We start from the raw sequence: 71266 nt of genomic DNA, 5'->3' as shown, positions 1-71266 counted from the left end.
TTGGTGGTGATGGTCGCCATTAAAGACATAAACATGAAGAAGATGGTAGTCGTCGTTAGGGAAATTGAACACAAAAAAAAGAAGAAAGAGAAAATTAAAAAAGAGAAAGAAGGAGAACTATGTAATTTCAAGATACATAGTCGACATACACACATGAATCATAGTTAATTTATCTATTTTTTTTAACTTGATGGTTATCTAGTATATATACTCTATATTTAATGTCTCCTATAGAGTACTCACCTACGGAAGACCATCGACATAATTACATCACCCCCTCCTGACACCGTACCATTTGTGGTATTTCTTTAATTAACTCTGTTAATGTGCTATTCAGTGCATATTCCCTTTTTTTATGGTAAAAAGACTTGACTTGTTTATATGTATGATTTGACCATATCTTTTTTTATTGGGAAAGTTCAAATTTGTATCCTTTTTAATTGTACCGAATATATTAGAATCTTGACTTCTTTTTTCTGTGGTATAAAGACTTGACTTATTTATATAGACATCCTTTTCTCATGATATTTTCACCCCCAACAAACTAAAAACATATTTTGATTATTAAAGAAAAGAAATCAAACTAGATGGCTTTGTCGAAGTTTCAACTTGCAACTTTTCTCATCATATATTGTCTGCTAACTACTTCCCAATCAAAGAGTAAATATCTTTTCTCCTCTTGGTTTGCTTTTTGGCTGTGTTGTAAAATTCTTTTCTCAGTTTTAGTTATTTATAATATTTTTTTTTACTTTAATCTTTCTCTATACCCATTTCCAATAAATATGCATTATAACACCCATATAGTGATAGACAATGTTTTCTAAAATAGTACATAATATCTCGCAGAAAATATAGTAAATGGTCATTACTGATTTGTTTTTGGCAATTAACAGTATTGAATACAAAACAAATCGGAGTTGATGACTGTGTTTATAGAGGTCGATGCCAGTTCAGCAAAGAATGTAAGAGTCGATGTGGACCGCCTGAGTTCTCAGATGAAACTACTGGTTTATGCATGCTCGATTATGATGACAACGAATATCGTTGTTGTTGTACTTCAAATAACTAAAAAGTGTTACCGTTACGTTAAATATTGAAACAATCCGATCCGTTTTTTTTATAATAATAATAATCTAATTAAATACTCTATTATATTTAACTACAATCCAAACAATAAACCAACAACAATTCATAATTTATAGCGGAAGACAAACCAAACCAAATCCAATTTAATATAAATACCGTATCAATTATAACCAAATAAAACCATCAACCTATCATGCCTCTACACAAGTTCCAACATAACTAACATAACCAAAGAACACACAATCAAGACCCTAGATCATCCTCCTCCTCATCGCCATGATTCCACGCTATACATTAACTACACCACAAACACAATGAGATGTGTGAGTATTATAAGAAATAACCAGTGAGACGATCCTCCCATCTACGAGCTATACACACAAACAAATTAAGAGTACAACCACAAATAAAACATAAAAAACCAGCCATTAAACTAAACACCCAATAACACATTCACCACACCTACACATCATCACACAAAACAAGTTATACAACCTGATCGCTTAGATAAGCTCATGGTCATGTACTCACCTAACAAACTGATTCTAACAACAAATATAACCATGAGAGACTCTCCTCGCATCTGAAACAGTCCAGAAACGTCATACAAGAAGTAACACAACCAAAAACAACCTTGAAGCAAACTAGACAGAAACATCATAAAAGAACAGTCTCCAAGACGAAACCCGAAAATAAAACCCAACTGTTAACTATCAACTCCCTCCGCTAAAAATCTAGCCCTAGACGTCCCAAATCTTCTCACAAAATTTCAGCACAAGCAGATCTCAGGTGAAACCGCAATCGATCCCGAAACACCCGCTGGTCTCCATCCGCGGCTGAGAAGAAACGCCCACGAAACTGCCGATAACTCATAGAATATTAACTCAAATTCACTTCTGTAAAAAGCAGAATGACGATGAAAGAATGGGGAATAACTCTAGAAAATTTCGTTACCTTTAACAACAATTTGATAAATCGAAACCGTTTACTCCCAAACTCTAACGATTCTGCTCATTCTCCGTCTCTCTAAGATAAACCTTTGTTGATCTCTTTCTCCTTCCCCTTCACACCAAATTGACCAAGGCTCACTCTCACTTTCTCTAAGACTCCCAATGTCGACACTCCATCAAAACAAAGGAGGCGACACTTTTAAAAAAATTCTAGGGCTTTTGAATCTAATTAAACCAATAATTAAACCGAAATTAATTAAAATCCACTCCTTTGATTTGTTCAATACAACCCAAAATATAATCTCGGAACACGGATGTTACAAATATACATATTATCTACATTTAAAATAATATAGTCACGGAAATATCAAATATCTAGTAGCATGAAATTGATGTAGACGACCAATGTCAAAATATAATTTTATTAAATTGTATCACTAAAAAGTACACAAGAATTTTGATGGCCACTTAAAGCGGGTGAAGAAGCCCTTGATTTAGACGCCTTTCGATATGAAGTTGTAGTATAGTGGTTAAATTGTGTGTAACTATTCGAACCTCGGATAAAAGTGAGTTTGTACTTTCAAAAATTTTTCTTCCAATGATATTACTTTTTAGCGTGTTCAAAATTGTTAAAGAAACAAATTCTAAGGAGAAAATGAGAAAATTTATTTACAATATATATATATATATGTATATGTATCGATCATAGAGAACTAATGGGAATTAGAAACAGGAGGGTCAAATATCTGAATTTGGTCCTAAGTTTTAAATTTTCCACTATTATTTCCAACCAACAAAGAAAGAAAAGAGACAACTTATAAATAATTAATACAATAAAACTACAATCTTTTTCACCATAGCATGACATCTCAGCTTTTGTATTCAAGCATAGACAACCATAGACTGAAAAATCAGTTAAAATGAATACTCAATCAAATTATAACAATTAATACAGATCATCTCTAATTTGCTTACATGTCATCATTCTATCTTATCTTCCCATTTTTCTTCTTGCTTCACAATATTTCGAGACTCAGCCATCACTCTGAAAATACCGAGACAGAGAAGATATTGGATTAGGGTAATCTGTTGGATTTCAATCTATAATCAGCTCTAATCCGTTGGGTATTAATTTTAGGGATAAACAATCTCAGACTTTGTATCAAAATAAATAATAATAATAATATAATATAATAAATACTCTACAACTAGTGATCTCATACTCACTAGTCTCCTAACCACAATTAAACCAAACAGCAGAAATAATACCAATACTAATAACCAATAAGTTATCCAATAATTAATAACCAATAATTAAAACATAACAATTCCAATATCAAACATCAGAAAACATAGAACTAACAACCTAACAATGTTCTAGTGACCCAACTTTACCAACCTAACAATGCCAGACATCAACCAATCGGGTCTCTAGAACATCTTCCTCTTCATTGCCTTGATTCCACTATCACACTTTGCCTTTACCTGCACCACAAACCAAATTGCAATGCATGAGTATTTAATAAACACTTAGTAAGACAATCCTCCCATCTATTGGGCTATACACACAAGCAATAGAGACATCTCTAACCATCAACCAACAATCAGTGACCAAACAATAACAAACCAGGACTCTGCATTGATCGGCACCAACCATGCATCGACCGACACCAATTGGGGTTGCATCGACCGACACAAGCTTGCATTGACCGACAAAAGGTTCACTTTCATCGACCGACACTCACACTGCATCGACCAACGCATGCTCGACATTACGTGGAAATCCTAATTGCATCGACCTACGCCTTCACATGGCATCGACCGATTCTCCTAGGTCAATCTGCGCCATCCTCGCACTGCATCGACAGACGCACAAAATGCATCGACCGACGCACATGATGAGCATCGTTTTCCCCAAAGCTTCTCGCCGGATCTTCGTTCCTACAAGCAACAAATTCGATCCCAAGCCACAAGAAAGCCTCACACAAACCTAGATAACGTTCTAACCAGCTACACAACACACAAACACACAGATCAGAGAATCTCTAGTTTAGATAAGCCATGGTCATGCACTTACCTTTGCCACAGAAGAAATATGACCCTAACACAGGAAGAACACGCTCCTACAACGATCCCAACTACAGATCTTTATAGAAACAGCTTCTAACTCCAAGAACTTCTCAAGAACAGTCACAAACACAATCTCTCTTTCTTTCTCTGCCAAAACGGCCAAACCACTGCCACAACACGACAAAACCCTTATATACTCGCAGCAAGGGTTTCCTTTCCCCAAAACGCAACTTTTAACTTAAACTCATCCGCACAGAACCGACCTTGCATCGACCGATGCATCCCCTAAATCGGGATTTCGGTTTGCGGATGTTACACTTCTCAAAAATGGAACTTGATATAAACTGGTCGAAAATAAAGTTTTGATTTTTCAATGAAATGGTGCAGAAGTGTGACCTTATCATCTTTTAGAATTTTGAAACCAAGCTTGTAAACTCTGCTCTAACATCCTCGTTGCGAATTTGCTGTTGCCTCTGATTTTATCTTGATTGTAGACTAACTCTGTTTTGTCCAATGCATATTTATCATTGTTTTATTGTATTGATTATTTTTCTTTCTGTCAGGTGTCCACAACTCATATCTTTATCATTAAAAAGAATTAATATGTCACATGCGATGATTAACTGTCCACTCCTCCATCTTCTTGATATAGCCTCATGCCATAAGCTTTTGGATGCTACTATTCGGTTAGCGGTCATTTCATGTCCTTAGTTAGAGTCACTAGACGTTTCTAACTGTTCCTGTTTCAGTGATGAAAATTTGCGCCATATAGCCCAGGCTTGTGCTAATCTGCATATTTTGAATGCTTCATACTGCCCAATATATCTCTTTAGGTTGGTCCTATTAGATATTTTCTTTGCTCCCTCCATTTCTGTTGTCTCATTCTCTTTTTTTCCTAACTTGATTTCCCTTTTGTTATTTGAACTCAGCAAATCTTCCATTGCTGATTTTTCATAGCTGTGAGGTTATGACATCCGCTTCTATGACTTGGATTGCTACAACCTTTAACTATTTTCTTTGTTTTCCACACGGTGTGGATCGGACCACACCCAAAAGCATATTGTTCTACAATCTTTAAACGAAGACCGCAAATTCAGTTGGGTTGACCACATCCACATATAATCTATTGCAGGTTTTGGAGCTTGAAAATTGTATTATGTTGACATCTGTATCTTTGCATCTCTCCTACTTTTTAATATTGATTTCTCATTTTTTTCTAGCTTTTATCTCTGTCTTTTACTTTATAACAGTGATTTGTGCATAGGTTGTATGAGGTGCGATGATAAAGCTAAGTCGAATGTAGGTGTACTCATTTATGTGCTTTTGAAAATTTATATTCGAAGGTAAATTCAATAAAACCAATACAATTTTTTTTTGAAGATAAAATTAATTTAGAATAAAATAAAAGAACTTGTAGCTACATAATTGTTGTCTTAGAATTTAAAATTCCTAATAAGAAAAATAAAACACAAAACAACTATGCTTACTTTCTAATAGTAATTTGTGCTCCTTAGCTTTATGAGTAGGGGCTGATTAAATTTCTTAAAACAACTATTTTCATTTTTAAATCACATTTCATAATCAACAGTGAAAGTATGTAAGAAAAAAAAGAAAATAGTCTTTCCAAATCCAAGTACCTATTTTATGTTACATAGACAATCCAATTAAGCAATTCTACCAATAATAATAAGAAAAAAAAACAAAATCAATAAAAACACACACGGTATATATCATTAAATAAAAAAATCAACAGCCAAAATTAAGTAAAAATAATAACGAAACAACAAAACTAATAAAATGGACCTCTAATACATCCTAAAACAAGAAAAAGAAAACATTATACTCTACAATTCCATTACAAAAAAACTAAAATAAAAATAAATAACTACACTTAAGAAAAAGAAAAACAAATAAACATCCTTAATAAAAAGTGATTTTACATTACAAACAACATACAAAACTAAACACTACAATAGTTAATTATCTACAACTTAAATATTACTTTGACAATTAACTTAATCCATATGCTATTCAACATAAGTATAATAGTATTAAAATAACATACAGAACCAGATTAAAGTAAAAATATGTCTATGTAGTTTGACAAATAATAACTTTTCTAACAAGACAAAAAAACACTATATAACAATTATGTGATTAAATTTGTAAAAACTACAAAAAAAAACACCACAAATTCAAACTATACTAATATATCTACCACAAAAGGTAAAGAAAATAAATAGAACATAGATTAGGATTAGTTAGACTATTTATATAATTAATTTTACCCGATTTAAATGTAAACATTTATAAGCCATCCTATGCTTGACTTTGAGATTACTCTATTTTTATTTATTAGTGCATTTTTCTATCTTAACATTATATAATATTAACAATCTCAATAAATATTATAAACAGTTGCGATTTTTTTGTCGTACTTTCTCTTGAAATAAATTTTTAATATTTATTTTGAAAAAATCATATGGTTGTATCTGTTCATTGTAAAATTGTGTCTTCACCATAAAAACACCATACATATGTGCCTGTTCATTTTAGAGTTGTATTTTTCATCATATATTATTAACAACTTTTCATTCCAATGGTTAAGTTTATCTAAATTTTTATGTCTTTTGAACTCTATATATATATTTGTCTCTTTTTAGATAACTAACAATTAAATAATTGTTCGATGACACAAAGTTTATGTTTAATGCTAAATCAAAATAATATGAACTTTAATATCCAATATCTAACATTATTCTATAATCTAACGAAATTTTTTTGAAATGATTATAGTAATATAGAAATTTAATCAACTTTCACTATGTAACTTACAGTTGCGTTTATTTATCATAACTCTTCATTAAATATATGTTTTAAAGATTTAACTATTTCATATTTTATTTTTACAAATTCTGTATTTTTTTTATAATTATTGGTTTATAAATTTCACTCAAGATGAAAATTATTTTATCAAAAAGTTGCATGTACTTATTATGATCTTTTGTTTGATATTTTCATTTAGGATCACTTTGTTATAATATTTGTCTGTCAGTAATATAAATATCAATAAATATTATGATGCTTGCTACTCTTTACTATAATTTTTCATAAATATCTTATACTTATAAACATACAAAAAACTTTACAAGGTTGTCCCTATTTCTTATGCCTTTCCATTTAATATATTTTTTTTTTATTTTAGAGTTGAATCTTTTTGCCATAATATTTTTTAATCTAAGTTTTTATTTTGATGGTTGTGTTTTTAAACTCGCAGTTATATATGTTTAATATTTATGTAGTTTTAGCCTTATTTATTATTTTTCTTCTTTTACGATAATTTATTTATTTTATTAAAACATAGAATTAAAAATCTTAAAACATAAACGAGAACATTCTATAAGCTTTTTCAAGTAATTGATCGTACATTCCTGGATCTTCTTCAAGCCCTTGATTTTCAAAGAAAGAGTGACAGTGTGACATAATCAGAGAATCACACAAGTCAGATCAACGAACAAAGCATTGAAAATTTAAAGAGAAGAGTTAAGAAGATTACATTTGTTTGTAGGTTGTACTGATGGTTGATCCTTTAATTTGTGATAAGCCAAACTCAATGATTGATAATTTGATATAGAATTTGTAGAAGACATTATTTAATTCAATGTCTTAATGTAATTAGCAGAAAACCTAAAATGTAACTTTCGAAAAATTATCTTGTAATTCAATGTCTGCTAGTAAATTACAACTAGTGATCATTCACCTCTCATTCAAATGAATCACTTAAACCATTGTTCAATTCATAACAGACTTTTAAAGCATGAGGAGTATCGGGCCATGATCGAAGCTACTGAGCTCCAAAAGCTGAACTACAAGCGCAGTATGCGGCACTTGGAATTTCCTCTTCAGAATTAGGAGAGGTTTGAGCTTGAGAATGTGTCAGATATTGTGTACATAACAAAGATATATTCCGTACTTTATTTCACAAGATTGTCCTTTTTGTGATATAGAGTTAAAAAAAATTTAAAGTGATTTGGAAACTATATATTTTTTTTTAAAAAACACCTTGAAAATTTATAAAAATGTTGTTATCTTGTTTTGTTTAGAGAAAAATTATAAAAATATTTAATACTTAAAGACTAGTAGTTACTTAAATGAGTATGGAAATGAGATAAAAAATTTGGACTGATACAAATCAAAATGGATTTCCCTTCCCAAATACACAAACATAATATGAACACAAAACATTTTTGCCATAATTATCTATGTATCAAGCTTTCTCCAAAATGATCTTTTTTTTAAGAGGATATTCAATTCATAAAATATATGTCTAAAATGCTATTTTCAGAATAGGTCCATACAAATTTCTAAGGTCCAACTCATATACATTAAACCGAACTAAACCGTCGGAAAACAAAACCGACCGAATTCACAAATCAAATTAAACCGGTCGTGAGACCTTAATCTACAAATGTAGAACATGTTGCTGCAACCGTCCAACATACATGCTCAACGGAACAGGAACTTTGTGAGCCTGAATGACGCTAGGCGAACAGAGATGATGATCAAAGATTTGTTGTCATCCTGCCACCGTATATCCATTTTTGCTATAATCATATATTCATATGTGAATAATAATTTTCTTTACAAAGTCAAAAAAAATTGGATAGAAATCCTCTTTAACCAAACTTTTAACTAATTTGTGGGTAAACGTAAGTTTAATAACTATAGAAATTTTGATAATCTTTAGGGAAAATTGTAATAATTTTAGGATTTTAAATATCGAAACAAGTAATTGCTGGTTTCTTATCTAAAATGGATAAGCCTAGTCAAACACAAAAGACTCTTTTGTCATAATGAATCGAGTTTCCTACAAAGTCTTCTTCTTGGTTAATAAGACAATTAGATGTGTAATAAATTTTGTAAATAAAGTAAAGACTAAAGAGAGAGTGACATGAGAAAGCCAAAGACAAAAAGTATATAACAAGTCAAAATATATATTTTTTTAAGTCTTTTAAGAAACAACAACAAAGTCATGTGCCAAAGAAGCTTCTGTGTTGTGATCCCACTCATTACCAATTCGTACAGCGCACGACCTCTTCTCCTCCTCCTCCGTTTAATCCGGGGGCCATGACTATTCACGCGCCGCCGTCTTCACAATGTTGACCGACGTCTTTTGGCTTCGTACACGACGGAACCGGTTCGTTTTCTTCCTCCTCTGTTCTCCTTTACTAATCCCAATCCTTTGCGCCTCGATCCCTATACTCTGCGCCGTCGAGATCTTCAGTCGTCTCCGTAGTCGTCACCCTTGGTTTGCTAAATCCGCCGCCGATGAAGATGATTTGAGGCTCCGGAGATGTGAGGAAGGTTGCGGTTGCGGCGGCGGAATTGAAACTGAAGAAGCTGGGTTGCTTCAGAGATACTTGGAAGATCAGTTGATTCTTGTTAGATCTGTTTACGACTGTGGCGAAGAAGATCAAGATCAAGATCAAGATCAAGATCGTGATCTTGATTCCGATCAGATTATTAGGGTTCCTCTTCTTTCGTAATTTTTCAATTTCTTTAGATTCGTAGTTTTTTTTGTAATTTTTGGTTTATCACAAAAAAAAAAACAAAAATGCAGATAAACAAAATACCGTATTATTTATTATTATATACGTTCAATTTTATAATTTTCATTGCTCTTTGATTCAAAAGATTCTCTGAAATTTTCAATTTTCATTATCATCATTTCGTCGTTAAAAAATCTATCAAATAAATCATAAAGAAATAAGAAACTGAAAATTACGAAACATAATCCTAGCTATTAATTAAGGAACAGTTTATTTACTTTCCATTATTGTCAAAAGTAAATTTTCCACTAATGTTATTTTTATTATTTTTCAACAAAGTTATTATTTTTCTGGAATAAAATTCAAAGAGAGAAGAGGATGATAATAGTTAGCCTATGTTGGCCTGGGTCAGATCAAGGCCCACTTTTTTTTTTGGGTGTGTTCCCACAGGCACAAAACGACGAACCAAACTCGACCAAATGGTGCAAGAGGGAATACAAGAATGGGAAGTGGTCCAGACTTTATTTCCTCACTTTCTTTTGACTGACTAGAGAAAATTACTTGTTTTGAACTTTGCTCATATCCAAAGGTTTGATCTATTTTTAGAAGGATTGGAAAAAAAAGAGAGAGTAGATTCTCACATTGTTTTGATGTGAATATCACTTTACATTTTTCAAATCATTACGTTTTATGAAGGCCGACAAGTTTTATCACCACCAAGCTTGGACCATACTTGGAAGAGCCCAAGAACCTCATGTTGAAGTCATAAATACCCAAAACCTACTCAAAACTGCCTCTGAATTGTGAAGACTAAAACAATGCAATATCAATAATCTTGACTAAGTCCGAATTTCAGAATGTACACTTTATAGTTTTTTTAAATATTCATTATAGTCATTTTTGGCAATGAATTGATGAAAAAATGTTGCGTGAACTCCATTGAATTTGAAGAATGGTTTCACACTCCTTGTCATCCCAATGATTTACTCAGTGTACCACTGCAATCTCCGGCCAGACATGATGAGGACTTCAAATCTCAACAAGTATGTTAACTACAAGGTTGTCCAAACACGACATCAAAGCATGAGTAAAGACGAGGATAAACCTTAGCGTCGTACCATCTCAAATTATCCCCTTCATGTCGAAGAACCCAACCAATCTCACATTGATCAGAACCATGTAATATTAGCATAGCATTTTAGTTTACATGAATGAATTCACGATTTTCTATGGTTTTCTAGAAAATCTCTTCATTAGTTATCTTATTAATTAACCTTTTTATATACTAGAATCCGAGTTTAATTGTAACTTGGATGTACAAAAGAGCAGAGAAAATCATGTTATTTAAATCAAATGATGATGTAACCAATTCCTCATGAGGGCAAACGCTTCCTCCGCGTCTCGATCATCTTCCGCCGTCTCGGGCCGGTGGACAAAGCCGTGACCTCTTCCTTCATACACAACAACCTTTGACCTTTCACCAATCTTCTCCTTAATTTCGTACAAACCCTTCACTTCACAAAGCGGGTCTCTGTCACCGGAAACAAACAAGACTGGCACTTTCACATCTCCGGCCACCGCGGAGTCTATTCTCGTACCGTAGAACGAGACACCGGTGCTGAAGTAATCGTTCTCATCCGTGGCTAATACGTCAACTACACGCCCACCTCCGAAACAGAAACCCATCACTCCTAGCTTCTTGGAGATGCCAGCCGCTGCGAATTCATCAACCATCCATTTCGTGAAGCTAGTTGTGTCTTGTCTGATACGGTCCGGGTCTTGTTTTCTTCTCCATTCCTCGTATTCAGACTTTGGTCGGTTTTTCGACCATGGATCTCCACGGAACAAGTCCGGGACAAGAACACTATCTCAACCAAAAAAGAACAAAAAAAACACAAAATTGCAATTTAAATAATGAATTTTGGAATTTAAGAGAGGTAAGTAAATGGAGAAGATGTTATATACTTGTAGCCATTGCAAGCAACACGGTAAGCGAAGTCGCGTGTGGCTGAATCTTGAAAGCCAAAGACATCAGAGAGTAGAAGCAATCCAGTTCCGTTATTGTTCTTTACTGCCGTTAAAAGATAACCTTCAACGCCGTCGACTGACACTTCTGTTCCGTTAACTAGCTCACACGCTTCTTCTACGTCATCGTCATCCTCGTCGACCTCCACATTAAGGGCAGAAATGTTCTTGAGACACCTTCGTCTCCGCAAGAAGCTCCTCATGATATATTTTTCCATCTGAGAAGACAAGATCTTATAAAATCTAAAGCTCTTTTAATGATTTAGCTTAAAGAATCAATGCTTAGGGAATTTGAAGCGTACAGAGGACGCGAGAGGTACGAGTTGCGGAGGAGGAAGGTTGTGGCTCCTATGGCGGTTGAACGGTGACCATGGTGCTCCGAATTTGGCAGAGGAGGAAAGAGAGGCCAAGGACGCAGCCATTGTATGTATCTTTCTAGAATCAATATGGTCCAGAAGTTTTTCTTTATATTGGTTTTGGATATTTGTTAATAAAAATGGGATTAAAAAAATTAAAATGGTTCCTAAATTGTAATATAGAATAATGAATGTCAGTGGTATGAGAAATGAGATGCAGCTATAAAACAGTATAAAAATATATTTTACGAGGATTTATTAATAGTTTGGCACTAATATAGAACTTTATTATTACAAATCGCATGTTTATGTGACAAAACAGTAATTTAAGATAAATTATATATATATATATATATCTTATATAATATGACAAGGATTTTTTTTATTTTGTCTATTGATGCGACATTTGACGTTTTATTTTTGCTAAATGTGTACTTTACATTAATTTCAAGTTTGATCTCTTAAATTTATTTATTTGGAATAGTATTTATCTATATATACATTTTTGGAGACATTTATGAAATAAATCCTGAAGTTCATACCAATTTACAAGGAATGTCATTGACATTAAATTTTATAATTAGTTTTTACTTTAAATAATATCAAATTCAGAATCTAATTGAAGAAGATTTTCTCCTTTAATTATTTTTTACTTTAAATATGTAGATTGTCATTTTTCCTTTTTTACCACCAATTTGGTTTTCCATTATAATCTTCATTTGGTAATATATAATTTGGAAATTTATAATAAATTGTATGATAACAATGAAACGGATGAATGTTTTATACTTTATCTAAGAATTTACTCTATATTTTAAACTATGTCTATAAATTAAAGTTAAAATTAGTGATAAATTAATAAAAATTAAATCTTGATAAATCAATATATTTTCTTGGTTCTGCTTAAGAGTTTTCTTTATGGTTCTGCTTAAGAATCAGTAAATTAATAATTCTATAAATGAATTTTATACATTATACACTTTTAAAAAAATTGATGAATATGTTTTATACTTACCAAAAGTGAGAGATGCTCTAGATAACATATTTTTGATACACATATTTTTAATCAGTTAATTAAAGTTTATAAAAGTAAACAATTAGTATAATTCATATAAAAAACTAACTTACTTTTATTTTCATTGCACACATAATATACTAAAGTGTTAGATTATTTATATATGAAACTAACAAAAATAGAAAGCCATTTATATTGTATTGATATTATTGAAAAACTACAATATAATTAAATAAAATACTACTATCTCTACAGTGAAAACTAAAAAGACACTTCTCGACGATTTAAATATTTAAGAAACTTTATGATATCTTTTTCCTATATTATAAAAAATACATGGTATACACCTAAAACATAGAAATTGGACACTACATAGATGCAAAATACTGTACAATTAAGAAATACAAAAATTAGTTACATAGATATAGTTAATCTACCAAACAAAATACATTTTGCATTTTTTAAAACAAATTTAGCCTCGCGGTATACTGCGGGTGAATATCTTGTTTCTCTTATCTTACTCTACAAAATCTTAAATTATCTTTTATCTTTTATATATAATATGACAAAGTTTCTTTTAACTTTGCATATCGATGCGACATTTGGTGTTCTAATTTTGCGACACGTGTACTTTACATTAATTTCAAGTTTGATCTCTTAAATTTATTTACTTAGAATAGTATTCATTTGTTTTATCTTCCTATACCAAATTTTTAATTATTTTTTGTTTGTATTATTTAGTATTATTTAATAGCAATAATCTATATAGTTTACTTTGGTAAAAAGAAAAGGTAATCCATTTTACAAAAACATATTTCGTGTATTTTTATTTATAAGATTTTTAAATTCCTCACTAATTTTCCTTTAAATTTCTTTACTCTTCGTCTACCAAATATTTAATTATATTTAATTTTTTATTTAATATTATTTCATAGCAAAATCTCTATAGTTTATTTTTGTTAAAGAAAAATTAATCTATTTTAAAAGCATATATTTATTTTGTTTTGTTTTTATGATTCATAAATTCTTCACTGATTATTTTAGTACAACCGTAACTTACTAAACTATTTTTATCGGTTTCACATGTCAATATTTACTATAAATTAAACTATAATAAAGTAGAGTTATGAGAAATTGTCATTTGGCACCACTCTATTTTTTTAACATGTGTTATTTTTTCCAATTTTAATGAAATAAAAAGACACATTATTGCTAATCTAAAACTAAATTGTCTACATACCTTTTTTTAATTTAGGACATTTTATTTGTTTAGTTTCTTTAGGTTACTTTTACTTCGCTCAATCAATTACCTTTAAGACATTATGGGTGGACGTTTTCTTTTTCTCAAACCGTTCATGTTGCAATAATGCATATGACAGAATTAGTTACAATTAATATGCTTTATAACTGTATTTCTTGCCATGAATGTGTTTAGTCAGAATAATGTGTCAATGTAATTCCTTATGTTACAAACTTCATAAAAAACATGATGTCTTGCAGTATGATGATGTATGTTACAAACTTCATAAAAAAAACATGATGTCTTGCAATATGATGATTAAAAGATTAATTTCTCTATAACTATTTGAAGAAATGTTTAAAAAGCCATGTCAATTTTTTTTTTTTGATATCAGTGTCTTGTAATATTTATTAGCCTCTTTCAAAAGATTAGGTTTAATGATAGTCATGATCTAAAGTTTTTGCATTGTTTTGTAAAGTGATTTTTTAACTTTCAAACTATAGTTGAAAGTTTTTAGCGATGAAGATAACCCTAGCTCGACTCCTAAAGCACAATCTCTTTTGCTTTAAACATTCACTCATTATATTATAGCTGTAAGTCCCTTAGTTTTCTCCTTTTAAGTCCTCTGATCTTCAACTACAATATATTTCTAAGTTTATGTTTCATAAATTTTCTTTGTTTTTCGTTTTTAAAAGTTCTTTATTCCCATTACAAAAAATATTTTACTTTGCATATTGATAAAAAAAATCGAGCCTAATTTTACCGTGTAATGCATATATACATGGTCAAAAGATCACATAATTCTTTATTCCTCTTTGGAATCACTTCCCAAACTTTACAACATCCTATTGTAAAATATTATATATATATACATATTGTAACTTCAATACTTTCATCAAAGATATATGTCAATCGTTAAAATTTGTATAAATTAACAAGTAGATTAACCTGTACAAAAGAAAGAATACTTTTATATCGCATTGGTATTGTTTGAGTTACCAATCATACCTCATGTCTATTTTCCTGTAACCCTTACTCCATCTGTCATTATGCCAAAAACAACTTACACCATTTCCAATAGTTATCTATATTTTTTTGGTTTGAATTTTATATTTTACATATAGGGTGTAATTTTGAAGATATATGGTTTAGTATTTAGAGTATGAGAATAAAAGTATGATACTATGTAGTATTTTTAGAATTTTAGAAATGATGTGCTAAATTTAACACCAAAACTTATTTTAACCAATTTGCAAAAATTGTCCTTCTTTTAACACACTTCATAATTATAAACTTATAAATGCATATATTTAAATTCCTTTAAGGCATATATAAATAATATCATGTACATTTCATATATAACTTAATGAAAATTTTATTTTACATACAAAACTTTGATTTTATAACCATTTTCTAGTATATATATATATATATATATATATATATATAATTATGTATAAATGAAGGGATTCCTTTAAGGATGATAACCTTGTGGGTGATGAGTTCCTAATCATGTACGGACGGGACAGAGAAGGTCATCATTTGTGCTACAATAAGGTCTATGGTGAATTGAATAACAAAATTCTCTCTGATGAAAAAGAGATGAAGCAGTTTCTGAAGAAGATTGTGTTCTTCAAGAAGAGCAAAACAATCTCAATATCAGTGGAATTTCTACATTTCTGCAAGTTTTTGACTTGACGAATCATCAAGGACTGGAAAGAAAGTGTTACGATCAGTGGCCTGTGGCCAACCAAGCTGCAAAAGCTGTAAGTTTATTACATGAGGAAAATCCTGATTTTGTCTTCAGAGTGGTACATATTTTTAGAAGATGTTTGTTTGATTGAATTTGATGATTTTTTTTTATGTGTAGATTCATAAGATAGAAGATTGGATGTTCTGTTCCAGGTTTTGATTAATGCTCCCAGGAGAGATCGTGTGATGAGTCTGAAGAAACAGAATGTCTATAAGACTTACAAGCCATGTCTGAAGGTCTTTAGACGAAACGGGAAGAGTTCAAGTGTCAACTGCCAGGGTGGTATATTGGAGACAGTGCGACACATCGAGTATGGTGATGGAGAGCAGATTCGGCTGTAGCAAGAGCATGGACGAAAAAGGTGTCAGCCTAACTAGTGTTTGTTGGAGGCTACAAGTTGGTTGTTAAAATCAACATGATGATGGAAAACTTCTCATGACCTATAAGGTAAAGAGAGGTGCTGTGAAGAACATGAAACACTGTAGTATTTACTGGACAAAAAAGAGTGTTGTGAAGATTGTTGAAGCCTATATAAGGGAAGGAAGTTCATCTTATTAGGGTTAGTACTTTTGTAGAGAGAAAAGTGTGAGTTAGAATCAAGCAAAAGAAAAGAGTTGTTTGGGTCTGCTTGTGAGTGAATATACGAATGTGCATAGTTGTTGTTGTACTGGTAAGATTGGGTAGATTAGGATTGATTCAATGGCAAATCACTTGTGGTGATATTGCATGAAGCTGATCAAACAAGCTTGTAAGATAGCTGTTTGAGGAATCTCTAATATAACTTAGTTTACTTATATCTTTTGTGTTCTTACATTAGACCATCTTTACTCCAGAACGTGTAAATGTTGCTCAGAAAACAAAACAAAAAACATTTATTACACATTTTTATTTTTTATTTATTTTTAAAAATATGTGCCAATAAATGAACGCCACGTGTCGAGGAACATTTCTCACAACGTTCTCAAAATACTCCAGCAAAAAGCGTTACTCTTCTTTTTACTTTTATCTCTCATCTTTTTCTTATTTTTTTAATAAAAGTAACTACATGAGTAACACCAGTAATCATGTTCTTAGTATTCAGGGTTCTAGTTATTCCATAGCCACATATATCACACATATATCGCATAGTTATTCCATAGCCACATATATCACACATATATCGCAGGTTCAAAGTACCTCAAAATAACTACGAGGTACAGGCTGCTATTCATCGAGATCACTTTGAGCTCTCATCAAGTGTGGATTGTGTTTTGTGATTTCGATTTTTCCAGTCTGATCTCTTAATGATTTTTCTGACACTGTTTGAAATATTGTGGACTTAGGTACATCTCACCCAACCAAGTTCCAATAGCATACAAAGAACTAGGTATATCTTCTCCTTGAATGTCAAAGTTTATTGCGCTGTGATGACTCTTAAACCCATGAAAGAGCAAGCTATCAACATTGATTGCGATGGGGTTAGTGCATTTACACATTTCTCTAGAAAAAAGAACCATTAAAACTGAATGTTTTTTTTTTTTTCGGTGGTACCAATAAATCAATAAGGTTGTTCTTTTTCCCTTGAAGACTATTGGACAAGAGGTTTCAATTAGCAGTGGAGAGAGCGATGCTAATTCTGATTACGAGGACGACTAGTCATGGCAATATAACTATACTTATTCCAGTGTTTGCATTCTTTTAGTGTGTTGCTATGTTTTTGATTATTAAGTAAAACTGTAAAAATTGGAAATTTGTACTCCAGTTTTCACAATCAGTTCATAATTGAAACTTCAATCTAAACATTCGTGCACCATATCCATACCTCTACTGATTGTCTTGTACAATGTCTCCATAGACGAGATCTTACGTTTTGTTGAGTATTTAACAACATAATTAGATGTAAAGATCTACAAATTGAAAGCAATGTAACTATTTAGATATACAGTACTTCACCGTACTAAATGATGCTTCTTCTACTCATGATTTTTTTTTTGTTTTAAAAGAAAAACATAAGTTTGGATAAAACCTGAAAATAGCTGTCATCGCTACGTAGATATAAAAATCATCGAATCTAAGAAACTCTGATTCATATGTGTAAAGAAGCAATAAGACTAGAGCAATCATCCTCCCTTGGTTGGTTAAAGAGAGGCCTAAACATCTCAAGAATTCTAGTCCTAGGGTTTATCACCTTGGGCTGTGATGTTTCAAATAGAGACTTCCACAAATAAAGAATGTTAGACTTTATGGCTTCTCTCGCAAACCCATTCGCCTCTGCTGAAACATCTTTGGAAGACCTCAACGTCTCCTCTAGCTTCTTTAGCTCTTGGTTGTAATGTTCAAAATCAGATGGTTTCACTACTCCACCAAGAGAGCTTTCTCTGTTTCTGAGAATCAAAACAAACCGATCCAATTCTCTGATTCCAAACGTAAAATTCTGGCCAGTCTTTACGACCAGTCCCCATTGGTTTGATTTGCCACCATCCTCCTGATAGACTCCATTCTTAGGTTTGATTATTTGATATATGTTTCAAACACATATAGGATAACACAAAACAACCTTCCTACCACAGGAGCGTTAATGTCCTTGTTCCCTGCATACTTCAATAGCCAAAGACAAAACAGTAACATAGAACGCATGTTATCAGATAACAAGAACATTGCTTCAGCCACAGAGAGCGAGAGGTCAACTCCGAGTCGCACAGCCTCCTTTTTCTGCTTTTCATAATTGTTAAGGTTGGTCTCTTTAGTGTAAGGAGAATACCTAGATTGTGCTAATCTCTTGTTGTTACGGACAACGCAGTGAGTCATTGATAATGATTCCATCTGTTTCGAGAGGATCGATATGTCTCAAGAATTCATCGTGGAGGGCTTTAGGATGCAGTGACAGACGAACCTCAAAACAAAAACAGAAAAATTGAGAGAATTGAAGAACCCTAGATCGTAACTTTAACCTTCAGTGTGAAACCTTTTCAAATATATCAAATCTAAATTCGTAGAAAGAAACGAAACTAGTGACTCTCCTCGCTGATTGTATGTAGTGTTCTCTGGAAAACTCCTTTGACAAGTAATAATAAGAAAGAGTTATGGATTCTTTTTCTTTAGACAGTTAAAAAGTAGTATATTTTATAGGAAAGGAAAAGAAAAAGGATATATATATAAGGAAAAGGAAATAATGTATTAGGAAAAGGAAATATTTATAAAGAAATTTGGTGGAATGTAGTTTTAAATTAGAGAGAATATTGGTTTTTTTCTTTTTCAACCAAAAACACTATTTAGAAAAAAAATAACTCCACGATTAGTTGCCCAAACCGATGGGTAAATGTTTACAAATAAAATTGCAGAAATTAAAGATCTAGACGATCGTGCAAGGCAATCCGCCCTTAGATTGGAGGAACGAGGAATCTTCATCAAGGAGAAAAGTGGAAAGATTGCCCTCAACATGTGCAAGTCGTCTAACAAATTTGAGAAAGCGGCCAATCTTCAGGAGCTTGAATCATCGCTACCAATTCTGCACAGTCCAATGCGAAGCACTACTCCATTGCCTAAATCAGGGCCTCTAACTCCGCATGAAGCGGGGAAGAACTTCGCCGAAGACATCGAGCACCTAACAAAAGGGTCTTATCATTTCCATTATCACACACCACCCCAAACCTGAATTGGGGTCGGATTCTTTCCAGGAACCATCAGTCTGACAGCAAATATCCTGAATCGAAGGAACATAAGGGACCCGAGATTCTGGCAGATTTGCATTACCAGGCAACTCCACTACCTGAGCCTGAGCATCTTCCCAAAAATCCTGATCACTTACCGCCTGATTGATGACCTCGTCAGGCGTAAGCTGCGTGTCTTGATTTTTTTTTTATTTCTATCCTTCCAAATCGACCATAAAATCCAAGGTAACCTATGAAGAGGATCTTGAGTATCCAAATGCGAAGAAACCTGCCTATAAATAATGGAAAACACCGAATCATGAGGAAAACTCCCTGGAAAAATCCAAATCGGAGATGCCTCCCAAATTTTACGCGATCGAGGACACTCAAAAAGAGCATAGTTGATTATCTCACAGTCTAAATCACACCTTTTACACTTACTATCACACTGAACCCCTCGATGAGCCAATTGATCCGTTACTAGAAAAGAACCAGAGGCAATTTGCCAAAAAAGTGTTTAATTTTAGGTGGAGCGTGGAGTTTCCATGTTTGGGCTCTTAAAACCGTACAAGTTGGGCCAATTTCTACCTCCGCCACCATCTCCCTAGCCAATTCATAACCCCAACGCACGAAATATTTCTCCAATTTTGAAAAATGTCAAGCAAACCTATCTGGCTTCAAAAACTTGCTTAGAATCATACTTCGAATAATATGAATATCTTCTGGGTCCATAAACTCGTGAAGAATTGGTAGATGCCATTTACTGGCGACCGGATTAATTAAATGCATAACCATTAAATTCGGATGCAATAATCTACCTCCTCCATTAGCCGGACGAGGGTGTTGGTCAGGGATCCAAACATCCCGCCAGACATAAATATTAGTACCGTCACCTACCATCCACCTAGCTCCGCACGACACCATATTAGTTTCTTGTGTGTGTTTTTAACCCATTGGTATTTGGAGTGCTTTATGCCGTTACGAAAAGCATGCAGATCAATAAATGCTTTTTTGTTTTTATTATTACAAAAAAATGGTTATTACTTTTTATTCTCAACAACAAAAAGTTAAAACAAGAAGGCTTGGGGGAGGTAATTAATTCCTCTGTAATTAACATATTTCCTCAACTATATTATCGTGTGCGCGAATTATTTTTTTCAACTTTACAATGACTAAGCAAATTAATTGCCCCCTTTAAACCAAATATCATTGGACTATATATGTCATTTTATATTCACAGACCTTCGTGATTCTCAGGTTAGGCCTGCATGAAAATCACTACAAGAAAACTAACTAATGATTCCAAGACGTGTTTGTTCCTCTATTTGTGCTGTAGTCGTTTATTCATCGTAAAATAATTATTTTTTTCGTCGCTTTTTTGTTTGCGACAAAAAAATGGTCACAAATTAGAGTCCTACAGTGCAAGTTTTCTTGTAGTAAAAAGGTAACTTTGTGATTAGCAATTTCTAATTTTTTATGGGAGGAAGAAACGTGTTGGAATGCTATTCATCTTAAAATAATCACTTATTATTCAAAACGCTATTGGAAGGTAAATATGAAATATGCATGGTTGTTTAGCTTCTAGCAGCAAGCCACCAATCATGCTTGTATTACCTAGATCTTAACCTTAAGCCTTCAAATTGAAACCCCTTTCCTCTTTCTGCTCTAATCCGGATGACAAATAATACAAGACAAAGGCTTATGTATTGTGTAGCAGAGATTGTTTGTGATACTAAAGCAGTGGGTACTAGCCCAATGATATGTCACATTAGTAGATGCAAACGATACAAGGATTGTGTGGAAAAGAAAAACCAGAAGGTTATAACTGGTGATAACAATGGGAATTTGAAGGTGATCAAGTATGATCTGATGCTGTTTAGAAGGTCAGTTAATGAGATGGTAGTCGTCAATGAGTTGCCACTCTCATTTGTAGAATCAGAAGGATGGAAGCGGTTCTGTTTCAATATTTTGCCGATGTACAAGACATTCTCCAGAAGAACTTGTAGTAAAGACATTGTAGCGATGTATCTACAAGAGAAGACAACTTTGAAGAATTTGTTCAGTGTAGAGAAACAAAGGGTTTCTCTAGTTACGGATATATAGACGTGTCCTACAACTTCTTACAACTACATGGTGATCACGAGTCACTGGATTAATACTGAGTGGGAATTGCATAAGAGGATTCTGAGCTTCAAGGTCATCGCTGATCATAAAGGAGACACCATTGCAGGCTAGTTGATGGATTGCTTAGACGATTGGGGGATTGAGAAAGTCTTCACAGTTACAGTTGACAATGCAAAGAAAATTGACAAGGCTTTGGATGCTTTTAAAGATCAGTTAAGGCTGAGAGGAGGAGAAGCATTAGTTAAAGATGGTGACTATCTACATATGCGTTGTTGTGCACATATCCTCAATCTGATTGTTGGAGATGGTTTGAAGAAGGCAAATCATCATATTGTTGCGGTTAGAAATGCAGTGAAATATGTTTGGTCATCGTTCAGTAGGCTTAAGTCTTTCGCATTGAGGTGTGACACTGGTAAGATGTGTAGAGGGAGTTTGCCATTCGATGTTTGCACACGCTGGAACTCAACATATCTGATGTTGAGTTCTGCTTTGAATCTAAGGAAGGCTTTTGAAAAGATGGAAGCTGAGGACAAGTTGTACTGTGATTATTTTGAGGAAGAGGATGAGAAAACAAAGGCTAAAAGAGTTGGACCGCCAACTCATTCGACTTGGGAGGAAATTGCAAGGTTGGTAAAGTTTCTCAAAATCTTCTATAAGTGCACTTTGATATTCTCTGCTTCCAATTCGGTTAGTTTCACATTGTGCTACAATGAGATTGTGGACACTGAGAGGAATTTGATGAGTAAGTGTACCAGTTTTGATGCGGAGATCAGAAAGCAGGCTTATGTAATGAGGGATAAATTCGATAAGTATTGGGATGGGTTGAATAACATGAATCCTCTGGTTATTGTGGCTAGTGTCTTTTATCCTCGAAACAAGATGAAGTTTGCTTCTTTCTGCTTCGACCAGTTGTATGGTAAGGACACAATTGAGACTCGGCACCTCAATGCAAAAGTTTCTGATGTAATGAAGAACATGTATGATCATTACAGCTGCAAGCTCAGCACACCAGAGTCTATAGAAGACACCATTGCTTCTCAGCCATAGTCTTACGTTTTTGAGTTATCAGATGATGAAGATGGTTGTGAGGGGATACTTGCAATTTTCGGCAAGGTGGTTGGGTTAAAGCTTAATGCAGATAGCTGCAATGAGTTACAACAATATCTAGCAGAAAAACCTGAGCCCAGAGTAGAGAATAAGTTGGGGATGGCTTATGATGTTCTCAGTTGGTGGAGACGTAGTAGCTCAAAGTATTCAGTCTTTTCAGAAATGGTTAGAGATGTTCTAGGCATTCAAGCCTCATCAGTTGCTTCAGAATCGGCTTTTAGTACAAGTGGGAGGGTCTTGGATCCTTACAAAAGTTCTCTCACCCCTTACATGGTTGAGGTTTTGTTGTGCACCCAACAATGGTTAAAGTATTCTTATAAAGGAGAAGCAGTCGTAGCAAACTTGGCCCAGATGTTGGAAGAAGTTGAATTCTTTGAGTCTCTCGGTAAGTTTAAATTCTCTAGGTTTAGTAATCCTTTCAAATCTTTTTATATCTGTAAGTTTACTAATATCTTGTCTCTGTTTTCTTCTGTAGATTCTCATAATCCAGAGGAAGCTATTCCATGATTCTTCATAGTATGACAGGTATGATTGTGGTTCTAAGTGTTCATATGCCTTTTCTTTTTGTGTTTGATTAACATTGTTTTTGTTATGATTTTTACAGGTAGGAAGCTGCGTATTTTGTCCTTTTTGATGCGGAACGCAGCCTTAACAATGGATGGTGTAGTACTGACTTTGAAGCTGCTCTTTTGACTACTTTTTGATGTGAAGTAGCATGCTTTCGTTGATGGAATGATTTTTTGATGTAATGCAAGCTTAAACTAGATAAAATGCTAGTTTAGCAGCTTCTCTAATGGTCTGTAATGGTATGTAGTATGTACTAGTAGATTAAAGCTTTTAAACTCTTTAACACAGCTTTTAAGCGTACATGAATTTAGCAGGTTCTATTTGGTGTTGATTTCAGAAAATCTCTAATTCGGGTTAAATAATCCGAATTTGAGATTAGTTTCGGATGAAAAATTAAATCAGGTAACCGACCCGATTAATCTGAGTTCTGTCCGAACCGAACCGTATTTCAATTTAAGTTAATTCAGTGAAATTTTAAAAAGCCCGAATTCAGAAAAAACCGAATAACCCGATCCAAACAACCTGTTTCAGCCGAACTCCCAAGGCGACTCAATTGCATTCATAAAGGCGTTTTTATTTTTTACTTTTTTGGGGCAATAACAAACGTTAACTAAATCATTCACCAATGAAAACAATATACGGGTTATTCAATTTTGTGTAGTAATTAGCGTAGACGACTTTGACAAAAAGAAATTAGCAAAGACGATAGTGCTAAGAAGCTTCGATTTAACAAGATATAACGAAAAAATATTTGACGCGTACGTAGTCAGCCATGTACGATGTCGTACAAAGCCACCAAAAGGGAATTAAAAAATCAATATATATTGTAGTCATCACCGGTTCTGTTCTCTAGCTGTAACTAAGATATATACATTTTTGTATTATTCAATTCTATATCTATTTTCCCTTCTAAAATAAGTATATCTTTTGAAGACCATTTAGATTGCGCTTAATTAACAAGATGAATTAAACTATTGAATCTATATTTCCAGGTTTTCTGTACGCTAATTAAATAACTGTGGACCTGTGGTTAATGTCCCGTGGCAGAGTAGTGAGTACATAGAGAAGTTTGGTTCAAATTTTCGGGTTGATGTATCCAGACCAGAAAAGTAGGACAAATTTTTGTATTCTATTAAAATAGTACTAAGACTCATACCCCTCGCGATATTGCGGGGGAAATATTTTAGAAAAAATAAATAATTTAAAATTTAAAACTATACATTATGAAATCATTTGAATGTAATAGAATAGTTTGAATACATAAACATTAAACATAAACTGTTACAAAAAAACCCAACCATCAAAATGTAAACTTATAAACAAAAAATGTTATGTAGAATAGACGTAACTTTGCAAAAAATATTGTTTAAAATATTATAAATATATATAATATATTTTATGAAGAATTATGGTAAAGAGCTACAATTAAAAAAATCATAATGACAAAGTGATTTTAACTGAGAATATTGAATTAATGATTGTAATGAGTAAATGTAATTTTTATTAAATAATTATAATTAAAAATGTATTTAATAATGAGTGAAACTATATCAAAGAAAAATTGAAATTAAAATACACAACTTTCAAAACGTAATAAAATAAATTTTAAATATGAAAATAGTTTTAACGAAAAGTTACGATAAATAGACGCAACTGTAAATTCTATATTAAGTCATATTAAATTTCTCTATTGCTATAATCATTTCTAAAATTTTAGTTAGATTGTGAATATTAGATATTAATATTCAATTATTTAGATTCAACATAAAATGAAAATTTTGTTTCAACGAACTTGTTGGTTACTGATGAAGAGACAAATATAAAGAGAGTTCAGAAGACATGACTATTTAAATAGATACACGTCAATGACGTCATACACTAATTAGAACGAAAGTTGTGATGAAAAAATATAAATAAAATATAATGAAAAGACACAACTCTACAATGAACACATACAACCGTTTGAATTTTTTTTTTAAAAAAAAACAAATAAAAACAAAAATTTTACGAAAAACTATTACGAAAAATTGCAACTGTCTGCATTTGATTATACCTAATAATCCATATAAACTGATTTTAAATAGAAGACATCTTTATTACCATATTGAAAAGGTCAAATTCAAAAACTCACTATATAATCCATCTAACTGTTGAAAAAAACTCTAGGTATTTTTATTAAATTTTTATATTTAAAATTAACTATAAGTTGTAAATTAGATTCATCATTCTAAAAATCTTTTGTTAAATCAATAATTGGAGGAATTTTTTTACTTTTAAAAAAATGAATGCTAGAGAATAGTTTAGATGTAAAAACTGTTGAGATTGAAAATTTATATTATTTTGTGTCATGTCAAAAAAATGAAAACAATTCAAACAGACAAATATATATATATATATATATATATATATATTGATTTCAAAAAATAAGAATGTTACAATAAACACAACTCTAAAGTGAATCATTGTAACTTTTTATAAATAATCGTTTTAGTGAACCATCACGAGTTTTTGGAAAAGATCCAAAAGGTACTATTGAAAAAAACACAATTGTTGGTCGCATTTATTCGGATTGTTATTATATATAGATTAAAATACTATTAGATTAGTATAGTAGATTAATAATGTGATACTGAGTAATTTAATATTGTATTTAAGTTTCATATGATTGAGTTCTTTGAAATAACTTCTTTCAAAGAATACACTGATTTTTTAAAACACTCAAGAATAGATATTAAATGAAAAAGGAAAACAGAAAAATAATTTTATTATTTGGTAGGATAAAAAAATTCATATCTCCAACTAAGTGGCTGCAGAAAATTCAAAGTGACAAAAAAAAAAGATTTCTTTTTGGTTTCTCGAAGAATTAAAGTTTAAGTGGATAATTTAACATACTAAACTGTATTATATTTCATATGTAAACAAAATTTCATAAACGTAGCCTATTTTTTTTCCTCAAGTAATGTGTAGTTAGTCTTATTTGGTATGATAAAGTTGTTGGATCCATTATGTATATCTACACCGACGCATGATGCGTGGAACTTTCTTTTCTATTTCGTTTTTGTTTTAAAAATTCTACATTAAATATTAAAAGGACTTATAGCCAAATGATTTTAAATTCTAACACTTAAAATTTAAAGTGATAATTTTGCCCAACTTAGGGTATGTTTTTCGGTGTTTGAAACTTCGAATCCGTGGTAAAATTATAGGTGACATATAAATGATTAAAAGTTAGAAAAAATTAATAAAACTTAAAAGTTAGAGAAAATTAATAAAACTTAAAAGTTAAAGAAAATTATTAAAACTTAAAAGTTAGAAAAAATTAATAAACCTTTAAAAAGTAGAGAAAAATTTGCTATTGTAAATGATGTAATATGTATTGTCCAACAACGTACACGACCGTGAACGACGGAATGGACCACATCAATAATGTATCGTTTCAATAATACCATGTATATCCATATATTATCCAGTGAATTGATCACCATGATTAGTGAGTGTGTCATCCACATTAGCTCTGGACAAAATATCCCAAACCGGAGAAAAGGACTCGAACCGAGGCAAAATTAACATAAATATTTGGATATTAAACCCTAGATTAAGAAAAGAAAACTGAACTGGTCTCGATATCCAAAATAATTTTAAAATATAATTATTTATCGAAAAAGATTATAGTTAATTGTAAAATCAAATATATGAAACTTATGAGAATAGTAGAAAACGGTCCTGTCCAGAGAAGAAACACCTGAGCGATCCAGAAAAGGCCTTTTAGCTTCTCCTTCGTTTCCCTTTTTCCCCTCATTCAGGTCTGTCGCATTGACTATTATGATGATTCTCTCTTTTCTTTAACTTTAGATATGTCGCAGCGACTCTCTACTCATCTAACTTTCATCTCTCCTCTTTTTTCTTCATTTATATTTGTGTCGCTAATGTGATCGCGACGATTAACAAAAAGAACATGGCTAAATTGGAAATGAATGGACTGAAACCAAAATAACCAATAAATATATAAAAATACCTCAAAAATACCTTAAATTCTTTGGTTATTTTTCAACCATAACCGAAAATCCAAATATTTTGTTTCCTAATCGGTTCTTGAATTAACTATCCGAACCGAATGATACCCGAACTGAAACCGAACCAATTTCTTTTCGTGTCTGTATGGATCGTAAAGTTTAGAAATAAAAGAATCGGAAAAGAATAGACCGAACATAATGTCTGAACGCCCCACATAATAGTGTAACTACCGTCTACCTACCTGTTTTGATAAATTGTGCTTACATGGTTTAAATATTACAAGGCCCGGCCAACCACTCTATAGTTACTTTTGAAAACAACCCACTCTCTAATTAATTTAGAGGGAATACTTTTCGTGCATGCGTTATCAAGCAATTATTCATTTTCGTCGTCACTCCGAACAAATATCTTCTTTAGTGAAAAACAAGCAGTCCATTCAGTTTATCAAAAAAAGAAGGAGGAAGAATCAAAAACAAAACAAGTTGTCCAGCCAAGAGCCAACCACACCAAATGTCTTTTTCAATTTCAATTCAACTCTTTTGATTTTTCTGATGTCAAACTAAGTCTATATATGCTGTATAGATAAGTAACGCGTTATATGTAGACTCCGAGTTTTTCATGATTGGCCATTTGAGAGAAATAAAAGTAGGCTTCAAATTTGATCTGGATTCTTGAACTCTACAGAGAATTTAAAGAAGAAACCAAAGATGAAGTTTGGAAACGAGTATGTCGCACAGATGGTTCCAGAATGGCAACAAGCTTACATGGATTATGATTGTCTCAAAACCATTCTTCGAGAAATCCAAACTTCGAAGAAAAGATCAGAGAGACAAGGTGACTTGAAACACAAGCTATCGGGTCGCCGCAACTTCAGTGGCCTGACAAAGCGGTACAGCCGCGCCTCCTCGTCTCGGGATATCGAAAACCACGACATTTTGGTTCATGCAACGACTGGGGATGACGGGTTTGAGAAATACGAGACGACCATCTTGAAAGTTGCGGAAGCAGGGAGAGAGTCAGAGCTTGTGTTCTTTAAAACCCTAGATCTTGAGTTTGATAAAGTAAACCATTTTTACCGGTCTAAAGTGGAGGAGTTGGTGAAGGAGGCAGTGGTTCTGAACAGACAGATGGATGCTCTGATTGCTTTCAGAATCAAACTCGATCAACCTTCTTCTCTTTTGAGCTGCTCTGAAACCGTATCAGTCGATATCAATGCCTTGGATTCGAAGAAACACAGTGAGTTTTTTGAGATTTTTTTGTTACTTGTTTAGTCTGAAAGGACACACTGTTTGAATAATTTTTGTCTTTGTGTGTGTTTGACTTTGAAGGAGGGAAGACATTAGCTGAAGAGATGGGAATCAAAATAGAGGAAAATGGATCCAACGGTGGAGATTCAACGAAAGAGCGTGTACCAGAGGCGTTAAGTGTTCTTGACCATATCAGATTAAACAAAAATCAGGAAACTCCTCTGTACACAATTAGAAACGTCCTCAAGCTCTCTAACCAGGAAGAGCTCAAATTCACAAGAGAGAATCTCAAGAAAATAGAGGAAAGGCTCAAGGATGTCTTTATCGACTTTTATCGCAAGCTTCGACATCTCAAGAATTACAGGTACCGTATGTTGTTGTTTCTTAGGGTACAAAAACAAGTTTAAAAAGATTGTTAGATTTAACCTATGCTCTTTTCTTGATGAATTCAGCTTCTTGAACACATTAGCGATTTCCAAAATCATGAAGAAGTATGATAAGGTAACATACTTGGATTAAGAAAAAAATATATATATGTTTTTTGAGACTTATTAATATGTTTTTTATGCTATTTATTCTCAATCAGATTTGTTCAAGAAATGCAGCAAAACTATACATGGAGATGGTAGATAAGTCCTACCTCACCAGCTCTGATGAGGTTATAACACAATATCTCTACAAACCAACTTATTATTTAGTTTCAATATAACTACAAAATTAAAACGAACCCTTGATGACCCTTTAACAGATCAACAAGCTTATGTTGAGAGTTGAGTCTATTTTCGTCGAGCATTTCGCAAGTTCAAATCGAAGCAAAGGAATGAATCTCTTAAGACCAAAAGTGACGAAAGAAAGACATCGAATAACGTTTTCCACTGGTAACTAAAAATATTGAAATCGAGTTCATGATGAATTAGTCAGAATCCTTACACTATGTTTTATTATTTTTCTCAGGCTTTTTGGTCGGTTGCACAGTCTCTCTACTGACTGCTCTTGGCATGTTTGTTCATGCTCGTAATATAATGGGTGCAGAGGGACAAAAAATCTACATGGAAACAATGTTCCCTCTATACAGGTCCAAACCAAAACATATATAGATTGCTCTCAAACTGAACCACTGGTTTCTTACTGACAAGAATGTTTCTTAAACTGTATATTTTCTTTTTCAGTTTATTTGCATTTGTGGTTCTGCACATGATCATGTATGCTTCAAATATATACTTTTGGAAGCGATATCGAGTGAATTATCCGTTTATATTTGAATTCAAAGAAGGAACAGAGCTTGGTTACAGACATGTCCTGCTTCTAAGCTTTGGCCTCGGCACGCTTGCTCTCTGCGCTGTTCTAGTAAACCTTGACATGGAGATGGATCCTAATACTAATGACTACAAGACCTACACTGAACTTGTTCCTCTGTTTGTTGTCGCTGTAAGTTCTGTTTTATTTTTCTCTTCCGTTTAATCATAATAACCACAAGAATCTCATGTTAATGTTATCATTCTGTTATTAATGTTGTAACAAATTTCTTATGTACAATGTATTTCAGCTGGTGATAGCTATTTCCGTATGTCCCTTCAACATATTTTATCGATCAAGCCGCTTCTTCTTCATCATGGTTCTTTTTCGATGCATTGCTGCGCCGCTCTACAAGGTATTTTACTCAAGCACATCCTCTGCTTTCGCTAAGTGAAAACATCCATAAATTTCTCAATATATATGTTCTCATCAAAATTGCAGGTTAATCTTCCAGACTTTTTCTTAGCAGACCAATTAACAAGCCAGGTTTGTGTGTTCTCTCATATCACTCTTCTAACTTTCATGATTACGTTTTCAAAATGTTTCAACTTATATTTGAACCGTATTTTTCAGGTTCAAGCACTGAGGAGTCTGGAGTTTTACATCTGTTACTATGGTTGGGGAGACTTCAAGCAGAGGCAAAACACTTGCAAATCAAGCGATGTATACAGCACATTCTACTTTATCGTCGCTGTGATTCCTTACTGGTCACGTTTCCTTCAATGTGTTCGAAGATTAGTCGAAGAGAAAGATTCAAGCCAAGGCTTCAATGCTCTCAAGTATTTATTGACCATTGTCGCTGTTTGCTTAAAAACAGCTTATAGCCTTAACAGAGGAAATGCCTGGAGAATAGCTACCTTTGTTTTCTCGGCGTTGGCAACATTTTACGGCACATATTGGGACATTGTTTATGACTGGGGATTGCTTCATAGACCATCTAAATCTTGGCTCAGAGAAAGGCTTCTTGTTCCTCACAAATCCGTCTACTATGTTGCAATGGTGAGAACTACGAAAATTGATAGAACAGTATAAACCCTGATTTAGAATTATCCTTATAATTTGTTTATGTCTTCTTAGGTCGTAAACGTTGTGTTGAGGTTGGCCTGGTTGCAGACTGTGCTTGATTTCAATATCTCGTTCTTACACAGAGAAACAATGATTGCTCTTATCGCCATTCTTGAGATCATACGACGTGGTATCTGGAATTTCTTCAGGTAACTTCTTAACCAAGAAACTATAACTAATTGCTCGTCAAAGATCATTTTTCCAATTTTCTTGCTTTGTTGGGTTATGAACATATATAGGTTAGAGAATGAGCATTTGAACAACGTTGGAAAGTTCAGAGCATTCAAATCAGTTCCATTACCATTCAACTACAACGAAGATGAAGATCGAGACAGTTAGCTATTAGATTGGACTAAATCAAGGTTTTTCCAGTGAGTGGATTTTCAATTGTGTATTGGTATATATATTCTAGGCTTGCTTGTATTTGTTTGTAAATTGTAAAAAAAAAAAGAATAAGAGGCATGCGATTATTGAGACAGCTAGCGTATATATGTCGAACGAGCTCCTAAAACTTGCATAAAAGGTTTCATTAAATTTTTTCTCCAATTAGTTTTTGTCAAACAAATATTTTTCTCCTTTTTTTTTTCAAACAAAATATTTTTCTCCATTGAAATCACTTTACCTGTTGAATCTAAGTCTAAAATAATGAGTTGGCCTCCACTTTGCAACAAACTATAGAAATAACATAATTTGTCAAAAGAAGCATAGCATATATGTATATTTGATTTGATCTTGCAACTAAGAAAGGCAAGACTTTTCCTTCTAGATCAGTAGTTTTTTTTTTAAAAAATTGTCCTTCTCACAAGGATTTACCCCGTAGGTGCCATGTTACCACCACCGTTTTGTCTCGTCTCTTGGACAATTTTCATATGAAACAAAAAAAAACCGTTATATAAAGCTTTGGAGTAGTAAATAAGCTATCCAAGATTTTGTTTTTCCTCCATTTACCAACTATCCGGTGCATAATGGTACAAGAAATTTCTACTGATACCATATATATCTTTAGAATGATGTTCCTTCTTCTCTTCACTCCCCTCAGTTCCCTGCTTTCATACATAACATGATCTTGCTCATCCATCGTTCATCCAAAATTTCCAACGCGGTTATGTGGTCAGAAGTCAGAAATCCAATGGAGTATTTTCTACATTTTTTTATCTAATTGAATAACAAGTTTAATAATTATATATATATATATATTAAAATACAGAAAATTTATATTGCAAATTTGCAATAAAGATACTATAAAATTAGAAAATTAATATAAATATAACAGTTTCCTATCGCTTCCTTTTTTTTCGGGTGAGTGAAACTTATCGCTTCCTGTGCTACATGCATCTTTCAATCGTCAAAAAAAGGGAAAAACAATCGATAAGCTTTTTTTTGTATATTAACTTTAGAATTGGAAAGGATTTTAACCAAATACTATTATGTCCTACCGACACACTACAACGATGAGGTAAGTGCATGGTTCCTTCTTTTTGCATAATATTATTTTTTGGGAATTTGGATTCGATTTAAGGGTTATTTTCTTTGTCACCTGATTCCTTGAACTAACTGCGTTGAGAAATTTAGATAGTTTGGGTTTTGATTTGTTTTTCCTCGAAATTGTTTCCTTATTCACTGAATAGCCAACAAAAGTTACATCTGGAGCCTTCCTCGATCATGAGTTCATCTGACATCTTGATCATCTCGAAACAAATGGATTCAATGTCGATGACTGACCATGTTCGTGTTGTTCGTCATAACAAGAGATTACCAAAGTCTAGATATTCTCCTTACACTTTAAGGTCAGTGATCTTTTTATTATTCCCTTTTGGTTTGATCTTACAAAAGTGAAGAGTTCAATTTGTTCAGGACTAAGGAGAAGCAGAAAGAGGAGGCAGTACGACTCGGAGTTGAGTTCTCTCTCTTTGTGGCTGAAGCAATGTTCTTATTATCTGATGAAATACGTTCTATGTTAGTCTTCTGTTTTTGGCTATTCAAGTATGCTGGAAAAAGAAAATTTGACGGTCCCGTCCTAGGAAGAGTGTTTCATGTTATACAATATGTGTTTGTGACATACATCAAACCAAAGAATGGAGTCTATCAAGATGGTGGCAAATCAATTCAATGGGAACAGTTCAAAACGTCTTCCTGCTATTTTTCTATAGGAATCAGAGTATTGACTCGCATTGTTTCGGTTCTTGAAGCTGGTGCCTTCGTCAAACCGTCTGGTTTAAAACACTACAACCAAGAGCTTACGAAGCTAGAGGAAAATTTGAGGTCCGTCAAGGATGTTTCAGTGGCGAATGGATTTGCGAGAGAAGCTATACAGTCTAACATTTTTCACATTTGGAAGTCACTCTTTGAAACAACACCGGAAATGATAAGCCCTAATAAGGCTATAGTTATTGAGCTGTTTAGGCCTCTTTTGAACGAAGCAAGTCGTGATGCTTGCTCTCGTCTTCTAACTTCTTTACACATATGAATCAGATTTCATAGATTGGCAGATTCTATATAAAAACAGAAACTATGAGTAGAAGAAGGTTGTATAGCATAAAGAGACTTGAAAGGCGTTGAAGCTCTACATTAGGAAGCATCATTGAGTATGGTTTAAAGTGTATATCAGATTCCTTTTACGTTTTCCATTGAGAGTGATCACTTTGTCTTTTATCCAAAATCACAAAACGTCACCATGTTCTCTCTATTCTTTACCAATCAAAGGACTACAAGTTCACATTTTTGGTAGTGCCTCTTGGGATTCTAAAGAGTTAAGCCGATCATCACCAAGATAAGGGACCTCAATTGGGCAGCTCTCAAGAAAAGTTGGTACTTGGTAACCATTAAAAACCAAATTCAAATGCTTGACACACAGACGGGAGATGCAACCATGCTGAGGCAGATAGAAAAATAATATGGGTAAGAAACTTTCATATATATATTTTTTTTTTTAAAATTATACACAACCAATATTAGTATTGGCATATATACCTTAAAAGTGTCTCTACATATTGTCATATCGCCGATCTTTGAACCTCTTGCGGATGCTACTGCTCCTCAATGAAACTCCTGCTTCATAAAAATTGTCCAACCAAAGGAGAAAGATATATTTAACTTGGCATCAGAATGCATTCTGTTAGTGACAAAGCTTTGTGATGATTTATCATTTACAATTTGCAATTTACAGTTTTTGTTTTTAATTATTAAATATACATTAAAAAGTTAAGAAACTCTACTTTGAAAAGAAAAAAAAAACAAGAAAGAATCTAGAAAATTATATTTTTAGAAAGCTGAGGGAGTAAATATCTTCTCTGATATTTTATGGAGTGAATGTGAATTTGACACTAGTTTCACTTTTCAAGTAGTTTATAACTTTACAGGGGGTTTTAAGAATTGAAATTGTTTTGGATGCCGTACTTCTTTTACATTGTGTTGTAATTGATATTGGGATTGATTTTATTTTCGGACATTGTTTCTAAAATCTAAACATTTTAAACTTGTTTTTAACAATCCAAATTACATTTTCTTATCCCATATCACGGATTAAGTATATCTATTCTTATCTTGTTAATGATTAATCGAACATTACTCACCCTCAATATTTTCTTGTTATGTCAATGATCAGTAGAGTCAAGCATATGTCGGTTCCCCAAAGTATCCAGCACCGCACCGATTCAAGTTGCCCTTGTTGGATTTTTGATAGCCATATATTTTAATAGACACACTTTTGCCAAACTCCCTTACAGCCACACCTATTTTTTAAGTGTGGTGTACTTTTTGGGATGTTTTGGCTGAGTCTGAATAAAACTAAGACAAGTTTCCCTTTATTCTTGATTTGAGATACACAACAATTTATTGTGTAGTATATGTTTGCTCTTAGAAAAAAAGGAATTTTGTCTGTTTTTTTTTCCTTATTTGATAATTCCCCTTCTTTCTCTCTCTCTTTTCTTTCTTTCTTTTATCTTTATTATCATTTATTTAGTTATTATTAATAAATTTTGTATATTTTTTTACACAAAAGACTATGATTACATTTTCTCAACATTTTAAAATGCATTTTGCTATATTTTAGAGGAATAAATTGTATGCTATTCATTTTTAGCTGAATATTTGGTTGACGATAAATGGATGGTAAACTGTGGATACTTACTTATGCTTTAATATTTTTAAAATATATAAAAACCTAATTAATTAAAAAGTTTGTGGATACTAGTAACACATCACCATGTGATGATTTAGGGTTTAAAGTGTAGGGTTTAAGATTTATCATACAATTCGGATACTAGTACACATCACCATGTGATGATTTAGGGTTTATGGTTTAGGGTTCATGTGGTAGGAATTAGGGTTTTAGGTTTTGGATTTTTAGAAAAATTCATAGTTTAGGTTTTAGTGTTTAGGATTTTATAATTTAAGAGTTATGTTTTAGGACTTATATAGATAATGTGTCAATATTTTGGGTTTATGGGTTAGGGGTTAGGGTTTAGAGCTTAGATTTAGGGTTTATGATATAACGACAACATCAAATCCATATATCTATGGTCATGTGGATATCAGTAGAATACTACACCTAAATCTTTAAGCCTAACACACTAAATACTAAACACAAAATGTAAAATCCTAACCATGTATATTAAAAGTGAACTTTAATGCACTAACTCCATATGGATTTGAAGGTACTATATACATGTATAACTTGTATCCACAAAATATAATAGTATCCACATGATCATGGTCATATAGATTCGATGTGTTGTTGTACCCAAACCATAAAAGTAGACTTAGACACATCATGTGAAATTTTTAGTTGAACATTTGTTCACTAATAAGTGAATGACCAATTATAGTAAATTGTGTTTTGATGCAAACAAGAGTAAAATTCATTAAGTGGTTTTGTTAAAGTATTTTTATATTTTGTAATGGACAAAACTTATTTCATTAAAAAAAATTCAACTAAAAACGTGACAATTCAACTTAAAAGTTGAACATTTGTTCAATAATAAGTGGATGACCAGTTACATTAAACATAACTTACTGTAACTGGTCATCAACTTATTAGTGAACAAATGTTCAACTAAAAATAGAAAGTGTATAATATACTAATTTAAAAAATATATAGCAATATACATCTTAAAATGTAGGAAAAATATAATTACAAGATATTGTATAAAAATGAACAGATATTTTTTTGATAATAACTAACTAAAGTGTTACAACAAATAAAATAATAAAAATGAGAGAAGAAACCAAATAATAAAGTAGAGAAAATATATATATATATATATATATATATATATATATATATGCAGAGCCGGCGCTGATAATTAGTGGGCCGCAAGCCCAAAAATAATGTAAGCTAACAAATTAATGAAAAACAAAAAAAGAAGTAAAAATATGTGATACCGAACCTCAAACCCATTATTTCAACATTAATTTTTACATCTTTTACCAACTGAGCTAAAGAACATTTAAAAAAAAACTAGGGTCGGAATATTACTTATCCTATAAACAGCCGCAAGCATATGCTTGACTTGCTTGGCCTCAAGGCCAGCTCTGTATATATGTCGTAAAAAGAGAGAGAAAGAGAAGAGTGAGAAAGAGTTGAGATGTGTTTGGTTTGGTGAGAAAGTAAAAAGTGAGTGAAGTGAGTTTCAAGGGGCAAAATGTAATTTCATAAGGGTAAAGTATAGTAATAATAAAAACTGTGTGTGTTATTAGAGTTTGAGAAAGTGGGTGGGTGCAATATTCTCAATATGGCTAGAAATAGCATATTATCTGCATTTGTGTGTGTGTGGCTGTCATAGAAGGAGATAGTTTGACCTCGATATTTCAACTCTCAACTCTCAATATGTTTCCATTGTGTATTACTTATCTTTGAATATACGCAGTTGACAAAATTAGAAACAAAAGATTTTTATCACTTATATATTTTTCTTTTCAAATATTTTTGATTACACGGTCAAACTAAAACGAGTGAAGTCTAACAACGCGCATATAAATATATAAATATTGCACTTCGGTTTGCATTGAAAAATATAAATATCAATCTGCTTCGTCAGTTTCTCAAAAGGTTTTACAATCAAATTGTAGTACTAAGTATTTCATAAAAGCAGAGAAAGATGTCAAACCGTTCATCAAGTAGAAGCCGTTCAATAAGTAGAGGTCTTGCATCCAGCAGAAGAATGCCAAGTAGTACATCAAACCTAAGGATATCAATCCGTTCATCAAGCAGAAGAAGGTCAAGTGGTTCATCAAGCAGAAGTCCTTCATCAAGCATAAGAATCTCAAACCGTTCATTAAGCAGAAGTCATTCATCAAGCATAAGAATCTCACACCGTTCATCAAGCAGAAGAAGGCCAAGTCGTTCACCAAGTAGAAGTAGGTCAAACAGTGCATCAAGCATAAGAATCTCACACCGTTCATCAAGCCGAAGGAGGTCAAGCCGTTCATCAAGCAGGAGAAGGTCAAGCCGCTCACCAAGTAGAAGCAGGTCAAACAGTGCGTCAAGCAGGAGAAGATCAAGTTCACCAAGCAAAGAAAGGTCATACCATACATCAAGCAGAGGAATGTATCACGCACAAGTACTAGAACGTCAACATTTTTATCAAGAAAAACAATACGGTCAATACCAGCCCGTATATCAAGCGGAAGAAGGTCAAGCCTTGACGAAGAAGGTCAAAACAATGTTATTCTTAATTTATTTTGACAAATATTTTCTTCAAAAATAGTGCTAATTTTTCTATCTTTCAAGTGATACAGTCAACTTCAGCTACTATAGAAGGTTCGTTGAAGATATCGGAGGATGGGATAAATATAAGCAACTATATTCTGATAATCTTAATTGTAAGTTTTATTTTTAATTACTTTTTACTTTGATATAGTATTTATTTTAAAACTATTTAACTAAATAGTTCATTTTCCCTTGCAGTTAATGTTGGCAGCCATCATGGCTTATATAATTTACTAGATGTTGTGCCCAATGCGGGCCACGACCCTCCGTGAGTTGTGAAAGTTTTTTTAGCAAGTACTAGGATCGTATCCGCGTTACGCCGTGGGGAGGGTTTTTGTGTGTGTGTTTTTTGTCTTGTGTAATTTTAATTATTATCAAGTCATTCTAGAGTTGAGTGTGAGGAAATACAGTGATTACAAATTCCTCTTAAATGATAATACCATATTGAATGAGGTTAAAAACACTCTTTCTTGCAGCATCACTATTGATGTTCATATGATTCTGTATACAGATCTCTTCTAGCTTCTTAATCGTAGGCATCACATAAAGTCTCAAAACACTTCACTTGATTTGAATCAGGCACTGCTAGTAGGTTCACATTTTATTTACCATAAGAAAGAAGTGCAAGGAAATACACCATATATTCACAACAACTAATAATGAGTTGTTGGGTTTTGTTTGGAACCAATGCTTAAGTTACAGTGTATGCTTCATGTTTTTGTATGAACACCAAATAAAATCATGGCCTATAATCTAAAGGACTCTCAATTACCAAGTATCATTTCCAGACAACATCATTGCAAAATCAGATTGATTTGCATTACCCAAGTAATTAAATAAGTAAACAAGACTCAACAGGATTAAGATGGAAGATGATCATAATGCTTTACAGCATGAGTCATTGAGAGAGACTCACCCTGACCTTGCTGCATCAATGGCTGCAAGCAAGTCTTCATACTTAGCCCCTGTCACTTCTTTTATTACTTTATTGTCCTTCAAGATCAAGAGGTCCTTTATTACTTTATTACAGCAGAATGGCGCGGAGATGGTCTAACCACTTTTCCCTTAAAGCAATGGTCCCTCTCTCCCCTTCACGGTTATAGACTCTCCGAGAAAGCCATTAAAAAGTTGCCAGCTTGTCCGCAAAGATCCTCCACCATTCTGCTGTCGGAACAAGATAGCAGCAGCAGCAAGAGCGTGTTCTTGAATCACAACATCTTCGAACTTGTTGTCTCTCCTAGAAGAAGAAGACCTGACCCGGTCACTATTGAGACCCGACCTGGAACCGGTAGAAGATTGTCTCCACCTAATCTCCTTAGCGGTTCCCATCCAATTTCCTCAATCTAACCAAACCAGTTCAACAGTTTCGTTCATCAACCAAAATTGGATAATTGTTGAAGAAGAAGAAGGAAACAAGATGGATGGATTAAACTAACCTCGTGTAAAAAATCCGGTAAAACGAAGACGATTTGGCTGATTCTTCACATCTTGCACGTCCTCCTATACATTCCTCAGATAAATTGTTGCCAGAAGAAGCATTCATCTTCATCATCTACTCAACTCAGATCACCTTCAAGCTCTGAAAGAAACTTCTACAATTTTTGGAGTTCGTTCGTGTTTTTCGAGTGTTACGATTTGGGCCTAAAACCCCAATATATAAGATAATCTTATTAAGGGCCCAGTTATTCTTCCTTCCTTCGTCTATTATTAATAGCTTGTTCGGATTACGTATATACTTATCCTTGTACCCACACATGGATTTTTTTTACAAGGCGGTGCACTTTACAAATCGATGAGCTTGGAGCTTGCGTCTATCCACCTCAAGAGATAGACAAAATGAAGCAAACTGTGAAGATAATTCAGAGAAATCTCGACGAAGTTGAGGCTCAAGTTAAGTGTTTGAAGAGTTCCACAGATGGGTTTACGGGTGCTTGCGCAAAACTGCGAAACTCGTTGAAACACATGGAAACTGAATTGGACAAAATTCCGGGGGAGAAGTTGATCGCCGAAGCACGAAAGGAGAGATGGCACCACAAGGCTTCGTGGAGAGTTAATGGCCGCTCCTCCTACCTTATCATGGATCTTTGAAATCATCGATTCTCTTGAGATCCATTTTTGTTATTATGTGTTCCTCTCTGTTTCCTCAATGATCCTATGTCTCCGTCTCTGTCTCAGAGCTTCAAGATCTTTCTTCTCTACGTTTGAGGCGAATATATGGTTCTAGACTTGAAAATATGTTCATGAATCCAGAACCCATTGTAAGAGATAAACCCATAAAATTAAAATTGATCTTCGTCTTCGTCGGCGAGTTTAGAACATAAAAATATATCTTGGTTTTTTTAGGTTTGATATTATATCATACAATTGAAATATTTACATGTTGGCCTTTTTGGTTTCGTGTATTAATTGTTATAATTTGATTGGTTATTTATTTTAAATGAGGTATTAACATATGTTTGAATTTTAAATCTGATGTGTCAAGCTCTCGATTGAAACATACTACTTTTATTGTATTAATTCCGTTTAAAGTTTTGTTAAACAATATAATTGCAATATTTAAAATATCAATGATATTTTTGAGTTTTTCATTACATATTTATTGTATATAATTATATCTACGTACATATGTCTTTTTGAGTTCAAATGTGTTTTTTTTTAGAATTTGTTAGAAATATCATTTTTGAGATAATCTCTTTTAAAAATAATCTTTTTTGGAATATTTTCATTTTTGCCCTATTTTACATAATTATAATAGGTTAAATTTATTTTTAGAAATTTCTTTTAGGTTTGGATACTCTATTTTAATTCAGTATACAGTTTTAAGGGGTAAATTTTAGTGCTTTGGGGTTTAGGGTTTAGAACTTAGTTATTTTGTATACTAGATTAAATTTGGTTCTTTTATTTTTTTTTTTAAATAATTATCTCTATCGATTTATCTTGAAAGTGAATTTGTATATACATATGCTAATATTGTTGTTTTTTTTTCCCGTCAAATGTTTGTGAAAGGACATGGATACAATTTGGCTTAGAGATCCATTTCTTCTATTTGTTGCGGATGCAGATTTTCAGATCGCTTGCGATGTCTTCTTCAACTGTAATCATAGTGACACCAGTAATTCAGCCAATGGCGGATTTAAATTTGTCATATCTAACCGCAGAACAATCGAGTTCTACATTTATTGGTATGAGTCCAGACTAAGATTCCCTGGCGAAAACGAGCAGGACGTGCTTAACCGGATCAAAGATGATCAATAGTGAAAAATATGGGGCTCAAAATGAGGTTTCTCGATATGACACACGTTGGAAATTTTTGCCAACGAGATTGGGATATTACCAAAGTTTGCGTAATGCATGGGAATTGTTGCATTGGACAGGATAATAAGGTCAAGGATTTAAGACAAATGCTGGAGGATTGGACGAAGTTTGTGTCTAGTGGCAACCGGAAAGGAGGGTTTGGGCAGCCGATGAATTGCCGGAGAAGTTGAAGACAAATGTTTCACAGAAAGCACAAAAGGATGGGTTGATTCGGCCGTTGCTTTATATGTTTGTGTCTTTTCAATCATACTTTCTGAATAATTTCCAAAAAAATATGCAAAAAAAATTAAATTATGTGTTTTACAAAAAGTTGTAATTGTTCATTATTATGAAATCGTATCTTTTGGATACTTTCCAAAAAAACTGTAGAAAATTTAAATTGTATGTTTTACAAAAAGTTGTGATTGTTCATTATAACGGTTTTTTTGTAAAGTTGGAACTGTTCATTTTAGAGTTGTGTTTATTTGAATATTCGTGTCTTTTAAAATCTAAATATATTTGTCTGTTTGAACTGTTTTCATTTTATTGTCATGACACAAAATAATATAAAATTCCAATCTCAACGGTTTTAACAGCTTTCTAATTATTTCTCTAGAATTCATTCTTTTAAAAGTAAAGAAAATTCTCCAATTCTTGATTTAACAAAAGATTTTTAGAATAATAAATCTAATTTACAACTTTTAATTAATTTTAAATATAAAAAATTTAATGAAAATACCTTGAGTTTTTTTCCCAAGAGTTAGATAGATTATATAGTGAGTTTTCGGATTTGACTTTTCAATATGGTAATAAAGATGCCTTATATTTAAAAGCAGTTTATATGAGTTATTAGGTATAATCAAGTGCAAACACAATAGTTGCAAATTTTCATTAAAATTTTTGTTGTTATTTGTTTTTTTTTAAATATTCAAACGGTTGTATCTATTCATTGTAGAGTAGTGTCTTTTCACTATATTTTATTTATGTTTTTTTCATCACAACTTTTGTTCTAATAGCTATATCTATTTAAAATTTTAAATAGTCATGCCTTTTGAACTCTCTTTATATTTGTCTCTTCATACGTAACTAACAAGTTCGTTGAAACAAATTATCTATTTTATGTTGAACCTAAATAATTGAATATTAATATCTAATATTCAACGCTATTTTATAATCTAACTAAAATTTTAGAAATGATTATAGCAATAGAGAAATTTAATACAACTTAATATAGAATTTTCAGTTGTGTCTAATTATTGTAACTTTTCGTTTTAATTTTTTTTAATATTTAAAAATAATAATAACAATCTGAATAAATGCGAATGACAGTTGCGACTTTTCGTAGTACTTTTTGTAATTTTTTTTTTCATTTGTTATCTTTTAATCTCAAACAGTTGTATCTGTTCATTGTAGAGTTGTATCTTTTCACTATATATATATATTTTTTCATCACAACTTTTCGTTCTAATAGGTTGGTATATTTAAATATTCATGTCTTTTGAACTTTCTATATATTTGTCTCGTCATCAATAACTAACAAATCATTGTTCGTTGAAACAAATTTTCAGTTTTATGTTGAACCTAAATAATTAGAATATTAATAGATAATATTCAACGTTATTTTATAATCTAACTAAATTTTTAAAAATTATTATAGCATTAAAGAAATTTAATAAAACTCAATATTATTGTGATTATTGTAACTTTCCTTAAAAACTATTTTAATATTTAAAATTTCTTTTTTTTTGTTTTAAAAGTTGTATATTTTAATTTTTTGTTGATGCAGTTTCACTCATTATTAAATATATTTTTAATTATAATTACTTAATAGAAAGTTACATTTACTTATTACAACCATTATTGCAATATCCTCGGTTAGGATCACTTTGTCATAATGATTTTTTTAATTGTACTTCTTTACCATAATTCTTCATAAATTTTCTTACATTTATAATACTTTAAACAATGTTTTTTGCAAAGTTGTGTCTATTCTACATAACATTTTTTATTATAAGTTTTCATTTTGATGGTTGTGTTTTTAGTAACAGTTTACGTTTAATGTTTATGTATTCAAACTATTCTATTACATTCAAATGATTTCATAATGTATAATTTTCAATTTTAAATTTAATCTTTTTTTCTAAAATACTTCTCCGCGATATCGCAGGGATTATGAGTCCTAGTAATAATAATAACACCAACGCAAGTTAGTCGACCACAACCTGTCATATGAACGAGAGAGCTAGAAAGTTTGTTGCAAACCAATATCAAAATCTCATTCCCATTCAGCTTAATCTCAACATTTTACATTTACTTCTTCTTAAATATGCATTACATTGACCAAACCGGGATTAACAACCCGGTTACCTTGAATCAACATAAACCAGTTTCATCTATACTCTAATACAACCCACTCATAAATTGGTTTGGGCCTAAAGTATAATTATACATTTTGGTAAGGCTTATTATATAACAAACTTCGATTATTATTTTTGTTCATTTGTAGTATAGAACAAATTTCGATTAATTTTTTATGTTCATTTGTATTTTTATCAGGTGATGATGAGTCGAAGACGAACAACAGTACAAAAAGTAAGGTTATGGACGCGTTAAAGGTTACATTCATCACTATTATCGGACTCGTTGGAGCGGCACTAGCTACATTCGCCACATACTACTGTTGGAAACGGCACAAGCGAACCATAATAACTCATCATGGTATATATCTTTTTTTTTTAAACTTTTTTTTTGTAACTTATTGTTATTTTTTCTTTGACTGTTTTCATTTTTTTTTTTAATGCTTAGGACCAACTAATGAAACGGTAATGAAAAAAAAAAAACATAAAACAGCAAACCAAAGCTCAAAGTATAAGAATATCGCGGGAGGTATTTTAGAAAAAAAAAAATTTAAATTAAAACTTATGAAATCATTTGAATGTAATAGAATAATTTGAATACATAAAAATTAAACATAAACTGTTACTAAAAACACAAATATCAAAATGAAAACTTATAACAAAAAATATTATGTAGAATAGACGCAACTTTGCAACAAATATTGTTTAAATTATTATAAATATAAGAAATTTTATGAAGAATTATGGTTAGAGATACAATTAAAAAAATCATTACGACAAAGTGATCCTAACTGAGAATATTGAACTAATGGTTGTAATGAGTAAATGTAACTTTCTATTAAGTGATTATAATTTAAAATATATTTAATAATGAGTGAAACTATATCAACGAAAAATTAAAATTAAAATACACAAAATTTAAAAACAATATAAAATAAATTTTAAATATTTAAATAGTTTTTAACAAAAGTTAGAATAAATAGACGCAACTATAAATTATATATTAAGTTTTATTATATTTCTATATTGCTATAATGTTGAATAATAAATATTAATATTTAAATTATTTAGATTTAACATAAAACAGAAAATTTGTTTCAATGAACTTGTTAGTTACTGATGAAAAGACAAATATAAAAAGAGTTCAAAAGACATGACTATTTAAATAGATACACCTATTAGAATAAAATTTGTGATGAAAAAGATATAAATAAAATATAGTGAAAAGACACAACTCTACAATGAACAGATACAACCGTTTGAATTTAAAAAAAAACAAATAAAAACAAAATTTACGAAGAGTTACTACGAAAAATTGCAACTGTTGTGTATGCACTTGATTATACCTAATAACTTATATAAACTGCTTTTAAATAGAATGCATCTTTATTACCATATTGAAAAGTCAAATCCAAAAACTCACTATATAATCCATCTAACTCTTGGAAAAAAACTCTAGATTCATCATTGCAAAAATCTTTTGTTAAATCAAGAATTGGAGGAATTTTTTTACTTTTAAAAGAATTAATTCTAGAGAATAATTTAGAAAGTTGTAAAAACCTTTGAGATTGATATTTTATATTATTTTGTGTCATGGCAAAAAAATGAAAACAGTTCAAACAAACAAATATATATAGATTTCAAAAGATATGAATATTCGAATAAACATAACTCTATAATGGACAGTTGCAACTTTACAAAAAAACATGTTATATTGAACAATCGCAACTTTTTGTAAAACACACAATTTAAATTTTCTACTGATTTTGTTGGAAAATTATCTAAAAGGTACGATTGAAAAGACACAACTTTTGATGGCATTTATTCAGATTGCTATTATATATAGATTAAAACGTAATATTTTTGAAAATAGACAAAAAAAAATGTGTATTTTTGAAATGTGACAAAGGGGTATTTTTGAAAATGCCCATTTTTTTCATCATCGAATTTGGTTTGTTCATGAGATGATAATTGCATTGTCTGTTATATTTTTCTCTGTTTTAATTTTTTTATTTATTTTGTTAACCATGTGTATGATTTGTAAATTATGGTAATAATAATTTTATTATTTTTGATCTAATATAATATACTCCCTCCATTTCATAAGATATAATGTTTTAATTCAGAGAAGTATTTTTGTTTCATAATATAGGACATCCTTCTGTTTTACAAAAAAAAAATGTCAAGTAAAAACGCTTTTTTTTTCCTTTGATTAAGTATATTTAATTACTAGATAAGGGCCCACACGATGTGCGGGTTTAAATGTTTTAGAAAAAATGAATCATAAACCTTAAACAATTTATTAAAAATAAATAAAGAAAATTTATTTCCTAAAATAAATATATAAATAATTTAAGTTAGAGAATATTTGTATTTACCTTCATACATTTATTTATATTTATATATTTTAAATATATTATAACAATTATTACAATAATCTAAAGCCTAATTATATGCCACTATAACTATTGCCAAATACTCATCATTACAAATATTATTATTGTCAAATTTCAAGAATGTTTCACAACTTATTCACAAAATATTTGACATGCAACAAATTCATCAAAGAAACATCTAATAAGTAACCACGTATAATTTTGCTCTATATTTTACCATTAAAAATATGTTCTTATACCCAAAATTATTTTATTGTTAAAGTATGCTCTTTATCACCGCCTATAAAATGTCTTTCAAACAAATTAAACAAATTTTATGTTGCTTTACTTTCATTTTTGGCATAATTATAGTTATTATAATTACTAAAATTGTTTTGTGACATAATTTCTTTAACCATGAAGTTTTTTTTAGTCCAAAGATATTTTGGATGAACAACTGGTAAAAATTATATACTCGATTACAATGATTTTATGACTAACTCAATATAAGTTGAGAAATTGAAAGAAAGTTAATATAATATAGTAAAAATAAAATTTGAAAACTATGTTTGTCCAAAAAAAAAAAAAGATTTAAAAATTATAATCAGGATGGTATATATAAGTCTTAGATAACTCATATATACAAAATAGAAACTTTATATACAATCCAAAACATGACATATGTCATAATCACGTTAATGATCAACAACCTATTTACTCTTCAGAAATATCCAATTGTACCAAAACAATTAAAAGCTATGATCTCGTCTCAAATATTCTCGAATCATAAATTCTCAACTTATTTTTACCCGAATCAAAACTTCTCATATATTTCTCTATATACCTTGTTTAAACAGTTTACAAACCTAATCTGATAGAAAACCACATAAATCCGATTTGAAACCAATTTTAAAATGGTACACCGTTCCAACTTCCCAAATTTGAAACCGCTTCTCAATTACTCGATCAAGCAGTTCTTGTTTCAATACCGGAAGCATCAACATTATTCAGAAAAGACAACTCTAAATTTTGACCAAAAACATCAACGACCAACTTATCTTCCAAACTTATAATGCTACTAACTGTAGAATCACTTTTGGAACCACCATCAGTGTCACTATTCTCGATTAAATTAGCGGGCTTATATACTTCGATTTCATTTCATTGCATCTGATACCTTCCATTAGAAAACCCGCACGAATCAAAGACCCACGCAATAGATCGACAAAATTATATCAGAAAAAAAAATCAAAGATCAATGCTTTTTATATAAACATGTAATGTTATGTAGATACAATGTTATTTTTCTAATTAGCTTTCCTAATATGTTTCAAAAAAATAATAATTCTTTTGACATAACTTATGTTATTCTTTTTTAATTTGTTATTCACTATTTATTTATTAATATTTAATAATAATATACATGCTTAGTGAATTAATTTTTTGTTTATACATGTCAAAATCTTATTGTGAAAACATGTATAATATAAGTATCGTACAATGGAAAATATATTAGTTTTCTGAATTTTCTTTTTTGATTTAATTTTTTTAGATCTAAACATGTAAATTTTATTTAGATTTGATGTTTTTTTTTAATTAGCTGTTTTGAAAAATAATAATTATTTGACACGTGTCAACATCCCATCAATGTACTTGATAAGTGTCATGATCATGTTAATGACTAATTTGAAAATCCAATTTTATATAATAAGATTTTTAATATAATAAAAATATTAGTTCAGACTTCAATTCAAGCTTGTTTCCTAAGACTGCCAATAGGTTCTTCACGATCTTCGTTTTCTTCGCATGTGCCTTCACAAATCTTGTTGCAGTACTCAATGTCCAAAATTTGCTAACCATAGAGACATAGAATGAATTTATTTATTTTTTTGTGCAAACAAAGACATAAAATTTAATGTGTTATGTTATATAGTATAATTATACGACCAAATATGGATGAAACATAGTATGTTTATTTAACCATGTAGTGGTTGAGAATCTTTGTAACAGTGAAACTTTGATATGGATGGCACATAGTATATTTATCTTAGTTGTTTTATTTTTAGTATAATAAGATTACAATTATCTTATGCTTTGTTTTACCAATCTTAAAAACTATGATTTTTAATCGTTAAAATTGACACGTGTCACGATCTGATGAGTTACTAACTTTGTTTTATAATCGTTAAAATTGACATGTGTCACGATCTGGTGAGTTTTTAACTTTGATCTCTAATCGTTAAAATTAACACGTGTCACGATCTTGTGAGTTACTAACTTTGAGAACCAAGGTTTATATAATAAGATTTTGATATTTAGATTATTTAACAAAAATAAAGATGGAATAATAAGAAGAGATTAGCACAGTCTAGTATTCTCCTTACAAGTTACATCTTTCATTTTTTTTTCCTTTTTGTTTTCTTACTGATCAGGTTACAAAAATTGAAAATGTCAATTTGGGCAGGACTAAGGAGAAGAAGAAACAGAAGGAGGAGGTTTTTCGACTCGGAATTGAGCTCTCACTCTATGTGGCTGAAGCAATGTTCCTACTATCTGATGACTGATGACATACGTTCTTTATTATTCTTCCGTACTCAATTAATATTGAAATTTACAAGGGAAAAAGATAATAAGATTCGCTCCCAAGTGGTTGAAAGACTGATTGTGGTTATGCTATATGTGTTTGAAACATATATCAAGCCTAAGAATGGAGTTTATCAGGCTGATGGCAAATCAACTCAACTAGAGCTGCTCAACGCGTGTATCCAGCATTTTGCTTACGGAGTCAGGAATTTGGAGCGCATTGTTTTGGTTCTTAGAGATGGTGGCATCATGCCACCGTCTGATTTCGAAGACTACAACCAAGAGCTGAAGAAGCTAGAGGAGAAGTTGAGGTCTTGCAAAGATGTTTCAAAGGGGAATGGATTTGCGAGAGAAGCAATAAAGTAACATTCTTTATTTGTGGGACTGCAAGGTACCAACACCCCCAAAAAGGAACCTTATGGTTAGACTGAGTGAGATGTTTTGGCCTATCATAAACAAAGGAAGAGTGAATGTATGCTCTAGTCTTATTGCTTCTCTACACCTATGAATCACAGTTTCGAACAAGATATACACTTTCTTGGCTGTAATACATATTCACTAAGTTTTACGAATAACACACATTTACAACGAGACACTTACTGTATGGTCTAGCTATTAGCGAATATCCAAGGATTGGATGGCGAGTTTGGCTGCTACTGAGGAAATGTTCTCCTTTATGAGTGCCATTGAGAGTTCTAACCTCTCTACTGTATCTTTCATATCCATTGCTTTTAATTTCTCTTGTTGTAACCTTGATAGTTCCGACTTTGACGATCCTGCATACACGAAAAAACCCGACAAAACGGATGATTTGAGAACTTAATGGCGTTATTGTGATGTAAGATTTGATAGTTCAAAGTGAAAAGCTTCTTGAAACAAGAAAACACGAGAGAGAAAAATATGTGAGAGATTACCAGAAATGGGTTGAAATGCAGAAAAAGATAGACGCTCTTGGAGAGAAGGTAAGAATGATTCGTCACATTCAACCGGCGGCTCATCTTCAGCCCAGTTTAGAGAGTTGATGAGACGAGTTTGTAGCGGTGAGTCTGCTGGAGCCTATTGCAACAGCAGATAAATGTAAAAGATGTATACATACACCCTAGATACAACAAGTACAGTTGCATCCATGTATGACACAATGAAGAAGAGAGATTTTTGCGGGTAGGTTTTGTACCTTAAGTTTGATCTCCAAGCTGTTAAGATCCTTAATAGTTTCCTTCAGCTGGGAGACTTTAGAGGTTAATTCATTTATGCTCTCATGATTCACACGATCTTGAATTGGTCTGACCTCTCCGGACAAGTAAGGATCTGCCTGAGACAACAATTCATATTGTCTGAAAATCAACTTTAGATATTCTAAAACAAAGAAAACAACTTGAATAATCTCGTCAAATGAAAAGTAAAAAAAGAAAAAACGATTATAATTAATAGCTAAAACAATCACAACACATATATATTGTTTCACAACATAAGACAGCATATGAATTGATTAACAGAGCATAAGCTAAGCTTGAATAACAACATTTCCGGTTAATCAACCAGTATTGGCCAAAGAGAAGGAACAGAGTAGCTTGGGGTCTAGTTCTACTCAACAAGCTAAAGTATCACAGTCCAATCGTTACCTCAAGTCTGAGTTTAACCAGAGGTTACAAACTCATACTTAATATCCATAATCTTACCCTTGAACTAAGAAACGAAAATTAACAAAGAAGTTCGCAGTCTAGCTCTAGCCAAAATACCACATATTAGTTGTTACCTTAAGTTTATGTTTCAACCAAAGACATGCAGCAAACACATACTTTATATCCAGCAACATGCAATCTTACCCCTAAAAACCGCGAAATCTTCACACGACCAGCGCCTCTAATAGAAACAAGTGCACCAACGTCTAATCTCTCAACCTACAAATATATATGTCATGAGCTTCAGAAATCAAGAAAACTCATGACTCCATTCAACACCAACGACACAAACAAACAACAAAAAAAGCTTACGTTTTCAATAAGTACCAAGCAGCCGTATCGAGCAGCAAAGGAAGCTTCTGTTGCAGTCTCACTAATTGAAATAGGATCCAGAATGAAATGAACAAACATATTCTTCTTCCTTTTCATTGACTAGAAATCAAAACACCAACATTTTTCACTACCAATATGTAAAACCTAATAGTGCAATGTAACCATCACATCCACAGACTAGTGTATACCTCTTCAAGTAGAGCTAAGTACCTTGCTTCATACAAATGCAAAGTTTTACTCTCCGTTGGTACAAGAACCTGTGTATAAAAAAGCATAAACCAACTAAAATGTGCTATGAGAAAGCTTGAAATTGTGATTTTTTAGCTAACCTCGCTCATGCTGAAAGGAAGAAGTGGAAGATCGAGTGATTTGGAGACAATTTTTGAACGGCGTGTGCGAATACTGCAACCTCCGGGAATTGAAGTCGCCGGGATTCGAATGCGGCGGAGATTTTGGGTTGGGAAGAAAGGGGAAGAGAGGGAAGAGGAGATTAGAGTGGAAGCCATCGGGAGAAATGTAAATCGCAGTAATCGGATTCTGGTTTCTCCTCCGCCACAAGCTCAGCCGTAGTAAAGATACCATGGTGAAGATGAACAAGATAGATCCGGTAAAATTGAAACTGCGTCCGGTTTAATTGATACCAACAAAAACCACATTACCGGTATAGTTTATTTCCCAGTTTTTTTTAAAAATTTTATTTTTAATAAACACTATTTCTGAACTATGTATCAATACTAAATAAGGATCCGCCCGATGCACATTTAAAGTTTTGTAAATAAAATAATTTTTTAAAAAGTATATTGTATATTACTTAGAAATTTTTTTTTGCTATATCACACTCATTTATATCCATATATAAATCTTTTACATATATTACAATTAAAAGTGTATTTTTTACATCTAGATATATTGTATGTTATAAATATATTATTTATCACCACCTAAAAATGTCGAACAAATTAAGACAACAATTATATATTTCCATACTTTCACTTTTATATAGTTTATTAATCACTAAAATTGTTGGCTCAAAAAACATTTTGAATAAAAAAATATATTACATCACAATAGTGTATGACTAACCACAAAGAGATACTCGGTTCTGCCCTCCTCCCTTTTGGAGACAACCTTGCGTCCAACCTCTTCCACCAAAGAGAGAACCTCGGTTCTACCCTCTCTCTGTGTGGAGAGAACATATTCACGTCTTTTAGCTATAAATAAGTGGCTTACTCAATCAACCAATGAAACTAAAGACTCTTTTCCAACGTCACAAAATATTTTGATAGAAACCTCATGACCGACCGAAATGATTAGTGCACTTTGGTGACATAGGTGGCCAAATCAATTCTTTTAAACCTCTCCGCAAGTATCTGAAACCAGGACTCATAGGTAACAATTTTGTTTGCACAAAAAAAAAAGGTCTATGACCAACCAATCAATGTTGAGAAATTAGAAGAAAATTATTTTAACATAATTAATGAAATAATATAAAATATAAGCACGGTAATATATGAATCTCAAATAATTCAAAGATGAAAATATAAATTAAATAAAAAATCTAAAACTACTACAATAAATTTTAAAATACAGTAGAAAAAGAAGATGCATATACTCAACTTCCATTTTTTTTGGGTCAACATATTAAGTAGGATTATATTTTGGTTTAAAAAAAGGAAAATTTATCTTCACATTAAAAAAAGTTTCAGCAATAGAACAAAGTTAAAAGCAATATTTTGAACAAAATGCATTTGTGTATTCATCTTTTTTGATGCTACATGTCCTGCAAATTAATAGAAATAATAATAACATCGTAAAAAATTTGTTAATCCCAAAAACCTTAGTTATTATGCATAAAAAACTTTGTTAACACTTCAAAGTCAAATATTGGGTAGTATGCATTATGAAATTGAGAAACAAAACTAAATTAAAAGAAACGACGATGAAACACGTAGTAATATCTAGGAATCTTTTTATATAGTTGCTTCGATTAGACAACAAACAAGCCTTCGAGACTTTTTCAAAAACAATGATGTGTCAAACAAAAGGTTAATAAAAAAACAAAGTAAAATATTTTACCAAGAAAAAAGCTAGTCGAAATTATTTTGTTTGGTAAAAAATATGTTATCATCTCTTTGCTTATATAGAGTGGTGTATTTACAATCCTTTTCCTTTTAGGATTAACAAATTTTTTTTAATATAATAAGATTACAATTATCTTATGCATCGTCTACATGCATCATTTTACCAAGCTTGAAATTGTGAGTTCTAATCGTTAAAATTGACATGTGTCACGATCTTATGAGTTACTAACTTTGATATGTGATTTTTGATCGTTAAAATTGACACGTGTCACGATATGATGAGTTATTAACTTGGATATGTAATCGTTAAAACTGACACATGTCACAATTTGGTTAGTTTTCAACTTTGATCTTTGATCATTAAAACTAACACATGTTACAATCTGGTGAGTTACTGATTTTGAGAACCAAGCTTTATATTATAACAAGACAAGGGCCCCAAAATCATGCGGGTTTAAAAATTGTTGAAGAAAATAAATCCTAAACCTTAAACAGTTTTTTGAAAATATATAAAGAAATTTTATTTCCTAAAGTAAATATATAAATAATTTAAAATAGAGAATATTTAAATTTACCTTCATATATTTATTTATATTTATATATTTTTAATATATTATAAAATTATTACAATAATCTAAAGCCTAATTATATGCCACTTAAACTTTTGCAAAATAATCATCATTACAAATATTATTATTGTCAAATTTCAAAAACGTTTTATAACTTATTCACAAAATATTTGACATGCAACTAATACATCAAAGCAACATCTAATAAGTAACCACGTATAATTTTACTCTATGTTTTACCATTAAAAATATGTTCTTATACCCAAAATTATTTTATTGTTAAAGTATGCTCTTTATCACCACCTATAAAATGTCTTCTAAACAAATTAAACAAATTTTATGTTGATTTACTTTTATTTTGGCATAATTATAGTTATTATAATTACTAAAATTGTTTTGTGACATAATTTCTTTAACCATGAAATTTTTTTTTACTGCAAAGATATTTTGGATGAACAACTCGAGGAAAGTTGAGAAATTGAAAGAAACTTAATATAATATAATAAAAATAAAAATTCGAAAATTATAATCATGATGGTATATTTATAACTCATATATACAACAAAATAAACTTTATATACAATCTAAAACATGACATATGTTATAATCACGTTAAAGATCAACGACCTATTTACTCTTCAGAAATATCCAATTGTACCAAAACAACTTAAAGCTATGACCTCGTCTTAAATATTCTCGAATCATAAATTCACAACTTATTTTTACCCAAATCAAAACTTCTCATATATTTCTTTATATACCTTGTTTAAACGGTTTACGAACCTAATCCGATAGAAAACAACATAAATCCGATTTGATACCAATTTTAAAATGGTATACCGTTCCAATTTCTCAAATTTGAAACTGCTTCTCAATTACTCGATCAACCAGCTCTTGTTTCAGTACCGGAATCATCAACATTATTCAGAAAATACAACTCTAAATTTTGACCAAAAACATCAACGACCGACTTATCTTCCAAACCTATAATGCTACTAACTGTAGAATCACTTTTGGAACCTCCATCAGTGTCTCTATCCTCGATTAAATTAGCGGGCTTATATATTTCGATTTCATTTCATTGTATCTGATAGCTTCCATTAAAAAAAACGCATGAATCAAAGACCCATGCAATAGATCGACAAAATTATATCAGAAAAAAAAAATCAAAGATCAAAGCTTTCTATATAAACATGTAATGTTATGTAGATATAATGTTATTTTCTTAATTAGCTGTCCTAATATGTTTCAAATAAAAAATTCTTTTGACATAACTTATGTTATATTTTTTAAATTTGTTATTCACTAATAATAATATACATGCTTAGTGAATTACTTTTTTGTTTATACATGTCAAAATCTTGTTGAGAAAACACGTATAATATAAGTAACGTACAATGGAAAATAGATTGGTTTTGTTAATTTTCTTTTTTGATTTAATTTTTTTTTAGATAAAAACATGTAAATTTTATTTTGATTTGATGTTTTTTTCTTAATTAGCTGTTTTGAAAAATAATAATATTTTGACACGTGTCAACATCCCATCATTGTACTTGACACGTGTCATGATCATGTTAATGAGTAATTTGAAAACTCAACTATATATATTAAATTTTTAAATATAATAAAAATATTAGTTCAGACTTCTATTTAAGCTTTTTTCGTAAGACTCCCAATTCATTCTTAATGATCTTCGTTTTCTTTGCATGTGCCTTCACAAATTGGCTAACCATAGAGACATAAAATTTTATTTATTTATTTTTTTGTGCAAACAAAGACATAAAATTTATTGTGTTAGGTTATATAGTATAATTATACGACCAAATATGGATGACACATAATAGATTTATTTTACCATGTAGTGGTTGAGAATCTTTGTAACAGTGAAACTTGGCACATAGTATATTTATATTAGTTGTTTTATTTTTAATATAATAAGATTACAATTCTTTTATGCTTTGTTTTACTAATCTTAAAAATTATGATTTTTAATCGTTAAAATTGACACGTGTCACGATCTGATGAGTTACTAACTTTGATCTCTAATCGTTAAAATTGACACGTGTTACGATCTGGTGAGTTTTTTACTTTGATCTCTAATCTTTTAAATTAACACGTGTCACGATCTCGTGAGTTACTAACTTTGAGAACCAAGGTTTATATAATAAGACTAGATAAGGATCCGCCCGATGCGCGGGTTTAAAGTTTTGTAAATAAAATAAAATTTAATAAAAATATATTAAAATTTATTGTACATTATTAAAAAAAAAATTTTGCTATAATACATTGATTTATATTCATATACAAATCTTTTATGTATGTTAACATTAAAAGTATATTTTTAACGTAGGTATATTGTATGTTACAAATATGTTACTTACCACCACCTAGAAAATGTCTATATAAACAAATTAAACCAACTATTATATATCTCTTTACTTTTACTTTTGCATAGTTTCTTTAATCACTAAAATTGGTGACTCAAAAAACATTTTGAATAAAAAATAAATTACATCACAATAGTGTATGTCTAACCATAGAGACAACCCTCGCTTCTGCCCTCTTCCCTTATGGAGAAAACCTTACGTCCAACCTCCTCCACCATGGAGAGAACCTTCGTTCCGCCTTCCTCCCTTGGGGAGATAACTTTTCGTCTAACCTCTCCCACCTTCCTCCCTTAGGGAGATAACCTTGCGTTCAACCTACTCCACCATAGAGAGAATCTCGGCTCTGCCTCTCCTCCTATGTGGAGAGAACATATTCTTGTCTTTTAGCTATCTCAAAGTGGCTTGCTCTCCAGCAACCAATGAAACTAAAGAGTTTTTTCCAATGTCACAAAATCTTTTGATAGTAACTAATGTTATATTTCCCAATGCATTCATGGAAGTTTCTTTGATATACCATGATGTAGCCTCTGTCTTCAAGCTCCTATGGTTTTATCAACAATGATTTATGTTTTTCCAATATATCTATGTTTGTTGTAGGCTTGTGTTTGATTAGCATATTTTATCTAACCATTGGATTAATGATCTTCTCCTCTCGATCTCCTTTTGACATTGAACGAATGGTAACAATTATGTTTGCACAAAAAAATGTCTATGACCAACCAATCAAGGTTGAGAAATTAGAAGAAAACTAATTTGACATAATTAATGAAATCATAGAAAATTGTAAGCACAGTAATATATGAATCTCAGATAATTCAAAGATGAAAATATAAATTAAATAAAACAATCTAAAACTATACTACAATAAATTTTAAAATACAATATTAGCAAAAGAAGATGCATATATTAATCTTCCATTTTAAATTGGGTCAACATATTAATCTTACCTATTCCAAACTGAAAAAGTAGAAAGTAGGAGAATATTTTGGTTTTAAAAAATAAAGAAAATTAGTCTTCCCATTAAATAAAGTTTGACCAATAGAACAAAGCTGAAAACAATTTTTTTGAATAAATTATTTTGTTAGATGAATAATATGAGACAGACTATGTATATTTTCTTTAATCCTTTTTCTAGTTTAAGAGAAAAATTGTTCCAATGAGCTCATTTTTTTTTAAAGTTTATTGCTTCCCACTTTCTTATAAGATGTACTATCGTTTAACGATAAGAATGTTTTCTGTTTAGTTGATCTAGTGTTATATAATCTATGTTGTTATCTTGCATTTGTGTATTCATCTTTTTTATGCTATATGTCCAGTAAATTAATAGAAATTAGGACCGGATCCGCGCTACCGCGCGGGAAATAATCTAGTATTAATTTTAGTGGTTCCATTATGTATGGTATTATTATTTGATGCAGAACTATATATATATATATATATATATTCTTTTTTTTTTTTTTGACAATCAGCACAACTATCTTTTATATGTGTATATTTGGGATTGTATACAATTTAAAAGAACAAAAGAGAGTGAAGTATATAATAGTGAGACATTTAGTTCTTTGTCTACGCGTCATATAACTGCACATAGTAATCTAACAAATTGGTGATGATAATATATAAAATGATTTTTAGTTTATGATTTTAATTTGTGGTAGGCAAAATTAATTAACTAAATTCGAAAACCAACTTACCTATATTTTAAATTGGGTTTGTTTATAAAAGTAAGTGGTCTGGGTTAAAAAAATTACTTACAATTTCGTTTGGGCCTACGTTGGGTTTTTTTTTTTTGTTGACTTTTTATCCTCTTCCTAAACCTCTCTCTCTCTCTACAGATCTGACTTAACATTTCTTCTCCAGATTCTCAAATCATTGTCTCTCCGTTTCGACCACCATTTTTCCTTCTATTGACTTTAAATTCAGTTATTATTTTCAGAGATTACATTATCGAAATACACCATATAATCCAATTCACTACTTGATTCAACCAAACATATTTTGGTAAACGATTACATCCGGAAAGGGGAGAAGCAATCTGAATAGTCGAATCCAATCGATGTGTGTTTTGGGGTTGATAAAATATGCAAGTCGGGAGGATTACGTTTGCACCCATGAGTATATCTACTCGACTAATCAAACCAATTGAGTTGGTAAGTTGCTTATTATTCTGAAGTACTTACTTTTAAGATTTTACGGATCCTATAGCTTCCGAATTGCTTATCTATCCTCTTCATGTTCTTATATCAAATTTGACAATTATGTTTCGCATAGCATAATTGTAATCTTTATAGATGATTAACATTATGATATATATGAATACTTGACATCATTTATATTTTAATGCAGTACATGTTTAAGCAACTTAGGTTATCAAGAGATTTGACATGAGAGGCCAAAGTTTCAAACTTCCCTTCCTTTAGGCGCTTGCTCTCAAAAAAAAAAAAAAGGGAAAGGGGTCAAATATTGGAATTCTCACCCAATCCAACCGAAGCATATAAACGAAGACATCATAATATCATTTAGATATGTAGTTGTTTTCTTTAACATGTACGATTATTTAATTTAAAAGAGGTGTTATATTTATCGTTTAAACTGTTTTCCTTTTAACTGCAGGATACCAAATGACATGTACTTTCCTGTACGGTATATGTGTTTGAAGAGATAACCAAAAAGGTTAGTTACTAATCTTTAACTTTTATTACTTTAGTAGTAGAAGTAACCGATTGTGATATCTTCAAGACTATAGTATTGTAAATAAATGTGTAAATATTAATCAAAGATATACATGAATACGTCCTATTTTGCCTTCCATTTGAATTGACATTCTTTTGCAATATGACTTGTTTTATGTATCTGTTTTGTTACATTTTTGAGGATAGGGTTTTGTACGTTATTCACAGACCAGATACTGATGACAGGGCAGTAGTCTTAGAAGAATAAAGATAAACTGTAAGTCATACTAATTTATGTTTTTTACTAATACTTCTCATAGACTACATGAAACTTTTGTTGGTTGATAGAATAATATAGGATCTTAAAATATTAGATAAACAATTTAAACGAATCCTTTGCTCATTTATTTTAAAACTTTAACAACTGAACAATGACATAAATTACCATTGAACTTACTTGGAATATAGGTTCTCCGATTGTTGATTGTTCTCTTTCTTCTTTCGAAGTTTTTAAGTATGAAACACAAGCAGCTCCTCGAAAGTGAGTTGTCTTGCAACTTCACAATTAAAGTTGAGATCGAACAAAGGCTTAAATGATGGATCTTTAATGTCTTTATCCTTAAGTAAGGATGAATTATTCCGCTAATCTAGTCAATGTGAAAGTTTCAGTGATTACCCATTGTGCAGGGATGATCATTTTCTGGAACTTCCAAACTGTGGTTTCTTAACAGTTGCATTAATAAGGTACACTATTTTAATAAGAAAAAGTATTTAACTTAAAAACACTAATCATCTAAAGTATATGTGACCTGAAAAATTTGAAATAAAGAGTTCGGTAAGCTTACTGTCTCCTCCGGAGTAGTCAGTATATTGCTTTCAAGAATGAATGATTTTTCACTTGAATTCTCCTGGCTGTTTTGAATGGTCTTATCGAGAGCGGCAACCATTGAAGAAGGCTTGAAAGAATACAAAGGGGAGAAAGTTAAGAAGGTATGATGATGTAACCTTCTTACTATCATCCTATTTATATAGGAAGTCTTCAAGTATTAAGATTTAGGTATGATTTTATAGTATAATTTAGGGTATATTAGTGGAATTTGGGTGGAAATCTTCGTAGTTAATTAGGTAATATATTTTTAACAATAACGATATATATTTTTTGGTGCAGTTAAGGAAAGAAGTTTAGTCATATTCAAGTAGATTACTAAAAACGCGGTTCAGTAAGATTTTTGGAATTTTATTAAGAGATTATCTGTCAAATTAAGTAATTTAAGTAAAAAGATTGAATAGTGTAATCAATGGCTTTAATCGTTTGACGTGATTAGAAGGGAGACTAATTTAATATTCTTTTTTCCATAAATAATGTTTTAACTTTTTGCAGCCCATTAAGTTTTTTGCAGCCCATAGTAGCCCATTAATCATTTGGCGGACAAACTGATTTACGTAAAGTATCCGATTAATAATTTTCGGGTTATTTCTAAATTAAAACCCGACCCGTTCTGTTCGAATGTCAATTTTAACCTTAATGACTTGTCTTATATTTAATTTCGATAGGGATATTTTCGGGTTAAACTAAAATTGTACTTCTCTTTTACTAATATAGGGATAATAATAACACCGTGACAAATTTATTAATCTCAAAAACCTTAGTTATTATGCATAAGAAACTTTGTTAACACTTCAAAGTCAAAGATTGCGTAGTATGCATTATGAAATTGAGAAACGAAATCAAAGAAACAACGACGAAAACACGTGGTAATACCTAGGAATCTTTTTATATAGTTGCTTCGATTAGACAACAAACAAATTGTCTTCGAGACTTTTTCAACAACAATGATATGTCAAACAAAAGGTTAATAAAAAAACAAAGTAAAACATTTTACCAAGAAAAAAAAAAGCTAGTCGAAATTATTTTGTTTGATGAAAAATAGGTCATCATCTCTTTGCTTATTAGTGGTGTATTTACAATCTTTTTCCTTTTAGAATTAACAAAGTTTTTTTTTAATATAATAAGATATTACAATTATCTTATGCATCGTTTTACCAAGCTTGAAATTTGGAGTTTTGATCGTTAGAATTGACACGTGTCACGATATTATGAGTTACTAACTTTGATATGTGATTTCTGATCGTACTAACTTGGATATTTAATCGTTAAAACTAACACGTGTTACGATCTGGTTAGTTTTCAACTTTGATATTTGATCGTTAAAACTAACACGTGTTACGATCTGGTGTGTTATTTGAGAACCAAGTTTTTTTTTTAACAACAAAAAAAATCTCAGAAATTAAAAAAATCTCAGAAATTACTCTAGGAGTTTTTTGTTATGTGGTTATCAGTTGATCTGAGTCAAGTATTTAACATTCTAGTATCACATGAACATTAGCATCCTATTCTAGTTATCACATGAACAGAGCAAAGCTGCATAGGACAACTCGGAAGAATTGTTATATATAAAGAAGAGGATTTTATATCAATCGTAATTATAATCCAAAGTTCACAATCGTATACTATTAAATCCTTCGATTCACATAGAAACTGTACAATATAGCTCTCTTGTGCTCGTGTTTACCTCCACACAATTTGTATAAAAACCTACATATATATATATATATATATATATTGTTTCATGGTTAAGACACACCTGACGTTCTCTATAATCTAACCTTGTCAATAAGAAAAGTTGATGTAGTGATCAACAAATATATACTAGACCATCTCTGGCCTAAGGCGTTCAAATGACCCTTCTCCAAGCTCTTTTTCCTTGCTGCCTTTAGTTGACTGGAGAGAGGCAGTCTGAAAAGAGAAAGAGAAAGAAAGAGAAATGTTTCGTCGATTATATCGGCGTCCATAAGGTAAAACTCTCCTCTCGCTCCCAACGCTACCACTCCTATAGCCTTGCCTTGAACTCCTAGCTTGTGGTAACGTCGTGCGGCTCAATTGCCTACGTATCTCTTCTGGTAACTGCAATGTGAATCTGTCAAGGTTCTCTCCACGTGGAACTAGAGAATGTCCGGTTGAATGAGATCTTGGGAACAAAATCTCTGTTATTCTCCAATTTGATAACCCTGTTGACCTCGACCGAGGCGGTCTGTTTGCCCCCGTGTTATTGCTCCACGTCAATCTATCTAACAAACGTACATCTTCTGGAGATTCCAATATACTTCTTCGCGTGTTTCCATCTTCAAGATCCATATCTTGATTATCATGTGGGTGTATACATGGATTTAAAGAGCTTTGATCGCTACCTGGTTTAGGAGGGAGATTAGCACGACAAACTGGACAGGTAGACCGAGAAGAGAGCCAGACATCTATGCAAACAACATGAAATGCATGGCTACAAGGAGGCATCAAACGCAGCGTTTCTTCGTCCTCAAACTCATTCAGGCAGATGGCACATTCCACGCCGCCTTTGCCTATCTTTAACCCTTTAACTTGTGAGTAAAGAAAGGAAGGAAACGACTTTATCACATCCGGTTCAAGTCCACGGCTTGTCCTCCTCGTCCATGCTACTTCTCCACCACCTCCTTCGGTATCATCAGAGCTGGTTCCAGGAGGAGATGTGCTTGTGTATTTATAGCAAACGCAACAAGCCAACATGCTGAATAAGAGTGTAAACATAAACATTCCAATGATTACCGCGGGTACTTGATTCGTTCTTGGAGCAATATATGGACTGGTGAGTCCTGGCTGCTGCTGGCTAGTGGCTTGGAGAACAAGCAGAAATAAGAAGACAACATGATGCAATGGCAGGACCGGAGTCTTTCCCATTGTCCTCATGTAAAGGGGCTTTTTTTGTGTGGCTGTGTTACTACACAATCATCTTTTGAACTCCATGTTCCAAGGTAGGGAAGAAGTCCATGTTTCATGCCATAAAAATGAAATGTTTGGGTGAAGTGCTTAGCACGTTTGATCATGACTGAAAGTATTAATTGTATTATCTATCATTTTGGAATATTTCATTTTAGTTTAGTCGTAATGATTGGTTCGGCTTTGTTCATCTGACGTTTTGACTTTGAAGAGGTCGTAGCTTTTAATACAACTTCACCTTCCCTCACCCTCTTTAACTAATGAGTTGGTTAAGCAACTTGACTCTTTGGCGAAAAAGTTTATTATTTTTTTTCTTTTTCTTTACCTAGTCTGATGGTTAATTAAGTTGAAATTGAAAGATTCATACATTAACTAGTAACTAGGTTGGTACCAGTGCTACGCCGTATGATTGATTTTTTATTTTATTTTTCTTATATTTGTTTGTTTTGTTTTTTTTTATTTTATAATTTAATATGTTATTTGGAATCAATTCATAAGTTTTTAATAATTTTATAGTCTTTTTTTTTGTTATTTACATCATCATATGATACTTGAGTTTTTTTATTTCATAAATTTAGTTTTGGAATATATTTTAAATTTATTACCAAATAAGTTTAGGGATTACAAACCATTAATATTTGATTTGTTTCTCACTCAGAAACCCTTTAGAACAGTAGGAGAGATTACTCTTTGATGTCTATATTGTAAATTTTTTTGATAGATCTCTTAGAGTACTTTAGGTTTAGGCACTTCAACCTTCGCCTCCTAAATCTCACATAATTTATCTCTTACAACATTACAACATATTTCTACTTGTTCTTATCTTAACCTAACACCTAAAACTAAACAAACCCATTTAATCACTTGAAAAGCTTATGATTAAGTTGGAAGCTCATCAGTCACTTGACAAGCTTATGATTAAGTTTTTCAAGCTATATATGCTAATCTAGCAACATCTTAAAGAAAAAATAGAAAAACAAATCAAATTTTTACATTTTTTTTACAACAAATTTTTACATTCTTACATGTAAAATATGACAAACAGCGGGATACTATTTTGAATATTTTTTTAGTATAAATATAATTTGGACAATATATATTTTTTTTTAGAATTTGATGAGTTATCTTTACTTGTAAATTTTACTTCTTAAATTATTTTTTTTCTTTATTTATCTAGTTGAATTTAGTATAATTATTTTATCGGTTGCCAACTAAAATGTCATTATGTCGTTCTAAAGTTGAGTGTCATGCAATATCGACATCATAATATGCTTCTAACTCAAACCGAAGGTGATGAATGATGTACCATTGGAAATTTTAATGATGTTTGCAATGTTTGTTTCAACTACAAGTTTTTTGACTAACTGAAAATATATTTAATACACATGTTTTATGTTCTATTATTGTAATATTTTTATTACACATATGTATTTTTACTACAATAATGGTCCAATGGCCTTTTTTCATTGTTTATTCTCCTCTATTAGATATAGTTTTTTAATTGGTTTAAAAATTTTAGCTGTATTAATTTAAATGTTTTTATTGGCTATTGATTTTAACTGATGTGTCAATACCAACTTGAATGTTAAAGTTGATGTGTCATGCTCTGGTGAAAACATACAAGTTTTATTGTATTGATGATATCTCTCTGAATAAATTATTTTTTGTGCCAAAAAATTCTTTGTTTCCAAGTTTCTGTTTAAACAGATCAGCTAGTAGGCCTTCATTTTAATAACACAACTTTTAAGGTTCAGTTTAAGGGTCTACAAGAATACTTATATATAAAGTAGTCATGTCGGTGCTAAGATATTTTTATAAATTTCATTTGATTCTCCAAAAATTCTTAGTGATCTCGAGATTCAGAGTATTTTCTGTTACTACACTCATAGTCAAGTACACGTAGTATGGTCTACTCTGGCATGGTTATGCGGAAGGGAGGCCCAAAATAAGTCTATTACTAGGGATATGAGAATTCTACGTTCGTAAAGCCCGTCGGGTTCGAGGGACAGCGTTTGAGAAATGACCATATAAACTGTTTTGGTCCTGATGTGAGAGGATATGTGGGCCTAAACCCGGAACTTCTTAAAAAAAATGATTAAAACGTCCGCCAAGTGCTATGATCGTGGGTATGTACGGACTTTGATTTTTGCATCTTGAACGTGTATACCATTAACCATAGATATACTCTATTAGGCAAGGTTCTCACCATTATACAGTTGCTTTAACATCGACTTCGTCTCTGCTGCAAAGTTGCATCTATCGATCTTTCTCAAGACCTTATTTTTTACGTTTAAGAAGATAATGTCCATCGTCTTCTCACACTATAATATCCTTGTCGCTTTATCTTCAATCCATTGAACTTTCTTCGCTGAGTTTGCCTCTTCCTTTTCTGCTTACGGCAAGAGCGGAGCTTGCTCAACAAGCGTATCATTTAACCCTATAACCCTTATATGAACGAACATCCTTGTCTTCTGAGCGATAAATCTTTAAATCCGTCTAATTGTTTACTAATGCCTATTTTGATCTCAAACGGAACCATACTGAAACTATGAAGTGGATGAAGAAGAAACTAGTTTGGTTATGCTTATGGAGTTGGTGCACTGATAATTTTGTTCTTATGTAAGGTGTTGCCGAGCTAGGTTCATTTATACTACAAGAAAACATCATGTTTTCCTACCTCAGATATCATAGGAAAATGGTAACAAACAAGTATGTCCTTCCGGTTTTCTACTAGTTAGTATTATTATGTCTAGTAGGATTTGTTGTAACGGTGAGTGTACTTTGGTTTAGTTCTCATATATGATTGTAACGTCTGAACTTTTATGGTATGGTATTGAATGATATCAAATTCTAGAGAGCGTTTTTAATCCTTTACTTTCAAAAACATTGAATTATTGTTCACAAAACATCTACACGAATCGATCCGGTTCTATAGCTTCGTGTTTGAGATATTCAAATCAAGCCGATTCTTTTCCACAACTGTGAGCTCCAATACCAATTTATATGACCTACACCTCATCTCTACATGAATACACCTCACAACTCTGTTTCGTTCACTTGTTTGTACAGTTGCAAAGATTAAGAAAGAACAAAATAGAAAGCAAGAAAGAACATGCACACGAGACTTTAACCAGTTTATCTCCAAACCGGAGCTGAGATTTTCTGTGGAATTCATTAGATCACGTTGCAGGTTCTTGATCGAAGTAATTGAGATTCCCCCTCTTACGATTATACAATAGTGAAAGAGATAAAGTGTAGACAGAGAGAAATCTAAACTTACATTATGCAAACTAACCTATAATTGTTAATTTCCTTGTAGTCCAAATATGAATCGATTTCTACAAATTTTAATGCCTTTGTCTGATTGTCTCGTTATCATTGAATGATAGGTTCATAAAAATTAAAATGTTAATTAGTCTATGTATTTATGTTATATTTGTCAAGACTAACAACTAAAACGATATAGTTTCGTTAAAAGGCCTTACATGTACCAAGGCCAATAAGAATGTGAAGGCTAGTGAACAAACGCTCAAGCCCAAGATCATCCAACAACTACCTGCAGAACAAGATAAGAACAGAGGATTAGCACAGCTTACAGCTTGTACGAAAGTGATGACAAAGAATAGTGTAGAAACTGGATTTCCATAATAAATTTGTTTATGGGGGAAAACAAATTCAGTAAATAAACTTTTTTAGAAAACTAATCTAAGCTTTGATATTAGAAAAATTAGGGTTTCTATTGCTAAGAACAAGAAGAGAACTCAATAATTGTATTCAAAAATCGATGCCTTACAATGGAGAAGTCCTTCCCCCTTTATACATATTCATGAATCGCACAATATATTAACTTTCCTTATCAGACGAACTGAAATAAGAAAAGTTACTCTATCTCTTAGATTGGCCGCCGGGGGAAGTGGAAGTCAGTTCTTCATCCTCGAGGCTGGGCTTCTTCTATCCGAAGTGGGCTTAAATGACCTAACTAAGTACCTAACCGGATTTCCAGTTAAATAACCAAATTGTCTTTCTGGTTTAGCTCGGTATGTGGGGGTGCTAAATCCCGCACCAAACGACTTTCAGCGTAATTTGGCGTACTGCCGATCCAAAGTGTATTCAAAATAAAGACTTTATTAATATCTTAGCTGTATTCACTTAATCTTGAAAAGACAAGGAATTGCCTACGTACCCCAAAACGGGGATCAAGCCAACCGTAGTTCGTATTACAAAGGAAAGATGAATGGAGTCTGGATTCCCGAAAACTCCTAGTTAGGATCGTGAAGACGACTTAGCAGTAATAACGCTTCAAGTGGGTTGCGTTCCACGAATTTTTGATCCGTTCTCCGGCCATGATTACAAGTTCGCAGACGCCTGGGCGAACTGCCTTGGATACGAGGTATGGACCCTCCCACCGAGCACTGAGTTTACCGGCGTTGACTTCTTTGGTGTTCTCAAAAACTTCCCGTAGAACCAAATCGCCTTCGTTGAAACGTCGCTGACGAACAGATTTGTTATAATACCGAGCAGCTGCATCTTGGTAGTGTTGTACTCGGACTAGGGCTTGATCGCGCAGTTCTTCGACAAGATCGTTGTGGTCAATCAGCATCCTGTTGTTAAGTTCGGGATTGCTGACCATCATGGTACGTCGGAGTGTCGGGACTCCTGCTTCGGCAGGGGCGAGTGCTTCGAGGCCATACACAAGAGAAAAAGGAGATTGTCCCGTACTCCGCCGCGGGGTTGTTCGATAGGACCACAATACGCCATCAAGGTGGTCTGCCCACGCCCCCTTTCTTCGACCAAGTCTCTTTTTTAGTTAGTCGACGATCGACTTATTAGTGGCCTCAGCTTGTCCATTTCCTTGCGGGTATCGGGGAGTCGAAGTACTGAGGCGGATTTGCCACTTCGTCATGAAATGTCTGGTGATCATCGAGGTGAACTGTGTGCCGTTATCGGTGACAATCTCGTATGGAAGTCCGTGCCGACATATGATGTTCTTCCATATGAAGTTGGTTACGACCAAGGATTGGATCTTTGTGAAGGACTCTGCTTCGACCCATTTGGTGAAAAAATCGGTCAGCACCAGGTCGTATTTCTTGGATTTTGACGCCGGCAGAGGGCCTATAGCGTCCATGGCCCAGCGTATGAAAGGATATGGAGCTGTCACGGTGTTTAGCAGTTCGGGCGGGATGTGCCGCATTGGTCCGTGGCGCTGACAGGCTTCGCACTTTGCCGCGAAGGCTTCGCAGTCGGCCATCATGGTCGGCCAATAATGTCCATCTTTTTTTATTTTGAGGGCGAGTGCGCGTCCGCCGGAATGGTTGCCACCTTCGCCTTCGTGCACCTCCATCATGATTCGCTCGGCCTCGTCCCGAGTGACGTAGGTAAGGAAAACTCCGGATGCGTTTCGGCGGAATAATTCCCCGTCCAAGAGGATGTATCTGGCACTTCGAGCCTTTAAGCGTCGGGCTGCCCATCGGTCTGGTGGGACGACGCCGTCGGAGATATAGAGTTTGATCTCAATTTTCCAGTCGTCCGGAGGCTTCGTGACGTCCGTCAGATCTTCTACTGGTTCCCTGACCTCCATCGAAACTGAGTCGTCGTTGATTACTGTTATCTGATTGTCAGGGTCGGAGCTGTTTGCCAGGGCTGCGAGGGCGTCGGCTGACGCGTTTTCGTTCCGTGGGACCTTCGCCAAAGAAAAAGATGTGAATTCCCCGGACAGTGCTCGGACCAACTGCCGATACGCCCCCATTCGCTTATTTTTGGCGTCGAACTCTCCACTGAATTGGCTGACTACGAGCTGGGAGTCACAGAAGACTTGCAAATGTGTCACTCCGAGTCCTCGTGCTAACCGAAGCCCCACAAAGATGGCCTCGTACTCCGTTTTGTTATTAGACGCTCTGAAGTTGAGCTTTAATGCTTGCTCGAGAACTTCACCGGTGGGGGACCGGAGAATGAGTCCCACTCCAGAACCTTCATTCGTCGACGAACCATCGACGAACATTGTCCAATGCTCTTCCCTAGGATTGGGGTCGTCAAGGTCAGGAGACAGCTCGATGATGAAGTCGGCCAGAACTTGCGACTTCAAGCTTGGACGGGAGCGGTATTCGATGTCATACTCACTTAGCTCGACTGCCCATTTCGCCATGCGTCCGGATTGGAGGGGGCTATGGAGGATAGTTCGGAGTGGTTGATCGGTTAACACGACGATGGAATGTGACTGGAAATAGGGTCGGAGCTTCCGTGCGGCGGTGATCACTGCGAGTGCGAGCTTCTCCAGCGTGGGGTATCGTGACTCTGCGTCGTTGAATGTTTTACTCGTATAGAAAATAGGTTTTTGATACCCGCGGTCGTCTCGAATCAACACGCCGCTGATAGCCGAACTGGAGACCGAGACGTAGAGGTACAATGTTTCGCCGTCTTCTGGTTTGACTAATACTGGGTGGCAAGTCAAGTACTCCTTCAATTGCCGGAAGGCGGCCTCGCATTCCTCGTCCCAGTGAAAATCCTTATTTCCGCGGAGGAGTTGGTAGAAAGGGAGGCATTTATCTGTCGATCGAGCGATGGAGCGATTTAAGGCTGCAATGCGGCCGATCAGGCGTTGCACTTCTCGTTTGCTGGTCGGCGACGGCAATCCCAATATGGCCTCGATTTGTTAGGGTTCGCTTCTATTCCCCGCTCAGTGACGATATACCCCAAGAATTCACCTGATTTGACTCCGAATGTACACTTCGTTGGGTTCAGTTTCATCTAGAAATGATCCAAGATATCGAAGCACTCAGCAAGATGCTCGATGTGCTACTCTGCGATCAAAGATTTAACCAGCATATCGTCGATGTAAACTTCCATGGTTTTTCCAAGCAAACTAGTAAACATCATGTTTACCAGCCGTTGGTAGGTTGCTCCAGCGTTTTTTAGCCCGAACGGCATGACCTTATAACAATAGGTCCCTCTATCCGTTATGAATGCCATTTTTTCGCGGTCAGTTGAACTCATGGCGATCTGGTTGTAACCTGAGAAGGCATCCATGAATGAGAGCAGTTGGTTTCCAGCCGTGGCTTCGACGAGACGGTCTATGTGTGGCAAAGGAAAGCTATCCTTGGGGCAAGCTTTGTTGAGATCGGTGAAATCCACGCATACCCTCCAAGCGTTCTTTTTGACCACGATTGGATTGGCCAGCCAGTCAGGGTACTGGACCTCAATTATCTGGTCATCTTTGAGCAGCCGCTCGACCTCGTCCTGAACTGCTTTGGCCCGATCTGGACCCAGGCGTCGTCGTTTCTGCCTTACTGGTCTGAATGTGGGATCGACGTTGAGCTTGTGGCAGATAACATCAGGGTCTATCCCGATCATGTCCTTCGTTGACCAGGCGAATGTGGAAGACCGAGATTGCAGAAAAGCGATCAGCTTTGACTTTATGTGCTCCTCCAGTTCGGCACTGATGCCAACAGTTCGTGAGGGGTCGGAGGGATCGATGTTCACCTGTAAGATTCGACACTCCGGAGACTTGAGGTGATCTCTCTCCCGCTTATGGGGACCTGTAAGATGATCTCCGCTCTGTAGTTGCTACGCGTCTTCAGTTTTCCTCTGTTTCTTCTCGATAACAGAGCAAGTTCGGGCTACCCTCTGGTCACCATAAAATGTGCATATTCCCGTGGTGGTTGGGAACTTGAGGCAGAAGTGATAGGTCGATGGTACGGCCTGCATCGCATATATCCACGGTACCCCCAAAATGGCGTTGTAGACTGGAGGCGCGTCGATGGCTGCGAACTTGGTCTTCCGGGACAATCCGCCGGCTCGCACCTGCAGCTTTACGTCGCCCATCAAAAGTTTGGCGACCCCATCATAGCCCGTCAATGTTCGAGATTCGGGTTTCAGTTGTTCCGGCGTGACACCTATTTTTTCTAGCGTTTGTTAGCATATTACATTAACGGTACTTCCCGTATCGACCAAAACTCGTTCGACGTCGAAATCGCCCATGGAGACTTCGATGACTAAAGGGTCCGAATGGGGGTGTTGGATTCCCTTGGCGTCTTCCGAAGTAAACGATATGGGGTCCGAGCAGAGTGGAGGTTCGCTCGGGGCTGCCGGAAGGCTGCAAACTTGACGCGCCCTCTTCTTTAGTGCGCGGACGGAGTCNAATCCCGATCATGTCCTTCGTTGACCAGGCGAATGTGGAGGACCGAGATTCCAGAAAAGCGATCAGCTTTGACTTTATGTGCTCCTCCAGTTCGGCACTGATGCCAACAGTTCGTGAGGGGTCGGAGGGATCGATGTTCACCTGTAAGATTCGGCACTCCGGAGACTTGAGGCGATCTCTTTCCGGCTTATGGGGACCGATAAGATGGTCCCCGCTCTATAGTTGCTACGCATGTTCAGTCTTCCTCTGCTTCTTCTCGATAACAGAGCAAGTTCGGGCTACCCTCTGGTCACCATAAAGTGTGCAGATTCCCGTAGTGGTTGGGAACTTGAGGCAGAGGTGATAGGTTGATGGTACGGCCTGCATCGCGTATATCCACGGTACCCCCAAAATGGCATTGTAGACTGGAGGCGCGTCGATACTGCGAACTTGGTCTTCAGGGACAATCCGCCGGCTCGCACCTGCAGCTTCACGTCGCCCATCGAAAGTTTGGTGACCCCATCATAGCCCGTCAGTGTGCGAGATTCGGGTTTCAGTTGATCCGGCGTGACACCCATTTTTTCTAGTGTTTGCCAGCATATCACATTGACGGTACTTCCCGTGTCGACCAAAACCCGTTCAACGTCGAAATCGCCCGTGGAGACTTCGATGACTAGGGGGTCCGAATGGGGGTGTTGGATTCCCTTGGCATCTTCCGAAGTAAACGATATGGGGTCCGAGCAAAGTGGAGGTTCGCTTGGGGCTGCCGGAAGGCTGCAAACTTGACGCGCCCTCTTCTTTAGTGCGCGGACGGAGTCTGCGCAGTCCTCTGGTGGGCCAAGTATCATGGTTATTCGTCCTCGGACAGGAGAATTGGCCCGCTCGGGATTTTGCCCTCTCTATCGCTTGGGTGGGCCAGGCAGCTCGTCCGCCTGGAGCATCTCCTCTTGATGGTTCACCAGTACTTGGTTAGCCGGCTGTTGAACTCCGTTGGTCGGACCGTTGTGGCCTCGTCCTCCGCCGGCGCCGCGGCCGCCGTTAGATCGTCCACCACGCCATCCCCCTCGGCGTCCTCTGCCTCCACCAATGCTTTTCGGCTGAAAGGTGGCTTCGACTTCGCCGGAAAGATACTTTCCGTACAGGAAATTCTTCAGATGGACGCATTCGTGTGTGGAGCGGCCGACGATCATGTGGAAATCGCAGTACA

At 33.1% G+C, this 71266-nt stretch overlaps 9 protein-coding genes and 1 long non-coding RNA gene across 16 annotated transcripts; 5 read left to right on the top strand and 5 right to left on the bottom strand.

Annotated features, from left to right (window-relative positions):
• On the top strand, window positions 588-1069 carry LOC109130622 (defensin-like protein 275). Its single transcript, XM_019240436.1, has 2 exons — window positions 588-660; window positions 894-1069. The coding sequence occupies exons 1-2, from the start codon at window positions 588-590 to the stop codon at window positions 1067-1069; spliced, it is 249 nt and encodes an 82-aa protein (XP_019095981.1).
• Window positions 9069-9727, top strand: LOC104777467. The gene has a single exon (XM_010501727.2). It carries the CDS (start codon window positions 9263-9265, stop codon window positions 9650-9652), a length of 390 nt encoding a protein of 129 aa, XP_010500029.1. The 5' UTR covers window positions 9069-9262; the 3' UTR covers window positions 9653-9727.
• Window positions 10889-12138, bottom strand: LOC104777466 (carboxymethylenebutenolidase homolog). Its single transcript, XM_010501726.1, has 3 exons — window positions 11983-12138; window positions 11621-11898; window positions 10889-11519 (listed from the first exon to the last, which is right to left on the bottom strand). The coding sequence occupies exons 1-3, from the start codon at window positions 12100-12102 to the stop codon at window positions 11000-11002; spliced, it is 918 nt and encodes a 305-aa protein (XP_010500028.1). The 5' UTR covers window positions 12103-12138; the 3' UTR covers window positions 10889-10999.
• Window positions 18110-18846, bottom strand: LOC104777465. The gene is made up of 2 exons (XM_019242416.1): window positions 18581-18846; window positions 18110-18437 (listed from the first exon to the last, which is right to left on the bottom strand). Exons 1-2 carry the CDS (start codon window positions 18844-18846, stop codon window positions 18110-18112), a joined length of 594 nt encoding a protein of 197 aa, XP_019097961.1.
• On the top strand, window positions 27913-31571 carry LOC104777463 (phosphate transporter PHO1 homolog 8). 2 transcript variants are annotated; one of them, XM_010501724.2, is made up of 12 exons: window positions 27913-28721; window positions 28814-29096; window positions 29185-29233; window positions 29319-29390; window positions 29481-29610; window positions 29687-29807; window positions 29902-30160; window positions 30279-30383; window positions 30470-30514; window positions 30602-31027; window positions 31106-31242; window positions 31333-31571. In XM_010501724.2, exons 1-12 carry the CDS (start codon window positions 28193-28195, stop codon window positions 31430-31432), a joined length of 2256 nt encoding a protein of 751 aa, XP_010500026.1. In that variant the 5' UTR covers window positions 27913-28192; the 3' UTR covers window positions 31433-31571. The 2 variants fall into 2 exon arrangements, with proteins under 2 accessions (XP_010500026.1, XP_010500027.1); XM_010501725.2 differs by having other exon boundaries at window positions 28193-28721; window positions 28817-29096.
• On the top strand, window positions 32394-38310 carry LOC104777461. Its single transcript, XM_010501722.2, has 6 exons — window positions 32394-32549; window positions 32722-32880; window positions 32948-33991; window positions 37186-37746; window positions 37832-37915; window positions 38001-38310. Exons 1-3 carry the CDS (start codon window positions 32521-32523, stop codon window positions 33558-33560), a joined length of 801 nt encoding a protein of 266 aa, XP_010500024.2. The 5' UTR covers window positions 32394-32520; the 3' UTR covers window positions 33561-33991; window positions 37186-37746; window positions 37832-37915; window positions 38001-38310.
• On the bottom strand, window positions 48876-51028 carry LOC104777460. Its single transcript, XM_019243830.1, has 7 exons — window positions 50756-51028; window positions 50615-50683; window positions 50406-50525; window positions 50238-50312; window positions 49586-49723; window positions 49326-49467; window positions 48876-49187 (listed from the first exon to the last, which is right to left on the bottom strand). Exons 1-7 carry the CDS (start codon window positions 50930-50932, stop codon window positions 49027-49029), a joined length of 882 nt encoding a protein of 293 aa, XP_019099375.1. The 5' UTR covers window positions 50933-51028; the 3' UTR covers window positions 48876-49026.
• Window positions 57240-59840, top strand: LOC104777459. 6 transcript variants are annotated; one of them, XR_766289.1, is made up of 5 exons: window positions 57240-57613; window positions 57810-57990; window positions 58077-58136; window positions 58343-58412; window positions 58823-59840. It is a non-coding gene; the product is annotated as an uncharacterized LOC104777459 (long non-coding RNA). The 6 variants fall into 6 exon arrangements; XR_002037530.1 differs by having other exon boundaries at window positions 57810-58136; window positions 58823-58879; window positions 59071-59840; XR_766288.1 differs by having other exon boundaries at window positions 57810-58136; window positions 58823-59125; window positions 59304-59840.
• LOC104777458 (RING-H2 finger protein ATL34-like) lies at window positions 60116-62158 on the bottom strand. Its single transcript, XM_010501720.1, has 2 exons — window positions 60786-62158; window positions 60116-60708 (listed from the first exon to the last, which is right to left on the bottom strand). Exon 1 carries the CDS (start codon window positions 61914-61916, stop codon window positions 60846-60848), a length of 1071 nt encoding a protein of 356 aa, XP_010500022.1. The 5' UTR covers window positions 61917-62158; the 3' UTR covers window positions 60116-60708; window positions 60786-60845.
• On the bottom strand, window positions 66754-70907 carry LOC104779093. Its single transcript, XM_010503486.1, has 6 exons — window positions 70374-70907; window positions 69927-70221; window positions 69564-69835; window positions 68826-69422; window positions 68648-68690; window positions 66754-68519 (listed from the first exon to the last, which is right to left on the bottom strand). Exons 1-6 carry the CDS (start codon window positions 70905-70907, stop codon window positions 66754-66756), a joined length of 3507 nt encoding a protein of 1168 aa, XP_010501788.1.

The sequence above is a fragment of the Camelina sativa genome, chromosome 3 (genome assembly GCF_000633955.1).
Source record: "Camelina sativa cultivar DH55 chromosome 3, Cs, whole genome shotgun sequence".
NCBI lineage: Eukaryota > Viridiplantae > Streptophyta > Magnoliopsida > Brassicales > Brassicaceae > Camelina > Camelina sativa.
This window is presented reverse-complemented; position numbering and strand designations above follow the sequence as displayed.

Excerpts from the sequence above, each read along its gene's own strand:
- LOC109130622 (XM_019240436.1), top strand. The coding sequence starts at position 588 with ATGGCTTTGTCGAAGTTTCAACTTGCAACTTTTCTCATCATATATTGT. Across the intron at positions 661-893 it reads AACTACTTCCCAATCAAAGA|TATTGAATACAAAACAAATC; the intron begins GTAAATATCTTT and ends GGCAATTAACAG.
- LOC104777467 (XM_010501727.2), top strand. The coding sequence starts at position 9,263 with ATGTTGACCGACGTCTTTTGGCTTCGTACACGACGGAACCGGTTCGTT.
- LOC104777466 (XM_010501726.1), bottom strand. The coding sequence starts at position 12,102 with ATGGCTGCGTCCTTGGCCTCTCTTTCCTCCTCTGCCAAATTCGGAGCA. Across the intron at positions 11,899-11,982 it reads TCGTACCTCTCGCGTCCTCT|ATGGAAAAATATATCATGAG; the intron begins GTACGCTTCAAA and ends TTGTCTTCTCAG. Across the intron at positions 11,520-11,620 it reads GTTGCTTGCAATGGCTACAA|TGTTCTTGTCCCGGACTTGT; the intron begins GTATATAACATC and ends TGGTTGAGATAG.
- LOC104777465 (XM_019242416.1), bottom strand. The coding sequence starts at position 18,846 with ATGGAATCATTATCAATGACTCACTGCGTTGTCCGTAACAACAAGAGA. Across the intron at positions 18,438-18,580 it reads AACGCTCCTGTGGTAGGAAG|AGAATTGGATCGGTTTGTTT; the intron begins GTTGTTTTGTGT and ends GTTTGGAATCAG.
- LOC104777463 (XM_010501724.2), top strand. The coding sequence starts at position 28,193 with ATGAAGTTTGGAAACGAGTATGTCGCACAGATGGTTCCAGAATGGCAA. Across the intron at positions 28,722-28,813 it reads CTTGGATTCGAAGAAACACA|GAGGGAAGACATTAGCTGAA; the intron begins GTGAGTTTTTTG and ends TTGACTTTGAAG. Across the intron at positions 30,384-30,469 it reads TTGCTGCGCCGCTCTACAAG|GTTAATCTTCCAGACTTTTT; the intron begins GTATTTTACTCA and ends TCAAAATTGCAG.
- LOC104777461 (XM_010501722.2), top strand. The coding sequence starts at position 32,521 with ATGTCCTACCGACACACTACAACGATGAG. Across the intron at positions 32,550-32,721 it reads CGACACACTACAACGATGAG|CCAACAAAAGTTACATCTGG; the intron begins GTAAGTGCATGG and ends TTCACTGAATAG. Across the intron at positions 32,881-32,947 it reads TATTCTCCTTACACTTTAAG|GACTAAGGAGAAGCAGAAAG; the intron begins GTCAGTGATCTT and ends CAATTTGTTCAG.
- LOC104777460 (XM_019243830.1), bottom strand. The coding sequence starts at position 50,932 with ATGGCTTCCACTCTAATCTCCTCTTCCCTCTCTTCCCCTTTCTTCCCA. Across the intron at positions 49,468-49,585 it reads GCTTGGAGATCAAACTTAAG|GCTCCAGCAGACTCACCGCT; the intron begins GTACAAAACCTA and ends CTGTTGCAATAG. Across the intron at positions 49,188-49,325 it reads TGCATTTCAACCCATTTCTG|GATCGTCAAAGTCGGAACTA; the intron begins GTAATCTCTCAC and ends TCGTGTATGCAG.
- LOC104777458 (XM_010501720.1), bottom strand. The coding sequence starts at position 61,916 with ATGAGGACAATGGGAAAGACTCCGGTCCTGCCATTGCATCATGTTGTC.